The sequence below is a fragment of the Coregonus clupeaformis genome, chromosome 35 (assembly GCF_020615455.1).
Source record: "Coregonus clupeaformis isolate EN_2021a chromosome 35, ASM2061545v1, whole genome shotgun sequence".
Taxonomy (NCBI): Eukaryota; Metazoa; Chordata; class Actinopteri; order Salmoniformes; family Salmonidae; genus Coregonus; species Coregonus clupeaformis.
The window spans coordinates 29,579,794-29,634,270 of record NC_059226.1 but is presented as its reverse complement, the minus strand read 5'-3'; the positions used below and the strand labels follow the sequence as shown (position 1 = coordinate 29,634,270).

The following is a 54,477-nucleotide window of genomic DNA, read 5'->3' as shown; positions in this document are numbered from 1 at the left end:
AGGAGAGCCACTTCGCCGGAAGTGGTGACAGTACCCCTCCCTTGACGCGCGGCCCCAGCCGCGCGCCGACACCGACCTCGGGGACGACCCGGAGGACGAGGCACAGGACGATCCGGGTGGAGATGGTGAAATTCCTGTAGTAAGGAAGGGTCCAGGATTTCCTCCACCGGCACCCAGCATCTCTCCTCCGGACCGTACCCCTCCCACTCCACGAGGTACTGAAGGCCCCTTGCCCGACACCTTGAGTCCATGATGGCTCGCACAGTATACACCGGGGCCCCCTCAATGTCCAGCGGGGGCGGAGGAACCTCCCGTACCTCAGACTGCTGGAGCGGACCAGCCACCACCGGCCTGAGGAGAGACACATGGAACGAGGGGTTAATACGGTAATCACGGGGGAGCTGTAACCTATAACAAACCTTGTTCAGTCTCCTCAGGACTTTAAATGGCCCCACAAACCGCGGACCCAGCTTCCGGCAGGGCAGGCGAAGGGGCAGGTTTCGGGTCGAGAGCCAGACCTGGTCCCCCGGTGCGTACACCGGGGCCTCACTGCGGTGGCGGTCGGCGCTCGCCTTCTGTCGCCTGATGGCCCGTTGCAGGCGTACATGGGCAGCGTCCCAGGTCTCCTCCGAGTGCCGAAACCATTCATCTGGCTCTGATGCCACGGTGCCAGGACCGGCTGATACCCTAGTACACACTGAAATGGAGAGATGTTAGTGGAGGAGTGGCGGACGGAGTTTTGGGCCATCTCTGCCCAGGGGATGTAAGCCGCCCACTCCCCCGGCCGACCCACATCCTGGTTAACTCTCTCCACCTGCCCATTACTCTCGGGGTGAAAACCTGAGGTCAGGCTGACCGAGACCCCCAGACGTTCCATGAACGCCCTCCAGACCCTCGATGTGAACTGGGGACCCCGATCAGACACTATATCCTCAGGCACCCTGTAGTGCCGGAAGACGTGGGTAAATAGAGCCTCCGCAGTCTGTAGGGCCGTAGGGAGACCGGGCAAAGGAAGGAGACAGCAGGACTTAGAAAACCGATCCACAACGACCAGGATCGTGGTGTTACCTCGTGACGGAGGAAGATCCATCACGAAGTCCACCGATAGGTGTGACCACGGCCATTGTGGAACGGGTAGGGGTTGTAATTTCCCTCTGGGCAGGTGTCTAGGTGCCTTGCACTGGGCGCACACCGAGCAGGAGGAAACATAAACCCTCACATCCTTAGCTAAAGTGGGCCACCAGTACTTCCCACTAAGACAGCACACTGTCCGACTGATGCCAGGATGACCAGAGGAGGGTGACGTGTGGGCCCAACAGATCAATCGATCGCGGACATCAAACGGAATGTATAGATGCCCAACCAGACACTGGGTGGGAGTGGGCTCCGTACGTAACGCCCGTTTGATGTCCGCGTCAACCTCCCATACCACCGGTTACACCAGGCAAGAAGCTGGAAGTATGGGAGTGGGATCCGTGGACCGCTCCTCTGAGTCATACATCCGGGACAGAGCGTCTGCCTTAACATTCTGGGAACCTGGTCTGTAGGATAGGGTGAAAACAAAACGGGTGAAAAACATGGCCCACCTTGCCTGGCGAGGGTTCAGTCTCCTCGCCGCCCGGATGTACTCCAGATTGCGGTGGTCAGTCCAAATGAGGAAAGGGTGTTTAGCCCCCTCAAGCCAATGTCTCCACGCCTTCAGAGCCTTGACAACAGCTAACAGCTCCCGGTCCCCCACATCATAGTTTCGCTCCGCCGGGCTGAGCTTCTTTGAAAAGAAAGCACAGGGGCGGAGCTTTGGTGGCGTACCCGAGCGCTGAGACAGCACAGCACCTATCCCAGCCTCGGACGCGTCCACCTCTACTATGAATGCTAAGGAAGGATCCGGATGAGCCAGCACGGGAGCCAAGGTAAACAGAGCCTTCAGGTGACCAAAAGTCCTGTCCGCCCCAGCTGACCACTGCAGTCGCACCGGCCCCCCCTTCAGCAAGGAGGTAATGGGAGCCGCTACCTGACCAAAGCCCCGGATAAACCTCCGGTAGTAGTTGGCAAACCCTAAGAGTCGCTGCACTTCCTTTACCGTGGTTGAGTCGGCCAATTACGCACGGCTGAAATGCGGTCTTTCTCCATCTCCACCCATGACGCGACAGGCGGTACCCTAGGGAAGGAGACGGACTGTTGGAAGAACAGACATTTCTCAGCCTTGACTTACAGGTCATGCTCCAACAGTCGACCAAGCACCTTGCGCACCAGGGACACATGCTCGGCGCGTGTAGCGGAGTATATGAGAATGTCATCTATATACACCACTACACCCTGCCCGTACAGGTCCCTGAAGATCTCGTCTACAAAGGATTGGAAGACTGATGGAGCATTCATCAACCCGTACGGCATGACGAGGTACTCATAGTGCCCAGAGGTGGTACTAAATGCCATCTTCCACTCATCCCCCTCCCGGATACGCACCAGGTTGTACGTGCTCCTGAGATCCAGTTTTGTGAAGAAGCGCGCCCTGTGCAATGACTCGGTTACACTGGCTATGAGAGGCAACGGGTAACTGTACTTCACCGTGATCTGATTTATACCCCGATAGTCAATGCACGGGCGTAAACCTCCATCCTTCTTCTTCACAAAAAAGAAACTTGAGGAGGCAGGTAAAGTGGAAGGCCGAATGTATCCCTATCCCAGAGATTCGGAGACATATGTTTCCATAGCCGCCGTTCCTCCTGTGACAGAGGATACACGTGACTCCTGGGAGGTGCTGCGTCTAGCTGGAGATTTATCGCACAATCCCCCCGTCGATGGGGTGGTAATTGAGTCGCCTTCTTTTTACAGAAGGCGAGAGCCAAATCGGCATATTCGGGAGGGAATGTGCATGGGGGAGACTTGATTTGGACTTTCCACCGAAGTTGCACCTACGGAAACACCTACACACCTCCCTGAGCACTGACGTGACCATCCCTTCAGAGCCCTCTGTTGCCACAAAATAGTGGGTCATGAAAGCACAACCAGGGAAGCCCCCAACACCACAGGAAACGCAGCAGAATCAATCAGGAAGAGACTACTCTCCTCATGACCCTCCTCGTTATCATATATGTGAGCTGTGACCTCCTAATCAGGCCCGATCCTAAAGACGACTATCTAAGGCATGTACAGGAAAGGGCACATCAACAGGAACAATAGGGATCCCTAATCTAAGTGCAAATGCACGGTCAATAAAGTTCCCAGCTGCGCCTGAATCTACTAGCGCCTTGTGCTGGGAATGCGGGGGAAAACTCAGGAAACTTTATACAGACATACATGTGCGCAACAGGGAGCTCTGGGTGAGTCGGGTGCCAACTCACCTGGGATGATCCACCAGTGCCCTGCCTGCTGCCTCGACTCCCTGGGGAACCTCCCCAGCACCGACCAGCAGTGTGCCCTCTGCGGCCACACTTGGTGCAGGAAACAGCCCCCTCCGGTCACTTAGAGCAGCACCTCCGAGCTCCATAGGGGGTAGGGTCGGAGGTGCTGGGGGAGTGGAATGGACGACCCTGATCCGGACGTCCGCGGGTGGCCAACAGGTTATCCAGCCGGATGGATAAATCCACCAGCTGGTCAGTGTAAGGGTGGTGTCCCTGCAGGCCAGCTCCCGACGAACGTCCTCCCGTAGACTACACCGTAATGGTCTATCAGGCCTCTCATTCCATCCCGTGCTGGCAGCCAGGGTCCTGAAGTCCAGAGCGAAGTCCGCGCTCCTCTTCCCCCTGTCTGAGATGGAACAAGCCTTCCCCACCGCTCTCCTCAGGCGGGTGAAATCCTCATGCGAACCAACGTAGCGTTTATCCCTCCCCATTCGCGTTGGGCCCACTCCAGCGCTTTCCCGACAAACAGGAGATGAGGGCGGACACTTTCTCGACTCCCGAGGGGGCCGGGTGGACGGTCGCCAGGTAGAGCTCCACCTGGAGCAGGAACCCCTGGCACCCGGCAGCCGTCCCATCATAGGCCTTCGGGAGCAAGAGCCGAATCCCACTGGGTCCAGGTGACGGAGGGGTGGACAGCGGTGTGGGTTGAGGTGAAGTTGATGGGGTTGTGGAAAAACCCTCTCTCTCCCATCGCTCAATGGTGTGCAGCACGCGATCCATGGCTGTGCCCAGATTGTGGAGCATCATCGCGTGCTGCTGGACGCGCTACTCCACCGGTAACGGAGGACTGGGTGTACCTGCTGACTCAATATGGGGTGCGTGATTCTGTCAGGTGTCAGTGTGCAGCGGTAGGACGGAGTCAGGCGCAGGACACAGAACTGAGTAATAGACGAACTTTACTCGAAAAACAACAAATCTAATTTCCACAGCAGTATAAACACCAAACAAAGAACAATTACGCACAACACCATGAGGGAACCAGAGGGTTAAATAGGAAAACAAATGAACGTGATGGGAACCAGGTGTGTACAATACAGACAAAACAAATGGAAAACAGAAACGGATCGGTGGTAGCTAGAAAGCCGTGACTGGACGACCGCAGTTGGAACCAAAAATCTCAAATTTGGACTCCAGACCAAAGGACACATTTCCACCGGTCTAATGTCCATTGCTCATGTTTCTTGGCCCAAGCAGGTCTCTTCTTCTTATTAGTGTTCTTTAGTAGTGGTTTCTTCGCAGCAATTCGACCATGAAGGCCTGATTCACACAGTCCCCTCTGAATAGTTGATGTTGAGATGTGTCTGGGACTTGAACTCTGTGAAGCTTTTATTTGGGCTGTAATTTCTGAGGCTGGTAACTCTAATGAACCTATCCTCTGCAGCAGAGGTAGCTCTGGGTCTTCCATTCCTGTGGTGGTCCTCATGAGAGCCAGTTTCATCATAGTGCTTGATGGTTTTTGCGACTGCACTTGAAATTTTCCGTATTAACTGACCTTCATGTCTTAAAGTAATGATGGACTGTCGTTTGTTATTTGAGCTGTTCTTGACATAATATGGACTTGGTCTTTTACCAAATTGGGCTATCTTCTGTATACCCCCCTACCTTGTCAAAACACAAATGATTGGCTCAAATGCATTAAGAAGGAAAGAAATTCCACAAATTAACTTTTAAGAAGGCACACCTGTTAATTGAAATGAATTCCAGGTGACTACCTCATGCAGCTGGTTGAGAGAATGCCAAGAGTGTGCAAAGCTGTCATCAAGGCAAAGTGTGGCTATTTGAAGAATCTCAAATATAAACTATATTTTGATTTGTTTAACACTGATTTGGTTACTACATGATTCCATATGTGTTATTTCATAGTTTGATGTCTTCACTATTATTCTACAATGTAAGAAATAGTAAAAATAAAGAAAAACCCTTGAATGAGTAAGTGTGTCCAAACTTTTGACTGGTAGTGTACATTACAAATAAAAGCCCAACCTGTTAACCGGCCAAAGTACTATATCGTTTTCCAGAAATAACCTTTGTAATGTACTGAAGAACAATATTGAATGTTCTGTTATAAGGAGAAAAAAAGGAACACATTATTGTGCTACCATTGTTAGATGTGAGGGATCAGCACACAGTTACACATATTTATGAATAACCAAGATCATTCATAATACTGTTCTCAGTGTAGATGTTATGTGTGTGACCCGGTCTGATCGTCATGTGTCTGTCTCTGCAGTTCTGGATACGCAGGCCAAGAGGAGTTCAGTGCTATGAGGGAACAGTACATGAGGACTGGGGATGGGTTCCTCATCGTGTTCTCTGTCACAGACAAGGCCAGCTTTGAACATGTGGACCGCTTCCATCAGCTCATCCTCAGGGTGAAGGACCGGTGGGATTTACTACTTTACCTCCCACTGGTGGCCTTGGCCAGGACAACAGTCATTCATTCAGTTATTCATGCATTTATTAGTCCGTCCATCCATCCATTCGTTCATCCATTCGTTCATTTGTTCATTCGTTCATTATTATTTTCCTTATTTTTTAGGGAATCCTTTCTATGGTTCTTGTGGCTAACAAAGTGGACCTGCTGCACTTACGTAAAATACCCAGTGATCAGGGGAGGGAGATGGCTAGTAAACACAGTGTGAGTGAATGTGTGAACTTTACATATATAAATTTACAGATATTGTTTGATCTCCTTACTCAATTCTCATTTTTTAATTTACAGATAGCTTACATTGAAACAAGTGTTAAGGACCCACCATGAATGTTGACAAGGCATTCCATGAGTTAGTTAGAGTAATCAGGTATGTTACCACAACAGATTATTTAGAGAAGGTCTGTTTGATACAAAAGCTATGAAAGCCATTTTAAGCTCCCTCTCTCTCTCTCTCTCTCTCTCTCTCTCTCTCTCTCTCTCCCGCTCACCCAGGCAACAGATTCCAGAGAGGAGCCAGAAGAAGAAGAGGATAACCAAGTGGCGGGCCGACAGGTCCACTGTCTCCCACAGACTGCACTGTGTCGTCCTATGATGGCTTTCGTTGTACAGCGGCTCCCTACAGGACAAGGGGGGAAGATTATTATATTTAGGAGTGTTTACTCTCTACACAAAGTGCCAGGATGCAGTTTGTACCCTCTACCCTGGCACATGAGTTAGGTAGTAGGGTCAGGTCCAACAGCACAGCGTTGTGAGTGACATGGGATGTGAGTGACTCACCCTAAAAGGACCAGCGGAAGTATTACACCTCTTCTGGGGATGTGCACTAACTAACTTGACTACATGGAGATAAAGTGGCATCAATACTGCCATTGTCTACCGCTGAAGCTCTTTGAGAGAAATACTGGATATATGGACTCACAAAGATCATCGGTAAATAATTAGGACATACTGTAGCAGGGTCCCACAAACGTTGTTTTACTAAGAGGTAGGCCTTTAAAACTTGGTCCATGTTTTTAAAAATTATTTTCTTGTGATTGTCCCTCATCTGTGATACATGTTTTCAATTAAGATGGAGGCGATTGAGTAAAGCACTGTAAGGAGGGAGGAAACAGAGAGCTTTCCCCAGCGAGGGGGAGTATAGTAGAGAGGGGAGTGAGAGGAGGGGAGAGGATGTGTCTGTTTGTGTTGGAATCAGTGGGCTTGTCAGACAGCAGAGAGAAGAAGGGTAAGTGAGGAAAGAGATACAGAGAGAGAAAGACAGATTCCAAATGGATAGCAGGGCAAAGGGATTCAGACATTGTCTCAAAGCCTGGGAGGCAGCCAATGTGTAGCCCCAAGATTTATACAGGGCGAATATCTTTATAATCTCTGAACAAGACTGTTATTTAACCGTATTGTAGCTTATTGAACACACCAAATGTCTTATTTGAACGTACACTCTGTGAACCATGACCATTTTGATGTATCAGTGCTCACTGGATATAGTTGTGTACTTCTCAAAAACGCTTTAAACACACTTCTGTGGTGTGTGTGTATGTGTTTGTGTGTGCTGCGGATATGTTGTATCCGAGACGATGAAATCATTTTCACATGTGAATATTAGTTTGCTTTGCTACTATTTCACTATTTATTTTATATAGTAATGTATTGCTATGTTATCATTAGTACAAGGCTACTCCAGAGAGGCACAAAGCACAGAGCTTAACTAAGAAAATGAAGGAACAAAAGATTTGTAAGTAATAAATGTGTTTAATACATTTTGTGTTCTATTATATGTATGTACACACATCTTGGGAAACTGGTTTGTTAGGATGAAAGCATAATTATAATGGCACAGAAGACTGTCTGTCTCTGTCAATCTCAGTGAATATTAGTGTGTTGATGGTGCCCTCTAGTGGATATAAATGTATTTGCAAGAATTGGTTGTACATTATTTCATATTTAACTAGGCAAGTCAGTTAAGATCAAATTCTTCTTTACATCTCAGTGCTAGAGGCATCACTACAGACCCTGGTTCGATTCCAGGTTGTATCACAATCCGGCCGTGATTGGGAGTCCCATAGGGCGGCGCACAATTGGCCCAGCGTCGTCTGGGTTTGGCCGGGGTAGGCCGTCATCGTAAATAAGAATTTGCTCTTAACTGACTTGCCTGGTTAAATAAATAAATAAATTAAACATCTCTGTACCCCACACATAGTATTATCTGTAAGGTCCCTCAGTCAAGCAATGAGTTTCAAACACAGATTCAACCACAAAGACCAGGGAGGTTTTCCAATGCCCCGCAAAGAAGGCCACTCTTATTGGTAGATGGGTAAAAAAGAAAAGAAAATCAGACATTGGAATATCCTTTGAGCATGGTGAAGTTATTAATTACACTTTGATGGTGTATCAATACACACAGTCACTACCAGGGTCGGCTCCAGCTATAAAACGACATAAGCGTTTGTGTTTTTTTTTGGAACCAGTTGGGGTCTGAACTTACTGTTGCAAGTTAGAATAGTGAATATACAATTTGTGGCATCAGCAGTTTTTCTCTTGGTTTTGTCAGTCACTGACAGTCACTCAATTAGCCATGTCAGCTAACAATTTTTTGGATTGATAAGTTTGTCTGGCCAGTTATCAAACTTGGGGCATGCCTAGGGGCCCCTGATTGCCAGGGGGCCCCTATTGAATTTGTTAGTCACTCTCACTCAGATATCATTATCAAGGCATACTGTAAGTCATGGCAAAATTTGTAGAAATGCAGGAAATGAGCTTCAAAACTGCAAAAAGTTATGTCTGCCACATGGCAAAATGAGTAGAATTGCAGAAAAATATATTTAAAACTGCAAACATTTCTAGGTGCCTCATGGCAAAATGAGAACATTTGAGATTTCTTTTTTATCTCTGCCCCATGGAAAAATGAGTAGAATTGCAGGTAATTTGCAACTCCACCACTTTTCAACCTCATTTGCATTATCTCCAGCACAATACCAGTGTCAACATATGTGAAAATGGCTAATTTCTAAGTTTTGTAGAATTAAATATAAAGTTTAAATGGTCTACCCGATGACATCATCAAAAGTTAAAAACAGTGATTTTCAAACAATATGAGATTCAAGGTGATAGTGTGACACTCTGGCTCTAGGACTTTTGTATGTGAGCTAGAGTGTATGTTGTTTTGTTGGGGATTTGGGTGTTTTTCTATGTTGGTAGTTCTGTCGGGTGTATTTCTATGTTTGCAGGTCTGTGGGTTGTTTTTCTAGGTGTTGTATGTTGTAGTCAATGACTCCCAATCGGAGGTAACGAGTGTCAGCTGTCGGCTCGTTATCTCTGATTGGGAGCCATATTTAACTGTCAGTTTTCACCTTTGTTTTGTGGGTTATTGTTCCAAGTTCAGTGTTTGTTACGTTAGGACTTCACTATCGTCTCTTTGTTGTTTTTACGTTTGCTTTATAAATAAAGTCATCATGTTTACTCCACGCGCTGCGTATTGGTCCGCTCCTTCCGACGATCGTGACAGATAGAAAATACCCTACCTTGGGCTAGAAACTCGTTCCAGGTTTTGAAAATCACAATTTTTTACTTCTAATCCTACCATGTGATGTCAGAGAGAAGCATTTTTTAAAGACCTTATCTTTTTAACCACAGATCATAGAAGCGCGTGTTTTCACATGTAGACACTGGTTTGCCTGAAGATGATGAATACGAGGTTGAAAAGTGGCAGAATTGCCCTTTAAAATTATCCACCCATGGCAAAATGTGTAGAATTTAAGGAAATTAGCTTTTCCAACTGGCAACATGAGTAGAATTGCATGAAATGTGTTATAAAATTGCCAAATTTTCTCTCCACCCCATGGCAAAATGTGTAGAACTGCAGAAAACGTGTTTTAAATGTAAATTTTTTCTTCTGCCGTCAGAGGGGGCTGCTATAACATTTTGCCCTTCTTGGTGATGGGGCCCCCAACCAAATCTCTGCATAGGGCCCCCCAAAAGGCTAGAGCCAGCCCTGGTCACTACAAAGACACAGGTGTCCTTCCTAACTCAATACTAACTAATGACAGAGTGAAAAGAAGAAAGCCTGTACAGAATAAAAATATTCTGTTTGCAATAAGGCACTAAAGTAAAACAACAAAACATTTGGCTAAGAAATTAACTTTATGTCCTGAATACAAAGCGTTATGTTTGGGGCAAATCCAACACAACACATAATTGAGTGCCACTCTTCATATTTTCAAGCATGATGGTGGATGCATCATGTTATGTGTATGCTTGTCATCAGCAAGGGAGTTTTTTTGTTTTGATAAAAGTAACAGAATAAGCACAGGCAAAATCCTAGAGGAAAACTTGGTTGAGTCTGCTGTTGTCCCACCATGGTCTGAATTTGTCCCACCAGACCATGGTGGGACAAATTCACCTTTCAGCAGGACAATAACCTTAAACACAATGCCAAATATACACTGCAGTTGCTTACCAAGACAACATTGAATGCTCCTGAGTGGCCTAGTTACAGTTTTGACTTAAATCAATTTGAAAATCTATGGCAAGACTTGAAAATGGCTGTCTAGCGATGATCAACAACTAACCTGACAGAGCTTGAATAATTTTTTAAAGAATAATGTGCAAATATTGTACAATCCAGGTGTGCAAAGCTCTTAGAGACTTACCCAGAAAGTCTCACAGCTGTAATCGCTGCCAACAGTGATTCTAACATGTATTGAATCAGGGCTGTGAATTCTTATGTAAATGAGACATTTCTGTATTTCATTTTCAATAAATGTGCAAAAAAATGTCTAAAAACGTGTTTGCACTTTGTCATTATGGGGTATTGTGTGTAGATGGGTGAGAAAAAAATCAATTTTATCCATTTTCAATTCTGGCTTGTAATAACAAAATGTGGAATAAGTCAAGGGGTATGAATAATTTCTGAAGGCACTGTATCCCACAGAAAGCTAAGCACTGAAATAACCAAATCTAGTTTATGTAATGAATCAATTTGTTGTTTCTTAGATTTAGAGACTGAAAATCTTCTGAATATATCAAATTAGATTAATATAGCCATTTATCTAAGCATGCTGCATTTTAGCCAGTGATGTTCAATTCATGAGTATCCAAATTAGTGTTGTGATTAAGTGTACTTCATAGTCAAATTAGTGTTGTGACTAAGTGTACTTCATAGTCAAATTAGTGTTGTGACTAAGTGTACTTCATAGTCAAATTAGTGTTGTGACTAAGTGTACTTCACAGTGAAGGGGGTTGATGATGAACAATGTGATCCTTTGTGATCAACCTCTAAAAGTGTAATTTATGGGAAATGGTCTAGCTCAGGGAGTAGTACAATGGATCACACAGAGCATAACCTACAGTACAAAGACCAACAGCATCATAGAGAATGAACATGCTTATTTCAATAGGCCAACATAATGTCAAGGAGTTCTTGAGAATATATCAGATTTTTCATATTTGCTTGCTAGGCTTACATATCCATTTTATTCTATATTTTCTATATATTTTTATTTTATTCTATTCTATATTCTAGTTTTCTGGAAGCGAATAAAGTGAGAACATTATTGTTTTAACCTGTTTTAAACATACAGTATACTACCATTTCATTTGGCACATTGTCAGTACAGCGCTGTAATCAATTATTTGCCCCCTTTCTAATCTTCTCTATTTTTGCATATTTTTGATACTGAATGTTATCAGATCTTCAACCAAAACCTAATATTAGATAAAGGGAACCTGAATGAACAAATAACACAACAATTATATACTTATTTCTTTTATTTAATAAACAAAATTATACAACACTCAATGCCCCTGTGTGAAAAAGTAATTACCCCCTTACACTCATAAACTGGTTTTGCCACTTTTAGCTGCAATGACTCCAACCAAATGCTTCCTGTAGTCGTTGATCAGTCTCTCACGTCACTGTGAAAGAATTTTGGCCCACTTTTCCATGCAGAACTGCTGTAACTCAGTGACATTTGTGGGTTTTCAAGCATGAATTGCTCGTTTCAAGTCCTGCCACAACATCTCAATTGGGATTAGGTCTGGACTTTGACTAGGTCATTCCAAAACTTTTTAGCCATTTTCTTGTAACTTGATTGTATGTTTTGGATCATTGTCTTGCTGCATGACCCAGCTGCGCTTCAGCTTCAGCTCACAGACGGATGTCCTGACATTCTCCTGTAGAATTCTCTGATACAGGGCAGAATTCATGGTTCCTTCTATCTAAGGCAAGTCGTCCAGGTCCTGAGGCAGCAAAGCATCCCCAAACCACTCACACAACCACATATAGCCTATTAACTAGCCTTGTATATGATTTTTCATATATAAACTTAACCCAATGATCCTTTCATTTGAGTGATAGGCTACCCATTCCAGTACTGTACGTATTCACGTCTGACACTGTACCTGTGTCCTTGCTTTAAAAATAACATGTTTTTTTATCTGGTTATTTTCCCGCAGCACTGTCTTTATCATTCTCATATTGCTGTATAAAAGGAGGGTCCGGAGGAAGGAGAGTTACACTGAAACCAGCAGAGGTCCAGAAGGTAAGCTGGGCTAAAGGGCACTGACTTCACACTTTTTGAACCTGTTTGTAATGTCTGTCTGAGCCTAGGACACAACGACGTTAAGGTTTTGAACAATATGTTATTTTTAATGTCTATATAGGTTACACTATTGATATGTCTCTCTATCTCTTAGAACCACATCCAAACATGAAAGTCGTTGCTTTTGCTCTCCTGCTCCTGGTGGCCGTCATAATGTTTTTATTTTCAAAAGTTCGGATAAAAAACCTTGATAGTAGTTCAGTAGTCTGTACTAGACTACACACTATGACTATGGCCAGTGACTTTCAAAGTTTAGTCGTGCTTTCCTAATGTTTCTATTTTTCTTCTCTCTCTCTCTCTCTCTCTCTCTCTCTTTCTGTTGCACTGACGTCTGGGCCCAGTGGGTTTCGTCATCATCATCTCTCTCCCCCCCCCTCTCTATCTTTCTCTCTCTATTTCTCCAGAGAACACCTTCCACAAGTCCTGCTTCAAGATGATGGAGTGCCTGAAGCTTGGTGTGACCGAGGGTCTGAGAGTCACCTGCTGCAACTGGGACAACTGTAACGTATAAGAGCCAGGCCTCTACTCACCTTCTGTATCATTGGTATGCATGTGGCTGGAGCCCAGTTCAAATGGCAATAAAATACATTCAGTATTGCAAAATGTTATTTTAATATTTTATTCCTGATTTCAACATACTGTATGTATAAATGTCATAATAAGAACTTGTTTACAAATGATTCATCATCCAATACCACCTCTTACATAAACTATGTACACCAGTCAGTTGTTCTGTTGATGTTTGATATTTCAAAATTCTCTTAACACCCTTTCCCAATGTGGAATTTCCAGCGTGGAACACGACACTGCAAACCTTGTGTCTTGTGAAATCTGTTCATTTACAGAGATATAGGGAACTACTTGTGCTAAACCTGAGTAAATACATTGCCCAATATCTCACACAAAGGACTCATAGATAGCAGGTTTATTAGCATATTATGCTGTATAAAAGTAGAGGGAAGTAAAGGGAGCTCAACACACCTACAGCAGGAAATAAAATCAGGTAAGCAACTACCTCCACAATCTATAGCTCCTAATAAATTTGCCTCATGATATTGTGCTACTGGGGGTTGTGGAATGGTTGGTTTCAGAATGTTCCTGCACATTTAAAATGAATCAGACATACATGGACCTACATGTTGCAATTGTTGAACATGGCATAATCCCACCACATAGAGGGAGTCTTTGGTGAATCCTTTTTCTATTGTTGGAACGACAGATCAAAAGACTCCCGAAGAAAGACAGAGGAAAGATGAAAGCCGTATGTTTTTCTCTCCTTCTCCTGCTGCTGGCATGTAGCTTTGGTGAGTCTGCCCATCAAGGTCTTCTTTATATTATTTCATTTCTATGACAGGGACAATGCCAAATAAACACATGTACCAGATTAAAGCTTGATTTCTTATATTCTTATCTCCATTCTTTAATCTCCAGTCTCTCAGTTTACACAATGGATAATCAGATGCACTCCAAAACAACAGAGATAATACTGTTCTTCTGTTTTTTCCAGGAGAGGGCCTGAAATGCAACCGTTGTATTGGCAAAGGCTGCAGAAACACAGTGGAGACCCCGTATTGACCATGACACCTGTACGGTCATATTCAAGCCCCCCACTCCGTGCGTATCTATTATCCTCTTCACTAGGTCAGTATCCACCCTGAGTTTCATCTGTATATATCCCTTCACTAGGCACTTTACTATGTGTGTAACCCTAGGATCAATAACCAATCGGTAAAACACCAAATACTCGGATCCTTTTTGATTGACATCTAAGGGAAAACATTTGCCCGAGCCAATCAAGAAAATGTGCTGGTTTGTGTCTTCTGTATCTGGTGTTTTACCCTATGTCTCGCTTCTCTCTCTCCACAGCTATCTCATATTTCAAGAGATGCATGAAGATGTCAGAATGCAGGTTGCTGGGAAGCAACAAGGACATTGATGCCTATTGCTGCACCTCCAACCAATGCAACTGAGAGACACATCCTCTGTCTAACATACTGTATACTATACAGTCCATTAATTGTACTAAGCTGAATGTCATGAATCAATGCACATGATTGAAACTGTCAAGAGGTTACACAAATAAAGTTGTACTTTTGCGTCTTTGTTCCAAACAGTTTGCATTTATTTATTATTTATGTTTGACATAATTAACATGTGATTAGCCAGGTGATGGCCTGGAACATGAGCACTGCACTGAGCAAGTTTAGTTTATATATGATAAATCATATACAAGTCATATACAGGACTAGTTTATAGCCTATATGATGTATTACCCAGTACCACCACAGAAAATATAGACTCCATTCAGCTGTTCTGTTGAGGGTTTGATATCTTAAAATTATTATTACACACTCTGTCCCGATGTGGAACAGAGCAGACCTGGGATAACTATAGTTTTATCTCTGCGTTGCGGAAAGTAACTATTTTTCCGGGGGAACAAACAACTATTTTAATACAGATCCCCAAAATGAATACTTTTTAAAACTATTTGAATACAGCTCTCATAAATTGACAACTTTTCAAAACTATTTGAATACAGATCTCAGAAAGTGACAACTTTTCTGAAACTACTGGATTGGCTGCCTTCAACTAATGGCAGGGCTGTATTTGGAACTGTCACGCTCGTTCATAGACGGGTCAGACCAAGGCGCAGCGTGATATGCATACATGTTTATTTGAACCGAATAAACAACGACAAAACAACAAACTAAACGAAACATGAAGTCCAAGGTACACAAACAACATACCTCACACGGAACAAGATCCCACAACCCACTAGTGCCAATAGGCTGCCTAAGTATGGTCCCCAATCAGAGACAACGAGCGACAGCTGCCTCTGATTGGGAACCACACCGGCCAACATAGATCTATACCTACTAGATCTAAACATAGAAAATACAACATAGAAAATCACAACAAGGAATATACACACCCCTGACTCAACATATAAGCGTCCTCTGAGTCAGGGGGCGTGACAGTGCCCCAAAGGTGCGGACTCCAACCGCACAACATACACATAACAGGGTAGGGGCTGGGTGGGCATTCCGCCTCGGAGGCGGATCCGGCTCATGGCGTGACGACCTCTCACTCTTGCCTCCCTGTTGCGCCCTGGTCTAGTCTAGACCCGGCGGTCCCCCTCTCCCTTCCTCCTACTATACTCCAAGCCCTGTCTGGACCTGGTGTGAGAGACCGAACCTGGAGAGAGGGGCTGACGTCTGTCTGGACTGGAGCCGCTACCCGGAGCTGGACCGGCACCGTGGAGCGGACTGCTCAGGCTCGGACTGGCTTGGTGCGAGGAACAGAACAGGCCGGGCTGGGTTGACGCCGCACCACTGGCTTGGTGCGAGGGCAGGAACAGGTCGGGCCGGGCTGGCGACGCGCACCACTGGCTTGGTGCAGGGGCAGGAACAGGCCGGGCCGGGTGGCGACGCGCACCACTGGCTTGGTGCGAGGGGCAGAACAGGCCGGGCCGGGTGGCGACGCGACCACTGGCTTGGTGCGAGGGGCAGGAACAGGCCGGGCCGGGCCGGCGCGCGCACCACTGGCTTGGTGCGAGGGGCAGGGAACAGGCCGGGCCGGGCTGGTGACGCGCACCACTGGCTTGGTGCGAGGGGCAGGACACACCGGGCCGGGCTGGCGGCAGCACCACTGGCTTGGTGCGAGGGAGGAAACAGGCCGGGCCAGGTTGGTGGGCGCACCACTAGCTTGGTGCGAGGGGCAGGAACAGGCCGGACCGGTGGCGAGGCCACCACTAGCTTGGCGCGGGAGTGTCGTAGAAATATTTGACAAAAAAATAGTCAACTCAGAAATATCTCTCAAGAGACTGGAGCTTGTGAATCCAGAAATTAGACTTTATTATTGCGTAACAAAGACGAGCCACTCCATGGAACGGCTGTCTCTCTTTGGCTTAGAGATCTCTTATATACACACACAAATGCACAGTCATGTTTACATAGCTTACAAAGCTACTCCCCGTTAAGATCACTGATTAACATCTTTAACTGCCACGCCACTATTATCTTTGAAAGTCCAATAACACATGTTGTTTACTCCAAAAGGCCATGGGCGCTTTTCCTCTTTCCTTATCTCATTATATTGGTGGCATGGCTCAGACACTTTTTAAAAATAAAATACATACATTCATCAAAGCATGTTTACACATTGTATTGACTATATTCCTTATTTAGACATGCATCTGGACTTATAAAATGTCAATCATGTTTACTATATTTTATCTTTGACATTTCCCAACATTTTCCTTAATGATACATAAAACATTACCATAGGAACAGGAATGGGCCGGACCGGACTGGACACGCACCACTTGCTTGGTGCGAGAAGACGGGACTGGGTTCCTTTATTAACCCCGCTCCTTCTGCTGCCTAACCAGCTCCTCTCGCCGTGCCTCTACACTTTCCTTCTCCCTTTAGCCTCCTGTAGCCTCATCATCCACCCCGTGTGCCCCCCAACATTGGGGTTGCCTCTCGGGTCTCCGGCACGGTTGGCACCAGTTCTCCTCCTGCCTGGGCATCTACCTTCGCCCATGGCCCTTTCCCCGCAAATATCTCCTCCCATGACCACCATTTGCCCACCTGTGACATGGCTATTTGCTCTTCCTGGGCACGCTGCTTGGTCCTTGTTTGGTGGGATCTTCTGTCGTCGCTCGTTGGAGGACGGGTCAGACCAAGGCGCAGCGTGATATGCATACATGTTTATTTGACTTATAAACACAACGACAAAACAAGAAACGAACCGTGAAGTCCAAGGTACACAAAAAACATACCTCACTCGAACAAGATCCCACAACCCACTAGTGCCAATAGGCTGCCTAAGCATGGTCCCCAATCAGAGACAACGAGCGACAGCTGCCTCTGATTGGGAACCACACGACCAACATAGATCTATACCTACTAGATCTAAACATAGAAAAATACAACATAGAAAAATCACAACAAGGAATATACACACCCTGACTCAACATATAAGCGTCCTCTGAGTCAGGGCGTGACAGGAACTTTTGTTTCTGATTTCAACATATGTCTAAATGTCATAATAAGAACTTGTTTACATATGATATGAATGATTCATCATCAATACCACCTCTTACATAAACTATGTACACCAGTCAGTTGTTCTGTTGATGTTTGATATTTCAAAATTCTCTTAACACCCTGTCCCAATGTGGAATGTCCCAGCGTGGAACACGACACTGCAAACCTTTGTGTCTTGTGAAATCTGTTCATTTACAGAGACATAGGGAACTACTTGTGCTAAACCTGAGTAAATACATTGCCCAATATCTCACACAAAGGACTCATAGATAGCAGGTTTATTAGCATATTATGCTGTATAAAAGTAGAGGGGAAGTAAAGGAGCTCAACACACCTACAGGAAATACAATCAGGTAAGCAACTACTCCACAATCTATAGCTCCTAATAACTTTGCCTCCCATGATATTGTGCTACTGGGGTTGTGAAATGGTTGGTTTCAGAATGTTCCTGCACATTTAAATGAATCAGACTAACATGGACCTACATGTTGCAATTGTTGAACATGGCATAATCCCACAACATAGAGGGAGTCTTTGGTGAATCCTTTTTCTATTGTTGGAACGATAGATCAAAACACTCCGAAGAAAGACAGAGGAAAGATGAAAGCCGTATGTTTTTCTCTCCTTCTCCTGCTGGCATGTAGCTTTGGTGAGTCTGCCCATCAAGGTCTTCTTTATATTATTTAATTTCTATATTTGACAGGGACAATGCCAAATAAACACATGTACCAGATTAAAGCTTGATTTCTTATATTCTTATCTCCATTCTTTAATCTCCAGTCTCTCAGTTTACACAATGGATAACCAGATGCACTCCAAAACAACAGAGATAATACTGTTCTTCTGTTTTCTCCAGGAGAGGGCCTGAAATGCAACCGTTGTATTGGCAAAGGCTGCAGAAACACAGTGGAGACCTGCCGTATTGACCATGACACCTGCGCACGGTCATATTCAAGCCTCCACTCCGTGCGTATCTATTATCCTCTTCACTAGGCAGTATACCCCTGAGTTTCATCTGTATATATCCCTTCACTAGGCACTTTACTATGTGTGTAACCCTAGGATCAATAACCAATCGGTAAAACACCAAATATCGGATCCTTTTGATTGACATCTAAGGAAAACATTTGCTTGAGCCAATCAAGAAAATGTGCTGGTTTGTGTCTTCTGTATCTGGTGTTTTACCCTATGTCCCGCTTCTCTCTCTCCACAGCTATCTCATATTTCAAGAGATGCATGAAGATGTCAGAATGCAGGTTGCTGGGAAGCAACAAGGACATTGATGCCTATTGCTGCACCTCCAACCAATGCAACTGAGAGACACATCCTCTGTCCAACATACTGTATACTAACAGTCCATTCATTGTACTAAGCTGAATGTCATGAATCAATGCAGATGATTGAAACTGTCAAGAAGTTACACAAATAAAGTTGTATTTTGCGTCTTTGTTCCAAACAGTTTGCATTTATTTATTATTTATGTTTGACATAATTAACCTGTGATTAGCCAGGTGATGGCCTGGAACATGAGCACTGCACTGAGCAAGTTTAGTTTATACAGTATATGATACATCATATACAAGTCATATACAGGACTAGTTTATAGCCTCATGATGTATTACCCAGTACCACCACAGAAAATATAGACTCCATTCAGCTGTTCTGTTGAGGGTTTGATATTTAAAATTATTATTACACACTCTGTCCCGATGTGGAACAGAGCAGACCTGGGATAACTATAGTTTTATCTCAGCGTTAGGAAAGTAACTATATTTTTCCAGGGGAACAAACAACAATTTTAATACAGATCCCCAAAATGAATACTTTTTAAAACTATTTGAATACAGCTCTCATAAATTGACAACTTTTCAAAACTATTTGAATACAGATCTCAGAAAGTTACTACTTAAAATTTTTGAATACAGACCACAGAAAGTGACTACTTTTCTGAAACTATTGGATTGGCTGCCTTCAACTAATGGCAGGGCTGTATTTGGAACTTTTGTTTCTGATTTCAACATACTGTATGTCTAAATGTCATAATAAGAACTTGTTTACATATGATATGAATGATTCATCATCAATACCACCTCTTAAATAAACTATGCACACCAGTCAGTTGTTTTGTTGAGGTTCGATATTTCAAAAGGTTCTTTACACCCTGTCCCAATGTGGAATGTCCCAGTGTGGAACACAGTTACTGTTTTGTGGCACGCCCTGTTTCAGCAAAAATGTTGGGAAAACCGGGAACTTCCATTGATTTTGAGATACATTTTTATTATTGCTGCAGAACCATATTCCAAGTTTGAATTTCCATTTTTACAACAAATTATATTTTCATCATAAATCCCACACAGCTGTGAGTAGCTAGGCCTACCTTTTAGAGTATGGATAGCTCTAGAACGGCTCATAATAATGTCCGAACGGAGTAAATGGAATGGCATTAAATACCTGGAAACCATGTTTGATGTATTTGATACCATTCCACAAATTCCGCCTCCAGTCATTACCACGAGCCCATTCTCCCTAATTAAGGTGCCACCAACCTCCTGTGATGTATAGAGTAGGCTAGGGGAACTACTTGTGCTAAAGCTGAGTAAATATAGCCAATATCTCACACAAGTCACTCATAGATAGCAGCTTTATTTGCATATTATACTGTATAAAAGGAGAAGAAGAAAGAGGGGAAAGTGAAGTAAACAGCAGCTCAACACACAACTAAAGGAAATACAACCAGGTGATCAACTACTCCACAATCTATAGCTCCTAATAACGTTGTCTCATGATATTGTGCTACTGGGGTTGTGAAATGGTTGGTTTCAGAATGTTTCTGCACATTTAAAATAAATCAGAGGTAGACCTACAGTTTGTAGACCTTCAGTACATGTTGTAATTGTGGAACATAGCATAATCCCACCATATTAAGGGAGTCTTTGATTAATCATTATTTTCTTTGTTGGAACGACAGATCTAAAGACTCCTGAAGAAAGACAGAGGAAAGATGAAAGCTGTATGTTTTTCTCTCCTTCTCCTGCTGCTGGCATGTAGCTTTGGTGAGTCTGCCCAACAAGGTCTTATTTTAGCATATCAAATAAAGTAAAATGTTATTGGTCACGTACACATATTTAGCAGATGTTATTGCGGGTGTAGCGAAATGTTTGTTTTTCCTAGCTCCAACAGTGCAGTAGTATCTAAAAATTCACAACAATACACACAAATCTAAAAGTAAAAGAATGGAATTAAGAAATATATAAATATTAGGATGAGCAATGTCGGAGTGGCATTGACCAAAATACAGTAGGATACAGTATACACATATGAAATGAGTAAAACAGTATGTAAACATTATTAAAGTGACTAGTGTTCCATTATTAAAGTGACCAGTGATTCCATGTCTACAAAAAAAAATGTAAATGTACAGTGCCTTGCAAAACTATTCATCCCCCTTGGCGTTTTTCCTATTTTGTTGCATTACAACCTGTAACTTAAATGGATTTTTATTTGGATTTCATGTACTGGACATACACAAAATAGTCAAAATTGGTGAAGTGAAATTTAAAAAATTACTTGTTTCTAAAAAATAAATAACGGAAAAGTGGTGCATGCATATGTATTCACCCCTTTTGCTATGAAGCCCCTAAATAAGATCTGGTGCAACCAATTACCTTCAGAAGTCTCATAATTAGTAAAATAAAGTCCACCTGTGTGCAATCTAAGTGTCACATGATCTCAGTATATATACACCTGTTCTGAAAGGCCCCATTGTCTGCAACACTACTAAGCAAGCGGCACCACCAAGCAAGCGGCACCATGAAGACCAAGGAGCTCTCCAAACCGGTCAGGGACAAAGTTGTGGAGAAGTACAGATCAGGGTTGGGTTATAAAAAAATATCAGAAACTTTGAACATCCCACGGAGCACCATTAAATCCATTATAAAAAAATTGAAAGAATATGGCACCACAACAAACCTGCCAAGAGAGGGCCGGCACCAAAACTCACGGAATAGGCAAGGAGGGCATTAATCAGAGGCAACAAAGAGACCAAAGATAACCCTGAAAGAGCTGCATTACCACTACTATAATGTATTTCAAAACCATACATACTTTAAAACAAGCTAGCAAACACACCATATTTTCTTCAGGATATGTAATTTTCAGTGATCCCTGTTAGCCTAAAGAGTTTATTTACTAGATAGAACTACAGCGAGCTATCAGTAGGTCTGAATACAAACCTATTCTACGACCACAAAATAATTTCAAAGAGCTGTCATCACTAGATGCACCATCATATTTCTCTCTCCAAATTATAGCTTAAAACTTTCTAATCATTATATAATCATTCAACTAAAATCAAACTTAATTCACAGTGAAAGTTTTACAAATGTAAATCGTGCATTTATTTATCTGAAACCCACAGCATGAATGATTCAGAGTTGCTTTACTTTCCTAAGTGTTGATGATGATCCTGCTTTTTATCCCCATCTTCTGACAGAAGATCACTTTGTCTTTGTTCTTTTAGTTTTCACACGCAACAACTGTAGTTTAGACATGTTTGTGATTTAGCTGCCCAACAATCTAAAGTAATTTGGTTGATATAGTAGTCTATCAAAGTAATCAAACCAATAATTTTACTACAGTGCCTTCAGAAAGTATTCCCTTGAATTATTCCACATTTTGTTGTGTTACTGCCAAAATATTATTTTTTTCTCACCCATCTACACACAATACACCATAATGACAAAGTGAAAACATATTTTTAGAAAATAACACATGTATTGAGAATGAATACAGAAATATCTAATTGACATAAGTATTCAAACCGCTGAGTCAATACATGTTAGAATCATCTTTGGCAGCGATTACAGCTGTGAGTCTTTCTGGGTAAGTCTCTAAGAGCTTTGGACACCTGGACTGTACAATATTTGCACATTATTCTTTTAAAAAATCTTCAAGCTCTGTCATGTTGGTTGTTGATCATTGCTAGACAGCCATTTTCAAGTCTTGCCATACATTTTTAAGCCAATTTAAGGCCTTTAACTAGGCCACTCAGGAACATTCAATGTTGTCTTGGTAAGCAACTCCAGTGTATATTTGGCCTTGTGTTTTAGTTTATTGTCCTGCTGAAAGGTGAATTTGTCTCCCAGGGTCTGTTGGAAAGCAAACTGAACCAGGGTTTCCTCTAGGATTTTGCCTGTGCTTAGCTCTATTCCGTTTATTTTTATGCTTAAAAACTCCCCAGTCCTTGCCGAAGACAAGCATACCTATAACATGATGCATCCACCACCATGCTTGAAAATATAAAGAGTGGTACTCAGTGATGTGTTGTATTGGATTTGCCCCAAACATAATGCTTTGTATTCAGGACATAAAGTTAATTTCTTTGCCACATTTTTTGCTGTTTTAATTTAGTGCCTTATTGCAAACAGGATGCATGTTTTGGAATATTTTTATTCTGTACAGGCTTCTATCTTTTCACTGTTAATTGTTGTGTTACTGTCACGATCGTTATAATTAGCGGACCAAGGCGCAGCGTGATAGGCGTACATCTTTTAATTAGTACTTTCCACCAACAACAAAACGATACGTGAAGTCAAAAGGTTCACCAACACAAACCTATACAGAACAAGATCCCACAAATAACAGGTGCCAACAGGCTGCCTAAGTATGATTCCCAATCAGAGACAACAAGCAACAGCTGCCTCTGATTGGGAACCACCCCAGCCAACATAGAAACACATGAACTAGAACATGAACATAGAACAAACAACATAGACACTACACACCCTGGCTCAACTTTCAAGAGTCCCCAGAGCCAGGGCGTGACAGTACCCCCCCCCCAAAGGCGCGGACTGTGACCGCGCCAACCAAACACAAGAGGGTAGGGGCCGGGTGGGCATTCCGCCTTGGAGGCGGATCTGGCTCCGGGCGTGACCACCACTCTCTCTCTACCCCCCCCCCCGTAGCGCCCCTGGTCTGGTCCCGCTGGCCAGAGCTGGACTGGACATCGGTGGAGCGGATTGCTCTGGCTCTGGTGTGGAGCAGCTGACCGGTGCCGGACCAGGCACCGGTGGAACAGGCAACACCGTGCCCGGACTGACGCGCGCACCACTGGCTTGGTGCGGGGAGCAGGAAGCGGCCGACCGGTGGCTGACGCGCACCACTGGCTTGGTGCGGGAGCAGGAACGGGCCGGACCGGGCTGGCGGCGCGCACCACTGGCTTGGTCGCGGGAGCAGGAACGAGGCTGGACCGGGCTGACGGCGCGCACCACTGGCTTGGTGCGGAGCAGGAACGGGCCGACCGGGCTGGCGACGACGCACCATTGGCTTAGTGCGGGGAGCAGGAACGGGCCGACCGCACTGGGAACACGCACCACTAACTTAGTGCGGGGGAGCAGGAACGGGTTGGCCGCATGGGAACACGCACCACTAACTTAGTGCGGGGAGCAGAAACGGGTTGGGCCGTGCTGGGAACACGCACCACTAACTTAGTGCGGGAGCAGGAACGGGTTGGGCTGTACTGGGAACACGCACCACTAACTTAGTGCGGGGAGCAGGGACGGGTTGGGCCGTACTGGGAACACGCACCACTAACTTAGTGCGGGAGCAGGAACGGGCCGGGCGACTGGGAACACGCACCACTGGCTTAATGCGAGGAGCAGGAACGGTCGGGCCGTACTGGGGAACACGCACCACTAATTTAGTGCGGGAGCAGGAACGGGCCGGCCGACTGGGAACACGCACCACTAACTTAGTACGGGGAGCAGGAACGGGTTGGGCCGTACTGGGAACACGCACCACTGGCCTTGTGCGGGAAGCAGGAACGGGTCGGGCCGTACTGGGAACACGCACCACTGGCCTTGTGCGGAGATCAGGAACGGGTCGGGCCGTACTGGGAACACGCACCACTTTCTTACTGCGGGGATCAGGAACGGGCCGGACCGGACTGGTGACACACACCACTTGCTTGGTGCGAGGAGCGGGACTGGGTTTCCTCATAAACCTCCGCTCCCTCTGCTGCCTAACCAGTTCCTCTCACCGTGCCTCTACACTCTCCTTCTCCCTTATCGCCTCCAGTAGCTCCTCCCTCTGACCAACTAACTCCTGCTCCCTCATGACCAATAGCCCCCGTAACCTGGTGGCCTCTTCTCCTAATCCGCCGATACGTCCTGTAGCTGCCTCCAGCATCCCCGTCATCCATGCCGTGTGCCCCCCCCAAAATGTTTTATTGGGGTTGCCTCTCGCCTGTCCGACGACGGCACGGTTGGCGCCGTACCTCCTCTCTCGCCAGGGCTTTAACTTTTGCCCATGGCCCTTTGCCCGCGAACATGTCCTCCCAAGACCACCATTCGCCCACCTGGGACATCGCCAACTTCTCCAGTTCCTTTCCCGGTGTTTGCTCCTGAACACGCTGCTTGGTCCTGTTTTGGTGGGATCTTCTGTCACGATCGTTATAATTAGGGGACCAAGGCGCAGTGTGATAGGCGTACATCTTTTAATTAGTACTTTCCACCAACAACAAAACAACAAAACGATACGTGAAGTCAAAAGGTTCACCCACACAAACCCATACAGAACAAGATCCCACAAATAACAGGTGCCAACAGGCTGCCTAAGTATGGTTCCCAATCAGAGACAACAAGCAACAGCTGCCGCTGATTGGGAACCACCCCGGCCAACATAGAAACACATGAACTAGAACATGAACATAGAACAAACAAGATAGACACTACACACCCTGGCTCAACTTTCAAGAGTCCCCAGAGCCAGGGCGTGACAGTTACAGTCATTGGACTCCCACCAATTAAACTTAATGTACAATTACGATCTAGATTAATTTATTTATTTGACAGGGACAATGCCAAATAAACACATGTACCAGATTAAAGCTAGATTGGTTATTCTCCATTCTCTCATTTTTCAATGAATAACCAGATTCACTCCAATACAACAGAGATGAAGCTGTTCTTCTGTTTTTCCAGGAGAGGGCCTGAGATGCAACCGTTGTATTGGCATTGGCTGCAGTAACACAGTGGAGACCTGCCGTATTGACCATGACACCTGTGGCACGGTCATATTCAAGCCCCCACTCCGTGCGTATCTATTATCCTCTTCACTAGGCAGTATACCCTGAGTTTCATCTGTATATATCCCTTCACTAGGCACTTTACTATGTGTGTAACCCTAGGATCAATAACCAATCGGTAAAACACCAAATATCGGATCCTTTTGATTGACATCTAAGGAAAACATTTGCTTGAGCCAATCAAGAAAATGTGCTGGTTTGTGTCTTCTGTATCTGGTGTTTTACCCTATGTCTCGCTTCTCTCTCTCCACAGCTATCTCATATTTCAAGAGATGCATGAAGATGTCAGAATGCATGTTGCTGGGAAGCAACAAGGACATTGATGCCTATTGCTGCACCTCCAACCAATGCAACTGAGAGACACATCCTCTGTCTAACATACTGTATACTATACAGTCCATTAATTGTACTAAGCTGAATATCACTAATCAATCCACATGACTGAAACTGTCAAGAAGTTACACAAATAAAGTTGTATGTTTGCATTTATATATTATTTATGTTTGACATTTAAGTTTGACATTATTATTATTATTATTACATAATTAACATGAGATTAGCCAGGTGATGGCCTGGAACATGAGCACTGCACTGAGCAACCACAGAAAATACAGACTCCATTCAGCTGTTCTGTTGATGGTTTGATATCTTAAAGATTGTCATTACACACTCTGTCCCGATGAGGAATGTTCCAATGTGGAACAGAGCAGACCTGGGATAACTATAGTAAATATAACCAGGTCAGAGATTCTGTTTGAGTTGTAGCCTACCTGCAACTACTTCACTATTTATTGCTCATAACAACACACTATAACAAAGCTAATAAATCGCTACGAGAACAAACACAAACACTAAAATGCTTAAAAAGTGGTAAAATGTCACAAATATTTGTCTTCTTTGCTACTTGGGTTTCACCATGTCTATCATTATACACAAGCCTCCATGTAAAGCACCAGGACAGGACCAACTGTATATGTTAGTCACACTAAGGTGACTTTGACATCTTTTCTATAGTTGAAACGACAGCTCAAAAGACATGTTAAGAGAAGGAAAGATGAAAGTGGTGTGTGTTTCTCTCCTTCTCCTGCTGCTGGCTTAAGCTATGGTGAGTCTGCCCAAAAAGAGTACTCTAGGTCTTACTAGGTTTGATAACCTGTCTCACTGAATACTTGCCTGGTTATTAACCATCATTTTTTCACCATTGTGTAACGTGGAGAGTTCAGTCAGGTTTAACCAAGCTACTAAACAAATCATTTCACCACTGTTTAACGTGGAGCGATCAGTCAGGTTTAACCAAGCTACTAAACTACACCAGAGATAATGCTGGTCTACTGTATTTCCAGAGAGGGCCTAAGGTGCAACAAATGTCTTGACAGTGGCTGTAGAGACCATAGCTGCGACACAGTGATGACCTGCCAAAGCGAGGAAAAGGCCTGCGCAAGAATCACGTTCAAACACCCACTTCATAGGCAGCTCCCTCCTTCACTTGGCCTTCTTTACCTTGTGCTTCATCTGTGCGACCTACCAAGGTTAAATGATCAGTAAAACACACACATTTTGGAGTAGGAGTGCTGATCTAGGATCAGTTTAGCCTTTTAGATCATCATTAATACGATTGTATGGACACGGAGGACCTATTCCTAGATCAGAACTCTGAAATGCTTTATAAATACAGGCCCAGGTTATGTCTCTTCTGTATCTGGTATGTTCAACCCTCTCTCCATAGCTCCCTCAACATTCAAGAAATGCATGCAGATGTCAGAATGCCGGATGTTTGGAGACGAGAGTGAGAACATTCATGTCTGGTGCTGTTTCTCTGACCTATGCAACTGAGACATAACCCTCGACTACCATAGATTATAGAATTTGGTGTGATGTCTGGCACTGCAAGAGTACCACATATGTAGTCCATTTACCATCTATTACTGTTGTTGTGAAGCAGTTACAAAATACAAGTTGCTTCGTTCCCCGACAGTTTGCATTTGTTTATTGATGTCAGCTTTAACTTGAAAGCATGATTCAGTTTGATAAAATAGATGGGCCTATACAGATATCATGTGACTCTTTAGCATGTGATTGGTCAGGTAAGTTGATGGCATAAAACATGAGCACTGAGCAGCACTATTTGCCTCTACCCAAGGCTTGAGCTGCTCTGCCGTTACTATAGTGACCAAGTGGGAAAGAATCCAGGTGGCATTCCTAGAACACTTCCCATGGCAGCCTGCCGAGTCACAATTCCCAGAACACAACACCATCTTTATCAGGAACTTCAACGATAACGTTGTATTTATGTAACAGTGAAAATACGGTCTATATGAGGACAGCGCTGTGTTTAGACTAGAGTCACACATATACCTGTGAAGCACCAGAACTCAGGTGAGATTATTACATTCTGTAAGTGACATTTACATAACCATTCTAAAATACCTTGTAATGGAAATATCCCTGACTGTCCTGTGTTTGGTGAAGCATTGTAGATGAGAGTCGTGGCTATATCTTTCCTTCTGATGAGTTCTATTTGTGGTATGTAAGTGAATAGAATGTTCCGGAAATAACTTCAAAACAACACTGAAACTCTTCCACTCTGTGTTCATGATAATAACATGCTGTATAGTGTTTGTGAACTGAATTAACAACCTAATTGATTCAGTGAATATACAATATAGTGATATATAAGAACACAATATTAAAGTTTTACAAAACATTATAATAATTAAAACTGAGTTTGTGGTACTGTATTGTCTAGGTGTAGGAGAGGCCCTCCAGTGTTAGCGGTGTCTCCCAGACACTCCTAATGAAGACGTGTGTGGAGATGTGCTGACAGGGCCATGGCACCTGGCCCCTCTCCGTGAGCGAAATACGGGGTTACACTAACTCTAGTCTTACATTGCCACACTTCCAAGTCTCAGTTATCACTTGGTTATTGGAATGAACTATTTCAGAACAAAGGTGAGAAAGCCACAAATCATGGTTCCACTCACTCTAATTCCTCATCTTCCCCAATATCTCATCATCTACTACATTAAGATCAGTGAAATCTTGTTTTTATATTGTTTGTGTATGTTTGTTGATGTTGTGATTGCATCCGTTTTGTGTCCCACGTCCACCTCTCTCCTTGTGTCATATTTCCGAGGATGCATCAGCAGCAAGGAGTGTGAACATCTCCAGGGCATCGAGGGAGGACTCCTCCACACCTACTGCTGCAAATATGATCTCTGTAACCACTAAAGGGACAGTGCATTTAAAATGTCTTCTCTAGTCTTCCATAAATTATATCACATGCAGCCTAAAAATAAAATAAATACATATCTGCATGTTTATACAGTTTGTTGATCTTTTTTAGGTTATAGTCTTAGGTTACAGATCTTTTTTAGGTTGCAGTTTCACACTTCAACTCAATTACAACATGATTTCAGGGCCGATTTGTCAACAATGAAAAATAACTGATACATAATTCTTCCACTAGATGTCAACAGAGCTCCTACTTACAGCATAGTCCAATAAAATGAGAGTTTATGGTTTAGCTGGGCACAGCATAAAGATCACTCCATAGTGACAGACATATATTATTAATACGCTGAATGAAACTACATTTATCAGTTTCCTACAATACACTATGATCATGCATTTGAGATTAATAAAACCTAAATGTATTAATAATTCAAACTCTATACAGATAATGATTATTTGAATGTGTCCCAAATGGCACCCTATTCCCTATATAGTTCACTACTCTGACCAGGGCCCATAAGGTGAAACGTAGTGCACTATGTAGGGCATATGGTGCCATTTGGGACTCAACCCTAGTGTCAAGAGACTCTGTATAGCAGTTCTGTATTGACTAAAACACCCATGCTGAGAGACAAGCTCCGTCTGTGCAATAGTTAATTATTTAATTCATTACACTACAATAACCGATCGTTACACCTCCTAGGGAGTTGTATGCTCACGCTCCACATGTGATTGTTGTTTTCTAAAGACTAACACAGTCGAGGGAATATTTGTATTTGTAAACAAAGGTTGCCAGCAGAAATCCCCCCACTCACACACTCACGCAGGCACGCACACACGCATGCACGCACACACACACACACACACACACACACACACACACACACAATCACACACACACACAAACACACACACATACAAACGTTGATGGCTGACGTAGGCAGCTCGTATCACATCCATTCCTCTCTTCCCACATAGACACAGGGGTTCCCTGACCCTTGTTTTATGACCCATACTGTAGGGGACACCCCATTGGCAGAGGCTTCCCCCAGTCAGGAAAGTAAACCACCAGGGTTGTGGAAAATACCATTTAGCAGCCTGCAGGAGACTACAGGACCCCACACCAACTAGCTACTTCCTCCACCACATGCTTGCAAGGATCCCCCCTCTGTACACACGCATGCATATAAGTACACATTCTTGAACCATTTTTTAAAAGGAGCAGGGGGTATTCCTCCTCCGGAAAGTTGCAGTGTGGTTGGACCACCAGGTGAACACAATGTACATGCGTAATTGATTGAGTAACTCTGGCATTACCTGAGATATAGCCTTAGAGCTTAAAGTGGCAATCCGCAGTTGAAACAATAACAAAGTGGTTACCCCACCTCTGTTTTGGTAAAAATGCAGAGCTCTTGATGCAAGGACAGAAAAAATATAGTTTTAAGCATATTTTGAGTGTTTATTTACATTTACAATGTTTATACACATTGAAGTAGAACAAGCTTATATTTGGGGTTCTGATGGGGTACGAAAATTTAACTAAGCTCATGAGGCATTTATAAGTTATATTCTTATTTTATAAGGCCAAAAATGGATGTAGCATTTGCGGATTGCCCCTTTAAGATATAGTCACACACTGTCACTCAGCGTTGCATGACCAAGGACTTAATAGGGGTCCCATGCAATTTCTACTAAATACATGATTACATTTAAACATGCAGTTGCGGTCCAAATGACAGAAGACAGGGACTGAGTTACCAAACACTTCATCATTCACTCTCCGCAGTCTCACTCGGTGTAAACTAAAGCTACTGTAAATGGACAGATTGAACCTGACTCTGCTTCTGAACTGCAGCCAGTGTCAGAAACACTCCTCACCTGTAGACTAATTATAACACTGTTGTTAAAAGACAGCACAGCTGCTGTGATTCCACACAGCTCAGCACCACTCATTAAAAGCTAACATAGAAGAGGTATGGGCCAGTCATTATCACCCCAGGAGGCTACCGCACCAAGCAGAGACTATTTTTCAATGAGCATGAGCGAAAAATACCAACTACGTGAGGATTTCTTCAATATTTCCTACACGTCATATTCTCTCCTTTCCGTGGGCAAGAAAACAGTGCCAAAACGTGGAGAGATACTTTGTGAGATATGGTAGTGGTTAGTTTTTATAGTTTTTGCCCATAAAAATGTTGTTCTCTGCTACCGGTGAAAATGGTGGGGTTCCCTGGAAGCTGTGTGACTTCCCGCCCCCCCAGATAGGTTTCCATGAGGCAACAAACTGTTCTACTAAATAACTATTACACTAAGAAGCTTGTTAGTCAGGTAAGTTTCAATGCATGAACGAATGAATGGATTAATTAATTAATTAATTAATTAAAATTAAGGGATGAATCCCAAATAAGACACAATGAATATGTAGAAAATGATTTTTCAGTACAGTCAATGATAACATTTAAGAGATTCTGAAGTGATTGTTGCAGTTCTATGTTTTTTTTTGTCTCCATTAAAAGTATTGGGCAAGACCATAAACAGGTGTAGTGAGTTGCAGGTGAACAGGAGTGCTGAGGGGTGGTTTCTGTAGATTTTGTTTATGTGTTATTACCCTTTATCAAAATGCATTCTTCATTTGAAGCAGGACATTATCATTCAAGATAAAGATACTACTAGACCTGATTTTAACTCCTGAGTGGCGCAGTGGTCTAAGGCTGCAGTGCTAACTGTCCCACTAGAGATCCTGGTTCGAATCCAGGCTCTGTCGCAGCCGGCCGCGACCGGGAGACTCATGGGCGGCGCACAATTGGCCCAGCGTCGTCCAGGGTAGGGGAGGGAATGGCCAGCAGGGATGTAGCTCAGTTGATAGAGCATGGCGTTTGCAACGCCAGGGTTGTGGGTTCGTTTCCCAGGGGGGGCCAGTATAAAAAATATATATATATATATTTATGTATTCACTAACTGTAAGTCGCTCTGGATAAGAGCGTCTGCTAAATGACTAAAATGTAAATGTTTTATAATGTGAGGTAGATTAGCCCTTACATTTAGATTGTAATTTTGGAGGTTATTTTGGCAATGATAACTTAAACAATTTCAGCAATTAAACAATTAGATGGCATCAGTCCAAACTTATCACACACATCATACCTGAGATAATTAGCTGTTTATCGTAGATTTCTTCCATTGGCAGACTGAGCTCAGATCCTGGCTCCTCCCTTCGACATAGAAGTTTCATCAGTTTCCCGGGCTGCATCCACAAACTGTCATAAACCTGTCCTGTCGCTAAGAGGGGAAGCACGTAAGAGAAAAGGCCTAGACAATGTTATTATCCAAAAATAGAGGTGTATTTGCGAGTCTTTGTTTGTGGAGTATCTTATTCTTGAGTGTCAATGCGAAGACGAAGAAGAAAGACGAGACCCAGTCGATGAACGACATCTACCGAGGGAGATGCGCTTCTAGGTGCCTCAGCTTGCACAGCACTCGCATAGCGACCCTCTCCAAACAATCTCAGGTTGAGGTAAGGCCAAAACAAGCGCGCGAGCATGCTACTGTCTTCATGGAATAAAATGAAAGTTGGATCAAACGCAGGCAATCCGATTTGTTCTACTGCATTATATAATATTCCCTTTACTTTTTATGTGTAAATGAATTAATATACAATAATGTGCTTGAAATAGACCATTGCATTAATGATGAGGACATGTTTGTTTTTCTTGTTTTTCTAATTTTGTTGATTATTATCTGATAACTGATGTTTTGTTTTTGGCCTCACAATAACTACTTTAGATTTGGTATGTGTGCAAACTAGACAATATTTGGAGACAATTCAGTATCATGTTCTGACAGAGGAAACTGACTAGACACTGTACTCCTCATTAGAATGTTCTCTTTACCATGTCCCATTTTTAAAATCTGACTCTGCATTGAGAAGTGGAGCAACCTACTGGCTGATGGAGAAGGGGGGAGAGAGAGAGGCTTGTTATCCTAATTACGTCCATACCAAGCCCTTCACTACCCCTCCAGTCCCAAGCCTATGACACTGTAACTGAGCCAACCAGTTCACATGATCAAGTTCATGTCCTCGTCCTCCTTGGATGACATACAGTACATGGAGATAACTAATCCTTAGCAGTGAACATGCCCAGTTACCCACTATTCAGCCTCAGGATTTGGAAGGATGGCCCCGCGAGAATACCCACTAGTATACTCCCACATAGTAGTCCTATATAGTTTACTGAATGAATTGATCCATAGGGAATATGGAATGGTAAACTAGTGAGACACATAGCTATGGTTTATTATCACGGGTCTGGAACTGCACTGACATCACATCATTAGCCACACTGTCATGCACTCGTGACCTCTCTAAGGGTCAGGATGTGACCTTTAACCTGTTTAATCACTACTTCCCACAGATCATGTAGCAGGGTCGATTTTAGATTGCAGGGGCAGTCCAGCTATTCTCTCTGTGGTGGAATTCCTGTCATAGATCAAATCTATCCATTGTAGGAGTGGGTAGGATACTATGTAATGTCAGCCTATATAATGGCAAATGATCATTGCCAGACTTGGGTATACCTACGCTTCAGCTATACGTTTTCACCTTTTTGGCACATGTGCATCAATTCGACACAGTAATGGACATGAAGCATATTGTTTGAAAGGTCTCTGTTGGCAATGTGCTGGAAGCAGCCATGGAATTACATCTTGGTACAGATTTGATGGAAACTTTTTAATATGACAATCTACTCCAGACAGTGAATTAAAATGATGTTAATGTCACCATCAGTCTGGGTTGTAGTTGTTGGACAGGACCATTAGTCTGCTTTGAGGTGGTTAAAACTTAGGCCTGCATCCCAAATGACACCCATTCCCTATGTAGTGCACTACTTTTTACCAGGGCCCATAGGGCTCTGGTCAAAGGTAGTGCACTATATAAGGAATAGGGTGCCATTTGGGACGTAGCCTTGCCCTTGATTTCCAGTCTTTCACATTTGATATTTCTGAAACAATTGTCTGACTTGTGAGATTAGTTCTGACTTGCGTCAGAGGTTATATTGTGCTCCATTCATTTAGTCAGTGACATAACAAAAATGCCCTTATCTGTCCTGACTTTCATGTCCCTTGGGCTGCCATAGTAGCCTTCATAACATGGGTATGACTCATTGGCTGAGTCCCAAATGGTACTCTATTCCCTTCCTAGTGCGCTACTTTTGACCAGAGCCCTATAGGCCCTGTTCAAAGGTAGTGCACTATAATAGGAATATGATGCAGACATTCATTGACCTGATAATGACAGAGAGGTCAGGTGACTATCTGTCTTTAGCCTGGCCGGCACTGGATACAGTGGTCTTTTCTGCCCACAACCACCCCTCCCAGACCCTTGTGCCTGCACTGGACAGAGGAAGGCCAGGGTGCCTTTGACTGGCCTGCGCGATCTTCTCAGACGTTAGCTCACTTAAGATCACTTTCACTTTAGGTCACTTTCTTTACCACTCCAAAAGCTGTGTTGCTAACATTAATTGGTAAAAAGCGTGTTTGTACACTTTGGACTTTTGTTACATTGTAGTTAAGATAATAGTTAAGACTTTTTTCCACTGCACTACATGTTTTGTGTTATGTAATTATACTTCATAATAGAAACTGAAATACTGACTGTCCTCTTCTCTCCCTAGTAATTATACTACTGACTGTCATCTACTCTCCCTAGTAGTTATACTACTGACTGTCCTCTACTCTCCCTAGTAATTATACTACTGACTGTCCTCTACTCTCCCTAGTAATTATACTACTGACTGTCCTCTACTCTCCCTAGTAATTATACTACTGACTGTCCTCTACCCTCTACTCTCCCTAGTAATTATACTACTGACTGTCCTCTACTCTCTTCTCTCACTAGTAATTATACTACTGACTGTCCTCTACTCTCTTCTCTCACTAGTAATTATACTACTGACTATCCTCTACTCTCCCTAGTAATTATACTACTGACTGTCCTCTATTCTCCCTAGTAATTATACTACTGACAGTCCTCTACGCTCTACTCTCCCTAGTAATTATACTACTGACTGTCCTCTACTCTCCCTAGTAGTTATACTACTGACTGTCCTCTACTCTCTACTCTCCCTAGTAATTATACTACTGACTGTCCTCTACTCTCCCTAGTAATTATACTACTGACTATCCTCTACTCTCCCTAGTAATTATACTACTGACTGTCCTCTACTCTCCCTAGTAATTATACTACTGACTGTCCTCTACGCTCTACTCTCCCTAGTAGTTATACTACTGACTGTCCTCTACTCTCCCTAGTAGTTATACTACTGACTGTCCTCTACTCTCTACTCTCCCTAATAATTATACTACTGACTGTCCTCTACTCTCCCTAGTAATTCTACTACTGACTGTCCTCTACTCTCCCTAGTAATTATACTACTGACTGTCCTCTCTTCTCTCACTAGTAATTATACTACTGACTGTCCTCTACTCTCTTCTCTCACTAGTAATTATACTACTGACTATCCTCTACACTCCCTAGTAATTATACTACTGACTGTCCTCTACTCTCCCTAGTAATTATACTACTGACTGTCCTCTACGCTCTACTCTCCCTAGTAATTATACTACTGACTGTCCTCTACTCTCCCTAGTAGTTATACTACTGACTGTCCTCTACTCTCTACTCTCCCTAGTAATTATACTACTGACTGTCCTCTACTCTCCCTAGTAATTATACTACTGACTGTCCTCTACTCTCCCTAGTAATTATACTACTGACTGTCCTCTACTCTCCCTAGTAATTATACTCACTGACTGTCTTCTACTCTCTTCTCTCACTAGTAATTATACTACTGACTGTCATCTACTCTCTCACTAGTAATTATACTACTGACTATCCTCTACTCTCCCTAGTAATTATACTACTGACTGTCCTCTACTCTCCTAGTAATTATACTACTGACTGTCCTCTACTCTCCCTAGTAATTATACTACTGACTGTCCTCTACTCTCTACTCTCCCTAGTAATTATACTACTGACTGTCCTCTACTCTCCCTAGTAATTATACTACTGACTGTCCTCTACTCTCTATTCTCCCTAGTAATTATACTACTGACTGTCCTCTACTCTATTCTCCCTAGTAATTATACTACCGACTGTCCTCTACTCTCCCTAGTAATTATACTACTGACTGTCCTCTACTCTCCCTAGTAATTATACTACTGACTGTCCTCTACTCTCCCTAGTAATTATACTACTGACTGTCCTCTACTCTCCCTAGTAATTATACTACTGACTGTCCTCTACTCTCTACTCTCCCTAGTAATTATACTACTGACTGTCCTCTACTCTCTATTCTCCCTAGTAATTATTCTACTGACTGTCCTCTACTCTCCCTAGTAATTATACTACTGACTGTCCTCTACTCTCTTCTCTCACTAGTAATTATACTACTCTGACTGTCCTCTACTCTCTTCTCACTAGTAATTATACTACTGACTATCCTCTACTCTCCCAGTAATTATACTACTGACTGTCCTCTACTCTCCCTAGTAATTATACCACTGACTGTCCTCTACTCTCTTCTCTCACTAGTAATTATACTACTGACTGTCCCCTACGCTCTACTCTCCCTAGTAATTATACTACTGACTGTCCTCTACTTCCCTAGTAGTTATACTACTGACTGTCCTCTACTCTCTACTCTCCCTAGTAATTATACTACTGACTGTCCTCTACTCTCCCTAGTAAGTATACTACTGACTGTCCTCTACTCTCCCTAGTAATTATTCTACTGACTGTCCTCTACTCTCTACTCTCCCTAGTAGTTATACTACTGACTGTCCTCTACCTCCCTAGTAATTATACTACTGACTGTCCTCTACTCTCTACCTCCCTAGTAATTATACTACTGACTGTCCTCTACTCTCCCTAGTAATTATACTACTGACTGTCCTCTACTCTCCCTAGTAATTATTCTACTGACTGTCCTCTACTCTCTACTCTCCCTAGTAATTATACTACTGACTGTTCTCTACTCTCCCTAGTAATTATACTACTGACTGTCCTTTACTCTCCCTAGTAATTATACTACTGACTGTCCTCTACTCTCACTAGTAATTATACTACTGACTGTCCTCTACTCTCCCTAGTAATTATTCTACTGACTGTCCTCTACTCTCTACTCTCCCTAGTAATTGTACTACTGACTGTCCTCTACTCTCCCTAGTAATTATTCTACTGACTGTCCTCTACTCTCCCTAGTAATTATACTACTGACTGTCCTCTACTCTCCCTAGTAATTATTCTACTGACTGTCCTCTACTCTCTACTCTCCCTAGTAATTGTACTACTGACTGTCCTCTACTCTCCCTAGTAATTATTCTACTGACTGTCCTCTACTCTCTACTCTCCCTAGTAATTGTACTACTGACTGTCCTCTACTCTCCCTAGTAATTATTCTACTGACTGTCCTCTACTCTCCCTAGTAATTATACTACTGACTGTCCTCTACTCTCCCTAGTAATTATTCTACTGACTGTCCTCTACTCTCTACTCTCCCTAGTAATTATACTACTGACTGTCCTCTACTCTCCCTAGTAATTATACTACTGACTGTCCTCCTACTCTCCCTAGTAATTATACTACTGACTGTCCTCTACTCTCCCTAGTAATTATACTACTGACTGTCCTCTACTCTCCCTAGTAATTATTCTATTGACTGTCCTACTCTCTACTCTCCCTAGTAATTATACTATTGACTGTTCTCTACTCTCCCTAGTAATTATACTACTGACTGTCCTCTACTCTCTATTCTCCCTAGTAATTATACTACCGACTGTCCTCTACTCTCCCTAGTAATTATACTACCGACTGTCCTCTACTCTCCCTAGTAATTATACTACTGACTGTCCTCTACTCTCCCTAGTAATTATACTACTGACTGTCCTCTACTCTCTTCCCTCCCTACAGAACAATGGATCCCTGGGCTGGTGTCAAAATCATAAGCAGTGTGCCAAGGTAACGTACTGATGTTTACATGCATACCTATTACCTAACATGATAGAAATCACACAAACGGAATAATCTATTTTCAGACAGGAAAATCTTTCAGGGAAAGTCAGCAGCTGAACAAATAGCATGATAAATCATTGCCTTAGTCTTAGTCGTAGTGGTTCCTACCCAGTACTCTATGTACCATTCAATACCATATATCACTAGATCAGCTAATATACTGCAGCTAGCTATGTACTGTACCTCTGTAGATCATAGAGCCTAAATAATATACAATCACAAAGTATAGCGACGGGTGCTTTAGATGGATGCTTGGCTGTTAAGCTCTTAGTCTCTCCACTTCTTATTCTGCATATCCTTCTCTGGAAGTCAGAATTGTCTTTAGGTAAAGAGCTGCACTCATTTTTGGTAATGAGCACAGTAACATTCTCTAACAGCCCTTCAGTATAGTATCCCCACAGTGTACAGAAGTGAAGCTGACATGTTGCCTTTGTGATTATTCCCGCTTCAGTATACTGTAGTATACAAAAATAGAATGGTTGCACAGTTGTCATATCTCATGACGCAAACAGCAGTCAAATACCATCATGAACAATATTATCTCATGTTTTTGATAAACGGAATTATGTTTTTTCAATAACACGTTCACACTCGTAGCTATTTATTCTGAAGCCACATTCCTAATTAGTTTGGAATTGTCTTTGTGACTGTATTGTTACTTTGTTTACTACAGTATAATACTCTGGCTAGTTGTGTGTTTGTGTCACCATATGGGAGATGAGCACAACCACACGTCTCTCTCTGTGACAGACAGACACACCCCAGGGTAGGCTTGCAGCAGAAACACAGTCAGCCAGGCGCTGACCTCTCTTGGTGGGTCCATGAAAACATTTGGCCAACTGCTCAGCAGATTTCTCCAGAACTCCAGAGAGCGTTTTCACTCAAACTTTAAACCAGGTCAATCCTTGTAGCATGATAGCATCCTCTACACTAGGTCCATGTATTATAGCCTGGAACCAAAACGGATATGCTATGTTTTTAATGGTGAAACTGAGCATATCAGTTTGGATACCAGGCTACAGAGAATAAGATGTCAGCGCTTTCCTTGTTTTCTTGAAGAGTGATAATGCTATTTTATTCTCGTTAAGAAAGAACACAGCCAATTAGAATCCTCTTCGTTGTAGAATGTTCATTACACGGCAGCTAATTGCCAAATTAGAGGCTCTGAAGTGGAGATGAAGAATACATTTATTCTAACTAAGGAGATCTTAATGTCTCTGCAGTCTCACTTTAAAAGTAAACTTGCTTTGCTTTCAGTGCAGTTATGTGTCACCAATGGTTTGGTATATCACTACAACTCAACATTAGATTTTATAGGCTGCCCAAGGATTTCAGTCTGATTTAAGGTGTTCCGGAAATGTCACTACCTACTATGTAAGCTGTAGTTCCAGCTCATCCACAAAATTAGAAGTCAGACCTCATGTTTTGCAATATTTGATTACAGGAGATTATTTGTTTCGCTGCATAAGCCATCGCATGTCTGCACAAGCAAGTGGCTCATTTGGTTATTGCTTGCAGCAGTGTTTACGGCCACACTGAAAGTCCACCCACAACTTATCGGAGACAAAAACAGTGCTGCCATTTTAAAGCCCCCAATGATTACATCCAGTAGAGCCTGATAATGTTTGGTCACAATTGTCAGATCATCCTGTACTTTGCCCATGCATACTCAGCCTCATGTTGTCTCTATGGACCTCCCTGGTAATGATGAGTGACTGTTAATCCGCCTGTCACTATCTCCTCGAGGCAGCCAGTCAATTAAGGCTACTATAGATGATTACCATAGTCTGTTAAAATAGAGTCCGGTCACATCTTCATTTAAAGGCTTAGCAGGGGATGACAGGATCGCTTCAGTGCCTCATTTAGAGAGCCGTGGATGGTCATAATTGCCATGCTATTACACTGGGACTGCTCTGTCAGCCTCTCAGCTCTGCTGATATGAATGCTTAGTTGAAGTCATTATTTTTATCACCTCACGACAAGCCAAGGCCCCTTCAGATTGGCGTTTAGGCAGCACTTTGGGAGTCATTAGTGTACTAACTAACACTTACTGGTCTAGCAGTTGGGATGATGTGCCCTAAGGACAAAAAATAGGCTGAAATGGCACCCCATTCCATATATAGTGCACTACTTTTGACCAGAGCCCTATGCAGGCAATAGTGCTATTTTTAACACGGCACATTAATGCATCTTCTTCCTTCCACCAACAGACATGACCGTATGATATAATAAACAGTATTAGACTACAGAGAGGTGGAGAACTGCATGCGCTTGTCCTCTTGAGAAAGACTCTGGAACCCCCTCAAAGCCTGTTCAATTTGTAGAAACAGGAAGGGAGAGACAAAGGCAGGGTCTCATCTGGGCATGGTATCAAACACTGTTGTGTGCTACAGTATAGACAGAGTTGCATCCCAAATGGCACCTTTTTTCCCTATTTAGTGCATTTATTTTGACCAGGGCCCATGGCGCTGGTCAAAAGTAGTGCACTATATTAGAGAATAGCGTACCATTTGGGGACGAGGCTCAGTCCACACCACCCAAAAAGAACAGCAGCATTATGCACGGTCAGCAGAGAAGTCACTGAGGCCATTATCTACTGACATTCACAGAGGAGACGGTTCAATCTCGTCCTACTACGTACAGAAATGGCCATGTGCACTCTGCACTTTTCATGGTTTCCCTTGTTCCTTTGTAAAACAGGGCAGGTTTTCCTGTGTTCAAAATCAAGAGTAAGCATTATCGACTTTCAAATGTCTATCAAATGTCGGCCATCGAGGGGTAATACTCCTTTGTCTTTTGCAATCAGTGGAAGAGAATCCTTAGAATGTCTAGGAATTGACAGAACACCTATCAAGAGTCCTAGAACTCTGCTTTATTTGCGATCGGTCCTAGTGGAAAGGAATGCTTGGTTTGAGTTTGAAATGGGGCGGAAAACGAGCGTAGCCGGCACGAATAAGAACGAGGAACGAGAGGTCTGAGCGTCAGTTGGGATTAGAGGAAGAATCTCCCGTTGGAGACCAGAGAAGGGAGATAAGAGATGACAGGACAAACAGGGACACTTAGTAGTACAGAATGGTACTAGGCTATGTCAGGGAGCCGAGGACCTAGACACGATGTGAGAGCTTTAGACATGCAGTACATTGTAGTATGGAGGGACTGTAGGAGAGATAAAGCGAGGACAGGGTACTACAGGAGAGTAGAGGGGTTAAGAGAGCTAGTTGAATGTTTGAGCAATGTATGAGCATGTTACTGAATGGGAAAGGGTACAACGTCAGGCTTTAGCAGTTTCAGGATTTTCCTTCCATACAAGTAGCAGTGGGCCTGGGGCGAGCTCGGCAGGGTATCCGCGTTTCCCTCACCATAAAGTAGGCACCTCAGCTGCATTTAAATGTGTGCCTCCTTCCTTCACATTATTCAGAGTTTCCGACAACTACCAACACCCTCCACCCCATTCCACCCTTCACACATTTGCTCGCACACACACACACACACACACACACACACTTGCTCATGTTTTCACAGCAGCTGAAGATAAATGTGTTTCCCAAACTCATTCAGACCAAAACGTTGCCCCAGGATAACTCCAATCTTCACTCCACGCCTTGAAAACTTTCAACAACAGATTGCATGGTTGAGGCTTTCTCTACAAGGTTGTAGGAGTGAATTGAACATGCTGTTATACTTGTGTCAAGGCATAAGTAAGTAAGAAATAATAAGCATACTGAGTTTATATACTGAACACAAATATAAACGTAACATGTAGTGTTGGTCCCATGTTTCATGAGCTGAAATAAAAGATCCCTGAAATTTTCCATACGCACAAAAAGCTTATTTCGCTAAACTTTTGTGCACACGTGTTTACATCCCTGTTAGTGAGCATTTCTCCTTTGCCAAGATAATCCATCCACCTGACAGGTGTGGCATTTCAAGAAACGGATTAAACAGCATGATAATTACAAAGGTGCACCTTGTGCTTAGGCCACTCTAAAATGTGCAGTTTTGTCACACAACACAATGCCACAGATGTCTCAAGGTTTGAGGGAGCATGTAATTGGCATGCTGGCTGCAGGAATGTCCACCAGAGTTGTTGCCAGAGAATTGAATGTTCATTTCTCTACCATAATCCACCTCCAACGTTGTTTTAGAGAATTTGGCAGTACGTCCAACTGGCGTCACAACCGCAGACAACGTGTAACCACGCTAGCCCAGGACCTCCACATCCGGCTTCTTCACCTGTGGGATCGTCTGAGACCAGCCCCCCGGACAGCTGATAAAACTGAGGAGTATTTCTGTCTGTAATAAAGCCCTTTTGTGGGAAAAACTCATTCTGATTGGCTGGGCCTGGCTCCCAAGTGGGTGGGCCTATGCCCTCCCAGGCCCACGCATGGCTGCGCCCCATGTGAAATCCATAGATTAGTGCCTAATGAATTTTAAATTGACTGATTGCCTTCTATGAACTGTAACTCAGTAAAATCGTTGAAATTGTTGCATGTTGCGTTTATATTTTTGTTCAGTATAGTTAAACCTGGATAAAGAGTGACAGCACATATCAGATGGAAATTGTTACTGTAATATGGTAACTTTCAAATTACCCCTAGAGCCACCAGCCTTACTGTACATTGCGATGCAACATTCCCCACTGCCTTTCCTCCATGGCTACCAACCACTGTGTTTCATAACAGCATGAAATTGGAAATGTGAATATTCCCCTGGGCTGTCTAGCCTGGGTTACTCATGCAGAAAGAGTGTCTCTCAGGGACAAGGACAGCAGTACAGATCTACAAGCCGCTACAGGAAGCGCATAGATAACAAACACACTGTGGAAGAGTGGTGCTCTTTGATTTTCAAACATCCTATTTATTTCCCTTATACTGATGTTTTCCAAAGTAAATGTGGGTCCAGCAGCCTGCTGTCCAGTTCTTTAGCCGTTCTCTTCTCGAGAGTCAGGAACGACGACAAGGCCACAGATGTCAGATACATACAAAGATTCATCCCAATAAACGTCAAACTGCTAAAGTTTGTGGCAGCACTTTTTGCTGTTATATTGAGGGCGATTGAGGGGAGAAGAAGTATGCAAGGGAAAGTGTTCCGTTTCAACCTTTGATGATCCTGTATAGTCTGTGTAGGACATAGAAGTGATTACTACTGTATTTTTCTGAATACCTTGGTGACACGTCTTTACTGTAATAATAACATCTCCTGTGGTGGCATGGAATGTGTGATGAGCCCTCACCTCCATCTCTGTTTCTCTCACCTTCAAAGTGCCTGGAACCATGCAAGGCCTCTTGGGACCTGAAGAGGAGCCAGTGCCGGAGCTCTGGCGGTATGATGACTTATGACAGCCTCGTACTACGTTAAGTTAGGGGGAGGAATGCACTGAGGAGAGGCTCAATGTGGTGAGGCTAAATTAGTAGAGTTCAGTTCAGATTCTCCTCCACATCATTTTGTTGTGCACAAGTAGTCAGACACAGGCATCTTTACCTCAGTGCTTCCTCAATTTCCTCACTCAGTCGAAAGTAATCAGAAACATCACTTTTTCCCACGATTTCTAACACAGTTTTGGTTCTGTTATTTTAGTAGTAAAGCATCTGTGCTTTCAACACTTCTCTCTCTCTCCCCCCAATCCCTCCACGCCAGCGCTCAATTCCCAAGAAGCACTGGGAGTGTGTGACGAGTTGTGAGTTCCTGCGCTCGGTGGTGGCAGTGAAGCAGGGGGTGACTGCCCTGCCCCGAGAAGGCCAGCGATCGCGGGCGGCGTGCGTGGAGGGATGCGAGGAGGACAGCGAGTGCCCTGCCAAGAAGAAGTGCTGTTCCAACGGCTGTGGGCATACCTGCCAACCTCCCAAGAACCTTTACAAAGGTACAGCAACCTCCAGTACACACAGTATGTTTAGGAAAATAGACAGGAAACTACAGTAGGTCCTTTTTTTGTTTGTTGATTACAACCAATATACTATCTGCAACCAATTTGCGGGCCAATTCAAAGATGAGATAAGAAACTCAAACTTTTGCTTAGATAATTCACTGATGTCAATGGAAGACATGGAATTTAGAATTAAGCGTGCAGAGTTCAGAATTAACCTAATACGCATGTGGGCGGCAGGTAGCCTAGCGGTTAAGAGCATTGGGCTAGTAACTGAACGTTTGCTGGTTCGAATCCCTGAGCCGACTAGGTGAAAAATCTGCTGATGTGCCCTTGAGCAAGGCATCTAACTAATTGCTCTGAATAAGAGCGGCTGCTAAACGACAAAAAAAATAATGATTTCATGTAACCTTTGACCTTGAAATGACCCACTTCACCTTCCAGGAGCCCCTCTGAAGCCCAGGAAGGAACTGAGTTTTGAGGAGCTGAGGTCTGGTCAGATGGAGGTGAGCTGGTCCTCCCGATTCAACGTGTCGGCCGAGCCGGTCATCTACGTGGTCCAGAGGAGGTGGAACTACGGAATCCAACCCAGTGAGGATGCTGCTACACAGTGGGAGGTGGTAGCACGGGTTAGTCAGACTTTTTGATGCTTACTTATTGATACTGTATGTAGTTGATTATAAGGGGACAAATGTATGTAATCTACTTAGAATTCAATGTGTGGCAATGTATTGATTGTTCATGAAGTTGAACAACTCTCTGTCTCTGTTTTGCTCTCTCTCCCCCCCCTCCCCCCAGACCACGGAGGTGAAAGCGCGGCTTGCTGATATCCGGGCAGGCCGGTGGTACCAGTTCAGAGTGGCAGCAGTGAACGTCCACGGACCAGAGGGTTCACCACTCCCAGTCGCCACATCCACACCAAGAAAGGTCAGGCAGAGTGTCTGTGTGTTTGTTTGTTTGTGTGTGTGAGCTGGCTGGCTTAAACACCCTGGGGGTGATATTGCACTGACTGTAATGAAGATGAATACATTGGCTTTTGGCCATTTCTGAAGTGCTGTATTGTGGCTTTTGGCCATTTCTGAAGTGCTGTATTGTGGCTTTAGCCCCTAGAGCTGTAATACCTTCCAGTCAATATATGAATAGCTTTAATAGACAGTTACTTAACCTTAATGTATTTGGCAGCTGTAATGTGCGGTGTGGGTTAGCTGTGCTGCATTTGTCAGTGAGAATGCCTCCATGATTGATTAACCTTTTACTGCAGTGGGCTAAATCAGGGTCACACAGAGTGATTCCTGGGAGTCTTAAACACATTTTGACATAGAAACACCGGATTTTCGGCGGGTTTCTGAAATAATGTTTATTAATTATGAAATTATGAAAAATATTAATAACATTCTACCCATGAGGTAACTAAGTCATTTGACTGCAGGAAAGGGCTACTGATGTCTACATCAGACCAATGACACCTGATTGATTAATAATGTATTCACCAGACCCCTCCAGTCCCCCCACCCCATCTGAGCTGAGGGTGTCCAACGTGACCTTTGGCCCCGGCGGCAGGACGGTGTCGGTCCGGCTGCACTGGTCCATCCCCTCAGACCTGGATGTCCCTGTACACCACTACAAGGTGTCCTGGAGCTGGGCCACAGGCAGCACAGGGGCCACAGCACGACCTAAGACCAAGAGGAGGAAGATGGTCAATGGGGTAAGTCATAGAGGAAGTCCCCTACACTGACATGTTGGGCCCATGGGTTAGGTCAGTCATACCCATAGAAATGGAATGACGTGGTCTAAGGGGCTTTTGCTGGTCTAGTCATTCTATTTCCATGGTCAAAGCCTTTTGGAAAAAAGGCGCTATCTAGAACCTAAGTGGAGTTCTTCGGCTGTCCCCCATAGGAGAACCCTTTGAAGAACCCTTTTGGTTCCAGGTAGAACCCTTTTGGGTTCCACGTGGGACCCTTTGAACAGAAGGTTCTATGTGGAACCAAAAAGGGTTCTATCTGGAACCAAAAAGGGTTATCCTATGGGGACAGCCATATAACCCTTTTTTCTAAGAGTGTACCTACCCTGACATGTAGGCACTCATTAATATGGGACATTCCCCTGGGACAATGTACAGTGGAAGCCTGTTGTTTCAGAGCCAGTTTCTTTCCTCAAGCCACAACAAATGTAATGGAAGGATACACAATGGGAGTGTGGGTGGCTTTGATGACATAAACCCTCCAATCTGATGGTGCTTAGTGCTTACACACCAAACCAAGCAATTGTATAGTTGTCGCTCTGGCAAATTAATCACAGATTGATGCTATTAAATAGCCAAAATCTGCATTATCTTATGAGCTCACGTCTGTTTTGGAAAATGACATTTTCCCGGCAAGTTATTACTGTGGTTATTGGACCTACTTTGTACCTTTTTTGTTGTGTGGATATAGAGGATACAGAACGGTCTTTCTGACCCTATAACCCCTCTGTCCTGTATATGTATCCAGGGGCAGAGAGGGATGTGGAGCTGGAGAGTCTGCAGAGCTAACAGGAGTTACAGTGTGGAGCTACAGGCCGTGTCCTACTGGGGACAGAACCCACTGAAAAGTCCAAAGGCCACCCTGCACTTCACCACACGACCCAGTACGTCAACAACAGTCAAAGCTTATCAACTGTCATTTGTTAAGGAAAATAGTTGATAATTAGGCTCGCCATATTCTGGAAACGTTCTCAAAGTTCTCAGGTTTTTTCCAGAAATCCGGTTGGAGGATTTTACAGAATATTTACCCAGTATATCAAGGTTGGATGCGTGATATGTTTGCATCTGATATAACACGCTTTCTTCCCATTTTCATTGTTGCACAATCAGGGAGGAGCAGACGTCTGGCGCGCGCCCGGTCCCCGTCCCCGGGGGCTTTATCCCTGATGTGTTGGATGTGGGCACCCCCTTCTACCAGGATGGCCAGCTGCAGGTCCGGGTCTACTGGCAGAGGAGCACAGGTATGCAGGTGGAGACCCAGACACAGCCACACACACAAACATGCACACACACAGTTAATGAACGCACGCACGCATAGGCGCACACACACACACGCAAGCATGCTTGCACGCGCACACACACACACACACACACACACGTGCATTAACCCACGCATGCAACACCCACACACACACACACATTTGATTTGGCCTTTGACAAAAGCAGTGTGGCTGAGGAAATAATCCTCTAACCACCACCTCCCTATCGTAATGTAAACAGAGAGATTATCGTAAATGTACAGGATGCTTGTGGGTAATTAAACATGAAACAAAAAGGCTGCTTTGTTACAAGCTGATAAGATGCACAGATGTACATCCTGAATCCCTGTTCATGCAGGAACATGAGCACAGTAAGCTAGCATCGCTGACTCACTGGGCCACCCACAGCACCAGGGCTACCCACACGCCACACACGGCCACCCACAGCACACACACTGGGCTACCCACAGCACACACACTGGCCACAGCACACACACTGGGCTACCCACAGCACACACACTGGGCTACCCACAGCACACACACTGGGCTACCCACAGAGCCAACTGAGGAACAGCTTCTCTTACATTTGCGTCAAAGAATCTGTTCTGTCTAAACAAGTTGAGCTTTATAGAAGTGAACCATTGACTCTTATTTTGAAAGGCCAATGTGCTTTGTCACCAGTGTTATGAGACAAATCAGCAGTTGATTGATGATGAATTGATTGATACTCCTTTCCATCTCTCTCAGATCCCACTGTAGTTCGGTATCGGTCCAGTGGGTACCAGATTACTGTGGACACAACCAGACCAAAGGAGTGGACAAGATCATCACACAGGTAACCAGTTTCATTCAGCCGATTTATGGTGAAACTTCAAGTAATAGAAGGGTATCTATCTCTATTGGAGTTACAGTATAGGGTGCTCTCATCATATGTGTCCGCTGTCTTTAACCTCTTATAGGAGGGCTTTGCCAGCCTCCCTGGCCCATGCTCTTCTCCTGTAAGTACAGCGTGAACCTCCAGCCACTCGGTACTAAGGGACGTGCCCAGGCAGAAACCACCTTCTTCTTCACCCCTCCTGTGCCACCATCAGGGCCAGAGCTCCAAACACACTTCGCCTGTCCAGGGCAGGAAGGTGAGACACCACTGACCACCCAAAGATGACTTTGTCACTTTGTCATTGACCTAGTGAACCTTCAATTCACATTTCCATTGGTGTAACGCTCTATGTTTAAGATCAACTACATTGAAGTTGGACTGTGTAGAATCACTGATCTACATATCACCTTGCATCCTAAATAACTAGTAATTATGTGATCGGCTTCGAGATTCTGCGCTCGCTGCTCAAACTGATCCCCTCCATTTATTAAGTGTTTGTCCCATAGGACCCTCTCCTCTCCTCCTCCCAAGGTGCTGTCCAAGGCAGAAAACCCCTGACCGCCTCCTTCATGGCCGACAAGGGTAACATCACAGCTGTGTTTACATGGGAGGTGTCCACATCCTCCCACCCCAACAACCGCAACTCCCCACGGGTTTCCAGGTCACTGGGGCGGGAAGTGACCTCAGCCAGTCCATCAACAACCTTTCCAACAGCCTAAATCTCACAGTCCCAGATACTACCACCAGTAAGTCCCACCAGTATAAACCCGGATAGTGCTGTCCCGAGTGGGCACAGACGTCAATTCAACGTCTATTCCACGTTGGTTCAACATAATATCGTTGAAAATGACGTGGAAACAACGTTGATTCAACCAAGTGTGTGCTCAGTGGGGTGCCACCATACTGGAAACCCATATCAACTCAACGCATTAGCCCACCTTTATGCAACAAATCCTAACCACATTTTGTCTCGGTAAATCAAAACCCTGTAATAACCAACAAATGTCTAAGTAATCAATTTTCATTTTCACAAATTCCCACGATTTGTTGTGATTTAAATAAGTAGCTTCACGGAATAGTTGGTAGTGTAGTAGAGGAAGGTGATTAAAACATCCACATATAGGAAAAAATCAACCAGTTCCCCCTTTTAACAATTACGAAGCCCCTGCATTGCTGTCTTCCCTGTTCTCTCAGGAGCGTAACGTCCTGGGTAGTGTCAGGTCTGGCAGCTAGCCACCCCTCTACAGGCTGGAGATCCAGGTGATTGGAGCAGGAGGAGGTCGCCACCACCAAGACCTTTTACACTCCCAACCACCTCGTCAGTCCTGCAGCACAGTAAGATGCTGATTTGATTATCTTTCTCTTTTCAGATGCTAAAAAGAGATTTACAATGGTAACTTTCAAGGAATGTATGAATTTTACCAGATGACATCTAAAGTGGTTTTTTGGGTACTGCCGATTATCATAAGGTGTCTGTAATTATCTCTGGCCCTCGCTGGCGCTTATCAATAAAATAGATTACACAAAAAATCCAATATGATGATAAAAAAATAAATAATAGAATGACAAAGCTGTAAAACATTATCCTAAATATAAACCAATTTAGTGAATTAAATATGTGTTTTAATACTGAGGATTTCAGCATGAAAAGATCCTTTATATATTTTTTACACACTTATTTATTTGACTATATCAATATGTCTTTGTTGTAAATGTTTTGGGTACAGACTGGTTGCAGTGAAAAAAGACAATAGTTGGAAGAGTAACAGAGTTAATTGAAAATAAGGCCATTTTTGCATTAATTAGGCTATTTCCTCTTGAACCATATGGTCTATCCACTAGAAACTCATGGACAATATGGACACAGACATAACAAATGTATACTTTATATATGAATAAATAAATACATTGTATTTAAGTATAAATGACCCAAATTACCATGGATTGCAATAGATTACCTGTTAATTACCATTATTACTGAATAATCTGGTAAATTACCAGTAGGTTTGCAACCCTAACTCTGACCTTATCATTGACCTGCTTGGCCTATCTCAATGTGACCATTCAGGACCCAGACTCAGGAATCATCACCAGCTCCAGCCCACCATAGAGAGGCACTGAGAGATCAGCTGACCAGAACTAACCTCCCAGACTCAGGACACTGGAGAACAGCCACCAACAGAAGGAAGGGTCCTCCTTCAGACATTACTCAGTCATGTCTCTACTGTTGTATGTGCACCCTACCAAACAAAGAAATTGCTAACAAGTAGCCCACCGATAAACAGTTCACCCAACCCTTCAATGAGGAAATGCTTCTGAATTTTGCATTTGGATATGAGTCTATATACAGTAGATAAAGATTCCTTAGAGACCTTGGCTTTGCATGTAAAATCCTAGTGTTTCCGGCATGAAATTATTTGTATTACAATCTCCTTCTCTCCGACAAATAGACAATGACTTGTCACTGTTAAATCATTACTTTTTTCAATATAAAAGTGATATTATTTTACGTTTTAATAGGCTGAAGATGTAATATTGTGTCCCAACTCTCATGTACTGTAAATGCTGTACATATAGTTTGTCTATAATTTATTTGTCTACAGTGGTTTATTTGTATGTATTACTGTACACAGTTGTCTTTGTGTTACATTTGACTGTGTATGTTCTTTCCAGATCACCCTTTTGTAAACTGACATACCCTGTATATAGATGTTTTAAGTAAAAGTAAATTCCATGTCAAAAAGCGTCCTGTCTGTGCATATTTTATCATGTATGGTTCAAAAGTCCATAGTTATAAACCAGAGAAAATGGACGACCATTGTGTTTCTATTTACATTATATTTTGTTTGGTGTGCAAACAAAAGGGTAGCTAGTAAAACACAGGTCTCCTGGGGACATGTGGAAATACAAACACACCACCAGGCAACGCAGTCTGTCAGTGTTCTATACCCATGGTGCATGGCGTCACACTTATTCCCATTCAACCCAACCAACTGGGTCTCTGTATTTCTGCCTGTCTAACTACAGTATGTGTGCACATGCATCTGAATATGACTCTGCTATGGTCTCTCTATCTCTCTATATATATATATATTTTATGTCTTTGGGTTCCTTTAACTTTTTCTTTTATGGAGGATCTTTTTAGTCTCATTTATTATATGAAAATGCCTTTGAAACAGAAATGCCTTTATGCACAAATATTGATATAATAACCATCATTTGGAAGCTTAAACTTGAGTCACACAATGACATGGTGTGTGGTCCTCCCACTACAACACAGGAAACCTGGCAGTTTAAATGAGGCTACAGATGAAATAAGTTATGATGAACTTCACAGGGTGGTGAAAGTGCATGGTATGAGCTTGATGCTCCTTTCCAATAAATGGTGAGGGTCATATTCTGGTGACATGATGATCGATGCTTGACAGCTGTTTTGACAAATAAAAACATTCTCACTCTTATCCATAATTAATGTATCTGCGAGTTGTTGGCTAGAGTTCACATGCCAAGACCAGAGGATAGGCACATTTACTATTTAATGCAACAGATTTTGTGACAGAACTATCGGTAGAGTTGAAATGCGATGGAAACACATTGAACATTAGATTTCTATTCTGTACATGAAAACTTAAGTGTGTGTGCACTACGTCATCACGCACTAATTATTATCTGCAACAAGTCAGTTTCTGATGGAAATAACTTGTGGGAAAATGCAGATTTGAGAATATTCATGAAAATCTTTTGCCAAATTGGATGGAAACCTAGCTTATGACAGGTAACGGTTGTAAAACACTTTGTATGAACAGTAAACGCTGAATGCTCTAGTATACACTGTACTGGGAGTCCTGAAAGGCCTTGCTGCGAACATTCCAGCTCCATCTTGGTTCAAGAGAATGGTCCCTCATGTTTATGACCTTCCCTAGGGAGGGAGAGAGAGAGAGAGAGAAAGGAGGTAGACAGAGGGAGAGAGCGAGGAGGATGGAGGAAAAAGAGAACATATGGGATATATATCAAAGAGTTTAGAAGGCATGTTAAAATATAAAAATATATTTCACATATTTCTTTGACTCTTTAGCACCTAGCAACACACTTCAATATCCTAGCTACTAACTAACTTCAAAATACATATTTTCAGGCGTTATGACCTTCCTCACCTGATGATGAAGGAACTACAGATGGAAAGTAGCTATTAGCTAAATCTGGTTGAAACACATCATTTCTCAGTGCTCTGAGACTTATGTTTTTGTTGTGCATTGTCCCTGCTAAACCATTGTAATAAATACAAAATAAATGATACCTCCACCTTTGTCCAATGTTTTTACTACCATGAAATGAATGTGTAACCTCATTTGGAATTTTCATATTCAGAATATGAACAAATCTTTCATTATCATTCTACAAGGATCTCCTCCTAACTGAGAAATAGTCCATCATTATATGTCAAGCTTAAAGCCCAACGGCTCTGTTAGTAATGTGTTAAGGGAGGCTGTTTTCCAAAACATATAAATCTTGTGTGGTTTAGAAGAATTTATGCAAACCAACTCCCCTAAGAGTCGACTTAAAGCGGGTCTTTATGTTTTTTTAAACGACCCAGTGTGAAATGTATGTTTCAGTGAGTCAGAATGATCTGACACCACATTGAGCTGTGGGGTTATGTAGGCTTGCAAAGAGAGGGTTTATTACTGGAAAACTTTCAATGTTTACCAGCAAAGTACCAGAATTTTGGTAACTTTCAAGGATTTTATATAATTTATCACAAGACATCTAGTAGCCCTTTTGGGTACTTCAGATTATCACAGGTGTCTGTAATTATCTCCGACCCTCTGTGTGGCCTCAGCACATGTAAAATATATAAAATAATCAAATAAGATGATTAAAAAAATAAAAAAGATATATATATATATATAATGACTACGCTGTAAATATTATCCTAAATATAAACCATCAACTTAGTGAATATCATTGCTGTCAGTGGAGGCTCCTCAGAGGAGGAAGGGGAGGACCATCCTCCTCAGTGAATTTCAGAAATACAAACATAGTGAAACATTAAAAAAAGTTCTCATTTTTAGATAACACTATACTAAATATATTAATGTCACCAAATAATTGATTAAAACACACTGTTTTGCAATGAAGGTCTACGGTCCCCCAACAGCACTCTATAGGGTAGCGACCATGGTGTAGCTGGAGGACAGCTAGTTCCATCCTCCTCTGGGTACATTAACTTCAATACAAAACCTAGGAGGCTTGTGGTTCTCACCCCCTTTCCATAGACTTGCACAGTAATCATGACAACTTCTGGAAGATGTCCTCCAACCTATCAGAGCTCTTGCAGCATGAACTGCTGATATAATTAGCTGTCTATGGCCAATGTAATGGCAGAGGGGAGAGCAAGAGAGATGAGGCAGAAACATAGATGGAGAGATGGAGAAAGAGAGGAGGAAGGAAGGAAGGAAGGAAGGAAGGAAGGAAGGAAGGAAGGAAGGAAGGAAGGAAGGAAGGAAGGAAGGAAGAGAAAAACATATGGGATGTATATGAAAGTTTAGACAGCATGGTTAAAAATATTAAAATATTTTTCACATATTTCTTTAACTCTTCTAGCACTAGTTACTTCCAAAATCATTCTTTATCATTCTACAAAGTCATCTTTCGTGACTGAGAAATATCCAATATCATATTTCTTTTTTATATATTCATGTTATACTGATAACTGCCAAAATAATGAACACTTGAGTAAATGAGGTATACAAATCATATAGAAAGCAGGTGCTTCCTTGACAGTGATTATAGTTCCTGGATTAACTAAGCAATTAACATGCCATCATGCTTAGTCATTATTAAAAATGATGGGCAGGCCATTATTTTTTAGTGTGTAGGTACCATGTCTATTCCCCCCATGGGATGGCAATGCCCCCATCCACAGGGCACGAAAGTGGTAACTAAATGGTTTGATGAACATGAAAACGATGTAAACCATATACCATGGTCGTCTCAGTCACCAGATCTCAACCCAATTGAACACTTATGGGTGATTCTGGAGTGGCACCTTAGACAGCGTTTTCCAACCCATCAACAAAACACCAAATTATGGAATTTTGCGTGGAAGAATAGTGTCGCATCCCTCATAGAGTTCCAGACACTTGTAGAATATATGCCAAGGTGCAGTGAAGCTGTTCTGGCTTGTGGTGGCTTTCAACGCTCTATTAAGACACTTTGTTGGTGTTTCCTTTATTTGGGCAGTTACCTGTATATTAACGTGTTAGCACGGAGGCTGTTTTCCCAAACACAAACCTTGTGTGGTTTAGAGGATTTTTTCAAACCAACACTCCTCAGAGTGGCAACTTCAAAGCAGCTATTGCATGTTTTTTAAATGACCCATGTGAAATGTATGTTGAAATGAGTCAGAATGATCTGACACCTCACTGAGCTGTGGGGTTAGGATTGGCTGAGAGCAGCATGGTGCCCGGAGAGGAATGCTTTATGTTCCCGTTATGTTTGTCACAGAGAGGCATTCATTCCCTTTCATTATTAAAAATGGCTCTTTGAGAGAATGCAACATCTGTTAGGGACTCGCTAGGCCTGTAGTGTGAGAGGAGGATGGAGGCTGCCTCTCTCCTCCCTTGTTCAGGACATCAGCATGGTCCTCTACCATTGGATCTGTTATCTGGTTGTGATAACATTACATTACATTAACATAACACAACATAGCCCTAACATAAGGCTTTACAAAGGAATTTATTGTGGCACGATACAGTTGACAACATGCATACAGTATACTTACTGTAGTATTTCTATTGGTTTTTTTCCTATCCAATACACTATACACTAGAACCTTTCTTGTAACTACACATCATATGTGTACAATATT

At 43.2% G+C, this 54,477-nt stretch overlaps 3 long non-coding RNA genes and 1 pseudogene across 4 annotated transcripts; all 4 read left to right on the top strand.

The window, feature by feature from the left end:
• Nucleotides 1–13,405: 13,405 nt before the first annotated feature.
• On the top strand, nucleotides 13,406–14,013 carry LOC123482533. Its single transcript, XR_006657784.1, has 3 exons — nucleotides 13,406–13,437; nucleotides 13,654–13,738; nucleotides 13,942–14,013. It is a non-coding gene; the product is annotated as an uncharacterized LOC123482533 (long non-coding RNA).
• Nucleotides 14,014–20,057: 6,044 nt separating this feature from the next.
• On the top strand, nucleotides 20,058–26,059 carry LOC123482532. The gene is made up of 4 exons (XR_006657783.1): nucleotides 20,058–20,222; nucleotides 20,454–20,538; nucleotides 25,465–25,575; nucleotides 25,822–26,059. It is a non-coding gene; the product is annotated as an uncharacterized LOC123482532 (long non-coding RNA).
• Nucleotides 26,060–28,428: 2,369 nt separating this feature from the next.
• Nucleotides 28,429–28,888, top strand: LOC123482531. 2 transcript variants are annotated; one of them, XR_006657781.1, is made up of 2 exons: nucleotides 28,429–28,517; nucleotides 28,715–28,888. It is a non-coding gene; the product is annotated as an uncharacterized LOC123482531 (long non-coding RNA). The 2 variants fall into 2 exon arrangements; XR_006657782.1 differs by having other exon boundaries at nucleotides 28,430–28,517; nucleotides 28,702–28,888.
• Nucleotides 28,889–32,052: 3,164 nt separating this feature from the next.
• On the top strand, nucleotides 32,053–48,899 carry LOC123482565 (annotated as a pseudogene).
• Nucleotides 48,900–54,477: the final 5,578 nt, after the last annotated feature.